General features: G+C 34.8%; 3 protein-coding genes and 1 non-coding gene across 4 annotated transcripts in view; 2 read left to right on the plus strand and 2 right to left on the minus strand.

The window, feature by feature from the left end:
• The window catches only part of LOC114372899 (cysteine-rich receptor-like protein kinase 2), a 9,043-nt gene extending 7,505 nt beyond the window's left edge, over window positions 1-1,538 (minus strand). The window contains exon 1 of the mRNA XM_028330461.1: window positions 912-1,538. Within this exon, the coding sequence (XP_028186262.1) occupies window positions 912-1,303 (392 nt within the window). The 5' untranslated portion in view covers window positions 1,304-1,538. The remainder of the gene's footprint in view (window positions 1-911) is intronic.
• Window positions 1,539-26,922: 25,384 nt separating this feature from the next.
• Window positions 26,923-27,781, plus strand: LOC114372903. Its single transcript, XM_028330464.1, has one exon. It carries the CDS (start codon window positions 27,159-27,161, stop codon window positions 27,681-27,683), a length of 525 nt encoding a protein of 174 aa, XP_028186265.1. The 5' UTR covers window positions 26,923-27,158; the 3' UTR covers window positions 27,684-27,781.
• Window positions 27,782-31,144: 3,363 nt separating this feature from the next.
• On the plus strand, window positions 31,145-36,185 carry LOC114372902 (cysteine-rich receptor-like protein kinase 2). The gene is made up of 8 exons (XM_028330463.1): window positions 31,145-31,649; window positions 32,899-33,293; window positions 33,618-33,728; window positions 34,045-34,172; window positions 34,517-34,730; window positions 34,831-35,062; window positions 35,229-35,382; window positions 35,480-36,185. The coding sequence occupies exons 1-8, from the start codon at window positions 31,261-31,263 to the stop codon at window positions 35,780-35,782; spliced, it is 1,926 nt and encodes a 641-aa protein (XP_028186264.1). The 5' UTR covers window positions 31,145-31,260; the 3' UTR covers window positions 35,783-36,185.
• Window positions 36,186-57,887: 21,702 nt separating this feature from the next.
• LOC114377712 lies at window positions 57,888-57,994 on the minus strand. The gene has a single exon (XR_003659151.1). It is a non-coding gene; the product is annotated as a small nucleolar RNA R71 (small nucleolar RNA).
• Between the last annotated feature and the right edge of the window lie 14,095 nt (window positions 57,995-72,089).

Raw genomic sequence — 72,089 nt, forward strand, 5'->3', positions numbered from 1 at the left:
CCTATCAGAGTATTCCTTAATCGTTTCTGATTCCTTCATTCTCTGCATCTCAAGCAAAGTTGTTTTTGCTTTTGACTTTCTCTGCTTCCTTTCTTTGTGATTTTTGATTTGAGCAACCGTTGGATTGTCCAACAAGGGTTCGACTTCGTACACATCTTCAACAGCTTCCCACAAATCACCTGCTTCGAGATAGGCTTCCATTCTAAAAGCCCAGAGATGACAACTTTTACCATCAAACAGCGGAAGTGTAAGTGGAATGGATGAACCTTCTGGATTCATTCTGACCAGGTTATGTGTGTTTGTGTTTTGAATGTGTATGGGTTCTCTCGATCTCTCAGATCCCTCAGAATAAGGCTCAGGATACCAATTTGTTGTTTTTAGAAAGATACGAAGAATTAAAAGATAAAGAAACTCAGGATATTACTTCAGAAGAAGGTTGTTTTATTGATCTGGAAAGCAGAGTACCTTTTACAAAGAGATGCTAAAATATATAGATAAAACTCCTATGGGTTGTTGCCTAAAAAATAGAAGATAAATTTAAAAACAGCATAACAACATAACAGCCTAACAACATATCTGCAGCGTAACAGCATATCCTAAAAAAACTAACTACAATTTAAAAAATCTGTTTCAAGAGTCAAATAGTTAACAGATTTTAACACACAGTCATTGAATGCTAAGTCCACCCCTAGATGAATTTTTTGTTTTTTTAAAACTCAGTCCTACATTTTATAGGATTAGTGACGTAGCTCGTCTTATTCATTTTACCCTTCTAATTGTCACACAAAATTTTCTCCCTCTCCTTTCCTCAAACTCAAAGAGTACCCAGAGTGTACAAAATAAATAATCACTTTTGAATTAGCAGCCATAGGGATGGACAATTATTGAACAAATATTAGAGGCATGTGTACCTGAGGAAGCAGCCGTCATAAACGACACGAGCACCGTCGGTGGTTCCGGTGGAGCAGTTGCGGATTTCGGTGTCGGCGGCTGCTAAGCAGGCAGCGCAGTCAGCGATGGAGAGGTAGTTCATGCATTGAAACATGGCATAGACAGGACTTGTTCCGCTGGTTGATTGAGCAATGGCAAATTGCTTGCTTTGGTTGGTCACCTGCTCTCTCAGGTCTGCGAAACTTGCGTTTAGATTTTGGAAGAAAGTGGACAAGTCGAAATTTGCGGTGGTAAATCCGCTGCACTCATTTGTGAGTAAAAAGAGTTGAGGGTCTCCTACTGCACCCTCAAAGCTCCACCATGACCATAACACCAACAAAGTTAAGGCTACGACCTTGAAGAGTTTCACCATATTCTTTTGTGATTCTCAGACTGGATCGGTATATATCTAAGGGTTCAAAAGATGGGTTTGATATAGGCCTCAATGAAAAAAAGTATAGTTGTTAATGATGTTCTCAAAGAAAAAAAGTATAATTTTTAATGATGTTCATGTGTGGATGGACTAAGGTAATTAATATCCAAGTTTTAAAGTCTGAGATATGGAGGACTGTTTGTGTTAGCTATGTATAAGAAAGAAGGAGTTTAATGGGTTTTTTTTTTTTTTTTTGTGTGTGATACTGTATTACTTCAAAAAAGTTTGTATAATGTAAATCGTCAACCATACTAGATAAAATATAGAAGAATGTATTGGTTGATCTTACTCACACCCACATCGTGGGCCCGTGGTAATCAAAGATAAATAAATACCTTCAAGTCTTCAACTACGGATATATAATAAAGAGTTTAACTGAGTGTAAAATAATATGTATCGCATTGAATGTTAGTTGATGCCCTGAGGTTCAGGAACTTGAATTTAATCTCATCTAAGGAGAATTAAAAAATTGTCATTTGAAATCCATTGATAAATTAAAATAGTAAGTACTTTGTGAATTATACAAGTATGTGTTGATTTAAGTAACGTCAAGTTTGTGTATGAAAGTATTGAAACTAATAATTAATTTAAATGAATGATTTAAATTGCATAAATTTAGAGAGAAAATGATAAATTAAAATAAGTTATTTTAGTCATTGATAAACAAAATTAACGATTGTTATCTCATCTATATATGGTTTGTAATGCATGCGCAGATAACTTTGACCATCAATTTTATGAAAATTGATTGAAATTGCTTACTTTACTTTCAACATCATACAAATTACAGTTGACATATTTAACTCGTATAAATTATTATTAGTATAAATCTTAAAATAATTATTATATAAAAGTTAATAAATTTATCATATACAATAATTTATAATTAGATTAAGGGATAAAACTTATGCCTTCAGTAAACTTAATTATTTTAATTCCATTAATTAAATATTTCTTCGTTTATAAGCATTAAGTTTAAACATCTAAAAATATGAGGGAAAAAAAGATAATAAATGATAAGTTAACAAATGGTTAAAATTTTCAATTTTAAAAATAATTGTGAAATTAAAAATGTGAAACCAAAATCATGAATTGGCTATATATTTTTTTTAGAAAAAAATTAACTAATTAAATATTTTACTAACTGGCAAACAAATATCAGTGGTTTGAAACTTTCAATTTTCACTAAAGATTTAATTATGACGACACGAATCATCGCGCACCTATGAGGCGAAGTCAACAGTCAACAGCCAGATAAGTTGCTTGCTACCCACCACTCATAGCACTAACACGTAATCAATCATTGTAGATTTTTTTCAAGATTTATTAGATATATCTCTTCTTTGTTGACTGTTGCAGTTATATACATTCATTGTTTTGTTCTGTTAAAAAAAAACTATTATGTCACTGAACTTAATTTATTGACTGTTTCCTTTGACAAGGGAATAAATGATTAAACAAATAATGCATTTGAATCGAGCTGAATTTAAAATATTTTGAATTAATTTAGAAAAATTTATAAGCAAACTTAATAAGACAATTTAAATTGGCTTAAATATAAAATGTTATTATCAAAATTTGAAAGTAAGATAAATTTATATTATATTATCATAAATTCTCTCATTAAATATATTATTTTTATTCATGTAAACTCAAGAATCATTCATTTAAAATGGAACTAATGTCATATTTTAATTGATTTTATTATTTATTTTGAATGTATTAATTAACAATTATTTGCAGTTTATTAACCTTATTATAAACATTTATTTTGGAAAATGTCATCTTTTTTTTATTAAATATTGGAAATCCTTTTAATTTTTCTTAGTGCTTAATAAAAAATGGTTAATTTTTTCATTGATGAGGTCTTTTTGACTTAGTCTTGTGAACCGGGTCTTATCTTATTTTTTTATTGGGTCATTATATAAAAATTGATAATTTATGGAGGTTAAAAATGTTATTTTTAGCGGTTAAAAGTTGCCACAAAATGAATTTATGACGATCAGGATCAATTTTTAAGGCAATTGGTGTTAGAAAAAATTTGTAGCAATTGTCAGATGATCGCTGGTAAATTCACCAGAAAATTTGTGATGATGAAAATTGCCACATAGTTCATTTATTTTTATTTTTCATTTTTTGGCGATTACAAAAGTGACACAAAGTGTGTTTTTGTATTTTTTTTGTGCCAAAAACAATATCTTTTTAATATAAAAAAATCATATTAATCTTTCTCTAGTTTTAACTATTTCCATTAGTTCTATAATAATTTTCATTCCTATTTGATTAAGTATAAAAATTGAGATAATGTATTAAATTTCTATTCTATCAAATTTTAATACTATCATAATTATTCTAATTATTAAGTATAAAAATGACACAAAGTGTGTTTTTGTATTTTTTTTTTGTGCCAAAAACAATATCTTTTTAATATAAAAAATCATATTAATCTTTCTCTAGTTTTAACTATTTCCATTAGTTCTATAATAATTTTCATTCCTATTTGATTAAGTATAAAAATTGAGATAATGTATTAAATTTCTATTCTATCAAATTTTAATACTATCATAATTATTGTAATTATTAATATTATCTTGTTGTATAATTTTTCTTTCATATTTATTCTTATTCACACCACAATCTTCAAAATGATTCATTCTATCCTATAATTATACTTTGTACCGATAAGAAAATTACATCTTTGATAGAATTAGAATTGCAATTAAAAATAACAAACATAATTTCAACATGCATAAAACTTCATTGTAATAACAAGCTCCAAGTTGAAACAATGTGCATGGATAATGTGTTAAAGTAAGGAAATCTAATTAGTCAAACCATTAAAAGTTTGAAATATATATTACATCCAAAACCATATATATCAAAAGGAATTAAGCAACATATGTGAAGTTGTATGAAAATTACTATCTAATGATGATCCTCCTCTTGGTATTGGCCCATCATGTCCACTTCCTTCATCCTATGAAATAAAAATCATATCATGTCAAGTCACTATTAGAAAATACACTTTCAACATCGGTTATTTAGAAAATTTTACATCGGTTTTGTTCTAAAACCGATGTTGAAAATGACGATGTTGAATGTATGAATGTTAACATCGGTTAGAACCGATGTTAACATACATATGACAATATCGGTTCTCTAAATAACCGATGTTAAACACAATGAACAACAGCAAAAAAAGTGTATGCATGATGAACGTTGACATCGGTTTTCCAGTCAAACCGATGTTAATATGTTAGTTTAACATCGGTTTTCTAAAAAAACCGATGTTAATATATGACCTTAACATCGGTTTTGCTAGAAAACCGATGTCAACATTGATGATGCATACACTTATTTGGTGTAGTTCTTTGTGTATCACATTGGTTATTTGTACATAACCGATGTTAACGGCGCAATATTCACATCGGTTATTTATAATTAACCGATGTTAATGTACAATAGTTGACATCGGTTATTCACAGATAACCGATGTTAAAATTCAAACGCTGACATCGGTTATACTCAAATAACCGATGTTAATATACAAACGTTAACATCGGTTTTCTATTATAACCGATGTTGGTTATGATATTAACATCGGTTTTTGTTAATAATCGATGTTGTTTTCAAGTATTTTTTTTATATATACTTTATGTTTTTACAGTAAACCTAAAATTGTACCTGTCAAATGCAATTTCAGGAGGCCCAATTCACAGCAAATAAACATTTTATTCTGCTTTCAAGCAGTTTTAATGATAATAAACATCAAATTAAATAATTGATTTATTATAAAGAACAATCATCAAATGAATTCAATGTTCATGTTACATAGAAAATGTAAAAAATGTAAAAAATGTTAAAAAATGTCCCTAAATCCTAGGCCTGATCTCTAATTCGGAGATAAAACTGTGCCAACTGGATCCGCAATGCTTTTAATCTCTCTGGCTCCAATGGTCTAGGATCGTTAAAATACTGCATGATGAAATAAATCATAATAAGTTAATAATGTAATACAAATTATAAATTAATTGATTTTCTTTGAAATAAACTTACCGCTTCCCAATTATTTCTAAAAGTTCCTAAAATGATGGTGGGCATCCAGTGCATCACATAGTAGCCGCACTCAGTAGTTCCTTTTTATCTATTACACTAAATACATAATGAAATTTGGGTATTAATTAAACAACTAGTGTACAGACATATAAAGAAATATATATAAGTGGAAGTTTTATGTAAATGACGTACCTTGACGACAATCCACCTAACAGGAGCCTTTGATTTAGGATGTGGAGCATCATCAAGACCCTTGATAGCACTATTCCATATGAGTAACAATTAAAAACTGGTGTTATACGTTGAGGTATTACAATGCAAATGTATTGAAAAGAACACTAACCTATTAATAATCCCCTTAAGGTAGTTGTCTGGCCTGTTATGCAATGAACAAAACCAAACAACTAAGTGTTCCTTGGGCAGGATGACCATCATCTGCCAGTGTCCGCTGCAGTGGAACCTAAAATGGGTTAGTACATTAGTAAACATTAATTAAATTTTGTTATTTTTTGACTTACCCATTTAGGTAGGCTCCAAGATACACATCACGTTGTGAACTCTGCATCCAACTCTTTATGTAACTTTCAGATTCAAACTGCGATTGCCCAGACCTCTGAATGGACTGTGGTTCAAGGAATCCATAGATATCAGAATTCCCCGCTCGCATACATGTTTCAGTGAGATGCCTGTTTATGTTAAGTCAAAGTTAAATATTTATGAATTGAAAGCCATAACTTAGGTAAATAAAATCCTTTTATTTAAAGACTTACAAAATCCACAACTGTAACACTGATATGCTGAGACATTGACCACCGTGTGCGATTTCGGAGAGGTCTTCGTGCTTTATGTACAGGGGGAAATCTGAATTAATGACCCCGAACACGGTGGCATCCCATCTAACCTGATAAGGCCTCAAGAAAAGCTCTGGGATGGTCAATGTCATCAGATAAAGCGGATCATCGACCTCCGGATCGAGCTTCGGAGGTGGTTTTGGCGGAGACACAACTACCTGTTCATGAAACAAAGTTAAATAGCCAAATTTGAGGCACGCTTAATGAATTAATTTTAAAAAAAAGAAACATATAGTAAGGACAATAAGTACCTACTGTGATAAAGACTTGACTAGATGTGTCGGCCAAGCAAGAAAGGTGTGAAGTGCCTGCCCCACTAAGGAAACCTCATCAGTGGGTACAGGAACTGGAGCATGTGAATCTTTAACCTCGTCCACACTCACCTTTACTTGGCCAGGCAACAAATGAGTGTTATGAACAAGAGTGGATCCCTCATAAACTCTCCCCATGGCAACCAGGCGAACAGGATATGCTTCTATGTACAAGCCGCACCTGTCAGAGTCACCCGTCTCAGGATCGTTTCCTGAGGGATCAACATAACTCCCCTTTGTGCTCACTCGAGGACCGGAGGGACCAGGACCAACCAGAGGCTCAGGAGGCACTGCAAGTCCCTAAGATTGCATCTGCGACTGAAGCTGGCTGAAGGATGCCATGACCTGCCTTGTCACTTTCTCTGTGATGGACTCCTCTAGCTGGTCCCTGATCTGTTGGGTCAGCTGCTGTAATTCGTCAGGAGGCAGGGAGGAAGCGCTGCGGGACGTCTGTGGAGCTGATCCAAAGTATTGCTTGATGGTGACACCGGCTCCAGCAGCACGGACACGTCCAGGGTGCTCTGGACGTCGAATAGCAGCGGCCAGAACATCCTGATGTCCATGGGGGACGAACGATCCCTGTGTGGCCTGCTCCTCAAACGAATCCTGCACAAAAAACACATAGTGGTACATGGCATTCTCAAAATATTCAAACATAATTGTAATGGTTAGTTGAAAATGACTTACAATCTTTTCAGCGATTTTCTTTGCGGCCTCAGTCGTTATCTCCCCTGTCTTCTTCGTGCGGGCCATCTTCCACTTCACGTGGCGTCTGACAGGGGATGGAGGGTCGATGACGCCATCAACGCTTCTTGACTGTGCAGCTTCCTGCAGCTTCTTCTTGGTTTTTTCAGCCAGGAGCTTCTGCTCCAAATAATCATAACCCCCACGAGACAAAACGTGGGGGGCAGTATTTTACTTCTGGATGGCCTGTGCCTTGATGCGCACATCCTGGAAAAATTAAACAATAATGTTTGAAATGGGTAGAATGAAGTATAACAACATCATGTTTAATATGAAAAACAACTTAAATGGCAAAGGAACATACCTCCCAAGAAGGGTCTCTGCGAGTGGCAAAACTGGGCCCACTTTTCCTTGCTGATGCCGTATTTGTCACAGACAGTGTCCTCGACACCGTCCTGATCGGCTGCAAGGGCCCATTTCCTCGTGAGGTCTGATTTAAACTGCCTCCATCTCTCCCCCACGGTCTGTAGTAACTTCCTTTTCTTCCTACTGCCAGAAGCCTCTAGGATATCAAATTCCGCCTGACAACATGAAACAAAGTTTATTTGTTACAATAATGAAATTTTTTGGCTATTAATTACACAAAATCAAATAAGAAAAGAGAAATACCTGAATATCCTCCCAAATCAGGTCCTTCTGAGCAGTAGGGACCTCCTTCCAGTTCTCGTAGGTGATGTCCACCTTATCACGTGCCACAATCCCCAAATATGTTCTTAATTTCTTCCTGTGGGGACCGTCGGCCTTCCCGGTAGCAGGATCAACATGCACCACTGGTCTCTCAACACCAGGTGGTCTAATGGACAACGATCGTAGACGTGAGGCTTTGCGTGTCCGCTTCACGGCAGACATCGAAGCCGATGCGTCCGAAGTAGGAGGAGGACGAGGAGGAGAAGGAGAAAAAGGAGGAGGAGGAGGAGGAGGAGGAGTAGTGGAGGCAGGTGGAGAACCCATGATCTTTTATACAACAACATACAAAATAGGATTAATGAAAAGAGGATCAGTCATAAGTTTTTTTTGGAAGGCAAAAGTATAATATTATTAAACAAAACCCCACTACATAAGGAGACAAGACAAATTAACCAAAGGACTCTGAAAGATTGGTAGTTGTGCTTTTTAATTGTGATTTCATCCATGTTTTCTTTGATATTGATTTTCTTAGGACTTTATCCATGTTTTCTTTGATATTGATTTTCTTTTTTTTCAGAAAAGAAAGAGGGGAACGAGCAACAATTTGAAGGTTGTACATTTAGGAACTAAAGAATTCAAAATAGCTAGTAATAAGAGGGATTTGTTTTTGGGATTTTTTGAACACCAAGAGCGGCTACGCAAGAAGCTTGCACTTAAGGAGGGAAGGATATTTGCAGCTAATGAACAACTTTCTTAACTATTTATCCTTCAGATTTTACTGTTTTTTTTCTTATATGTAAATATAAATAATATAAGGCTATGGCTTATGGACATGGTCATTTTTACCCCTAACAATCTTAGAAGTAAATATAGACCATGTTTTTACGCGATACCCTTATACCATTTATATTTACATATTAGCAAAAAGAAACAGTAAAATCTTAAGGACACATAGTTAAGAAAGTTGCTCATTAGCTGCAAATATCCTTCCCTCCTCAAGTGCAAGCTTCTGGCGTAGCCGCTCTTGGTGCTCAGAAAATCCCAAAAACAAATCCCTCTTATTACTAGCTATTCTGAATTCTTTAGTTCCTGAATGTACAACCTTCAAATTGTTGCTCGTTCCCCTCTTTGAGAATGAGGAGGATCTTCATAGGACTTCATCCAGCTGATGTTTGTCGCCAGTTTCATCATCCACCACCCTTTTCTTCTGTGCCTTCTCACGTTTGTTGTTGTTAAACCCATATTTATGCCTTCTTCCCTTCATGTCTTGTTTTATCACAACTTTAGCTGAATTTCCCATCTTCAGCATAGTTGAATCTCCTGTCTTATTCTCCAATGACACACTTTGATGGCCTCTATCTCTTTTCTTCGTATGTTCTAGTGCTTCAGCTTCAGAATGCATAGAGCAATCAAAATTTTCCAGTCATCACCAAAGGCTTCTGCATCAGCGTTGACACTCTCCACCCTCTTTGGTTTATGCTTCTGTGTTTTCTTCCATGCTTCCTCCTTATAATTCTCAGATTTATTGGAGGTCTCACTAGAAGGATCAGCACCAATCCATGCATGTTCCTCCTCTACCAGCTCAATATCTTTCCTTTCACCTTTGCTTTTGTAAACTACACTGTAATTTACAAAATAAAAGTTGAAAGGAAAGATATTGACCTGATAGACGAGGAAGAAGCACAGATTGGTGCTGATCGTTCTAGTGCAACCTTGAATAAAGCTGAGATTTATAACGAGGAGGCACGGAAGAAAACACAGAAGCATAAACCAAAGAGGGTGGAGAGTGTCAATGATGATGCAGAAGCCTTTGGTGATCACTGGAAAATTCTGATTGCTTTATGCATTCTGAAGCTGAAGCACTAGAACATACGAAGAAAAGAGATACGGGCCATCAAAGTGTGTCATTGGAGAATAAGACAGGAGATTCAACTATGCTGAAGATGGGAGATTCAGCTAAAGTTGTGATAAAACAAGACATGAAGGGAAGAAAGCATAAATATGGGTTTAACAACAATAAACGTGAGAAGACAGAGAAGAAAAGGGTGGTGGATGATGAAACTGGCGACAAACATCACCTGGATGAAGTCCTAAGGAGGCAAATTGAAACAAAAAAGCGATGCCTCAATCAGAGAAAAATGTAGTTGTCACTTACTAGCTTTGGTGACCTCTGTCTCTGCAGAAAATTACATTAGACGATGTTAATAAATCTCTCCTTAATCATGATCATTTCGATTAGCATGAACGTCGTCAGCTTCTTCTTCTCCGACAACATTACGAGTGATTTGAGCGGTCAAAGGACTAACATAGGTGTCCATGTATGAATCATCATCTTCTACATTAACACCAACTGTTTTGCCCTACAGAACCACGCACCACCTTTCATCACAAGGGTCTTGCACGTAAAATACTTGTCTAGCTTGTTTTGCCATGATGAAAGGGTCATTGTGGTAACCAAGTTTCTTTAGATCTACCAGCGTAAATCCTATATCATCGGTGCGCACACCGGTGTTGTTGTCAACCCATTTACATTTGAAAACACATATTGTAAATTTCACATAATTAAGCTCCCAAATTTCATCAATAAACCCAAAGTAAGGGATGGAAGCTACACAGGGATTGGCGTCATTGACACTTGCAAAGTGTTGAGATTCATCCCTTAGGGTGACCCCGCTGTTCTGCATTGTACTTTTGTCATCTTGTGCTTTTGTGTAAAATGAATACCTGTTTATGTCGTATCCTTCCCAAGTTATAACATTTCTTTTAGGCCCATTTGCTAGCTTTCTTAATGTTTCTGAAGCATTCTCATCTGCAAAGATTGTATCTTTAAACCAATCACAGAAAGTCTTGTTATGCTTTTTCAACACCCAATTCTTTGACATTTTCGGATTATTCTGTTTGACTAAAGCTTCATGCTTAACTATGTATGGCAAAACTTCATTACTGTTGTTCAAGACATACAAGTGAGCTTGTAACAAATCTTCTACACTTGGAGTAATCACCTGCAGTCCTCTTGAACCCTTACCACCCACTCTGTCATCATGCCGAGACTCAGGAAGCCCAACAGGTTTAGCCTTCTCTAAGTATTCTGAACAAAATCCAATGGCTTCTTCTACAATGTACCTCTCAACAATAGATGCTTCTGGACGATATAGATTATTTGTATACCCTTTTAAGATCTTCATGTATCGCTCAACCGGGTACATCCAACGTAGATAAACAAGACCACAACATTTGATTTCTCTGACCAGATGCACAATCAAGTGAATCATGATGTCAAAGAAAGCAGGGGGAAAATACATCTCCAACTGGCACAGTATAATTGCGGCCTCATTTTCCAACTCATCAAACATGACTGGATCAATGACTTTGCTACATATAGCATGGAAGAAAAAGCACAGGCGAGTTATCGTTAACCTGACTTTGTTTGGCAAGATGTCTCGTATAGCCACGACTAACAATTGTTGCATGAGCACGTGACACGTGAGACTTTAACCCTACAAGCTTAAGCTCCTTCAACTGCACAAGGCTCTTAATATTTGAAGAGTATCCTTGTGGAACCTTCACCCGACGAAGACACTGACAAAAACTTATCTTCTCCTTCTTGGACAAAGTATGGCAGGCTGGGGGCAAGTAAATTTTCTTCCCATCAGACCTTGGATGCAACTGTGATCGTATACCCATATCAGCTAGATCTTGACGGGTATTCAAACCATCATTCGTCTTGCCTTGAATGTTAAGGAGCGTCCCAATCACACTGTCACAAACATTTTTCTCCACATGCATAACATCAATACAATGTCTAACGTCAAGATCACACCAGTACGGAAGATCAAAGAAAATGGACCTCTTCTTCCATATGCAACTCTGACTTTTATCCTTCTTTTGGGTTTTCTCAAATATAGTATTCAGGTGTTGAACCCGCTGATATACATGCTCACCAGTCAACAGTATCGGCGCAATATCATGCTCTTGACTTCCATTAAAAGCTTTTCTCAGTCGTCTGTAAGGATGATTGGGTGTTAGAAAGCGGCGATGCCTACTGTAGACTGTTTTTCTGCCATGTTTAAGTTGTATGTAACTTGTATTTTCTTCATAGATGGGGCATGTATGATGACTCTTAACATTGTAACCGCTGAGATTCCCATATGCTGGAAAGTCATTAATGGTACAAAAAAGCATTGCACGCATTTCATAGGTCTCCTTGCAAAACGCATCAAACACTACAACCCCCTCGTCCCACAACTTTCTCAGATCTTCAACCAACAGACTTAGATAAACATCAATGTCATTTCCTAGCTGTCTTGGGCCCGATATCATCATAGACAACATCATGTATTTTCGCTTCATGCACAACCAAGGAGGCAAATTGTAAATTACTAGCAAAACTGGCCATGAACTGTGTTGAGTGCTTAAGGTGCCGTATGGATTCATTCCATCACTAGCTAGTCCAAGTCTAAGATTTCTTGGCTCATTCCCGAAATCCGGATACAAACCATCAATCTTCTTCCACTGGGAGCAATCATCCAGATGATGGACCATTCCATCAGAAATCCTTTCATTTGCATGCCATGTAAGGTCTTTTGCGTCGTCCTCGTTAGCAAAAAGACGCTTAAACCTTGGAATGATTAGAAGATACCCCAAAACCTTTGCTGGCGGGCCCCTCTGTGACTTTTCATCATAATTGCTTTCCTCGTCATCCTTCACTTTGTACCGTGAAGTCCCACACACAGGGCATTTGGACATTTCTTGGAATTCATGCTTGTAGAGTATGCAATCATTGAGGCAAGCATGAATCTTCTGATACTCCATACCCATGGGACACAGTATCTTCTTCGCCTTATAATAACTTTTAGGCAGCGTGTTGTCCTCTGGAAGCAGATTGTGCACTACCTCAAGCAGTGAGGTGAAACTTTTGTCACTCCACCCATACCTGGCCTTCACATTAACCAGACTTAACACTGCAGACAACAGGGTTAAGGAATTCTTGCACCCCGTATACAAAGGTTTCTTTGAATCACTCTGCAATCCTTCATACATAGGGGCGTGTGCTTCTTGAAAATACTCTTGTCCAAGGTCACGAATCATGTCCTCCAAGCGATCTCCCATTTCTACATCAAACGGTTCAGATTGGGACCCACTATGCATGTCAGTCACTTCACCATGCCATATCTACGTCGTGTAATTCTTCTTCATCCCATCACACAATAGATGGTCCCGTATGTCGTCAAGTAGTTGTCGTCTTCCATTCAAACAGTTGATGCAAGGACAATAATATTTTCCTTCTTCATTCGGCCGACCTCTTTCTAAAGCAAATTGCAAAAACTGCTTCACGCCATCCTCATATTCTGGGCTCATGCGACTTTGATTGATCCAACTTCGATCCATCTAAGCAAATCCATGCATGCAAATCTCACTTTTTTATTTATAGGTGTGGCCCTATCCCATTTAGGAAGACTGTCTTTTATGTTAGCCTCAAACGTCATGGTTAGCATTATTTTGAACAATTTGAGTAAATTTCGACAGCATTTCGCATTGGTCTCCAAGTACACGACATGACATCGGTGAAACGAATTTCACGATAATCAAGTATGCACTCAGAGAACAACTTGAAATGCATTCAAAATAATAATAACCTGACCGAATGAGTCTAACATAAAAATACCTGTCTCCCCAAACTGTCCAAATGGACAATTCAAGACTAAATACAATGACTAATGCAAACTATCTGCAAGAATCATTGCATTCAGTCTCAAACGGGAATCTACGGTTCACTCAACATGAACAACAGTTATTTATATAGCAAATTACATTCAGCACGTATAACAACATTCATGACATACAAGAACATTCATGACGTACAAGAACATACAAGGACATCAACAGTTGTGTGTGTGTGTGTGTGTTTTGTGTTTGTCTCTTTATCTGTGTGTGTGTGTGTGTTTGTGTTTGTCTCTTTATGTGTGTGTGTGTGTGTGTCTGTCTATGTGTGAGTGTGTTTGTGTATGTGTGTGTTTGTGACTCAGTGTGTGTCTTTGTGTGTGTCTGTGGCTTAGTGTGTTTGTGTGTTTGTCTGTCTCTTTATGTGTGTGTGACTCTCTGTGTGTGTGTGTGTGTGTGTTTGTCTCTTTATGTGTGTGTGTGTGTGTCTGTCTGTCTATGTGTGTGAGTGTGTTTGTGTATGTATGTGTCTGTGACTTAGTGTGTGTGTTTGTGGCTCAGTGTGTTTGTGTGTTTGTCTGTCTCTTTATGTGTGGGTGACTCTGTGTGTGTGTGTGTGTGTTTGTGTTTGTCTCTTTATCTGTGTGTGTGTGTGTGTTTGTCTCTTTATGTGTGTGTGTGTGTGTGTGTTTGTCTATGTGTGTGAGTGTGTTTGTGTATGTGTGTGTTTGTGACTCAGTGTGTGTGTCTTTGTGTGTGGGTCTTTGTGTGTGTCTGTGGCTCAGTGTGTTTGTGTGTTTGTCTGTCTCTTTATGTGTGGGTGACTCTGTGTGTGTGTGTGTGTGTTTGTGTTTGTCTCTTTATCTGTGTGTGTGTGTGTGTGTGTTTGTCTCTTTATGTGTGTGTGTGTGTGTGTGTTTGTCTATGTGTGTGAGTGTGTTTGTGTATGTGTGTGTTTGTGACTCAGTGTGTGTGTCTTTGTGTGTGGGTCTTTGTGTGTGTCTGTGGCTCAGTGTGTTTGTGTGTTTGTCTGTGTCTTTATGTGTGTGTGACTCTGTGTGTGTGTGTGTTTGTGTCTGCGTGTGTTTGTCTCTATGTGTGTGTGTTTGTGTATCTATGTGTGTCTCATTGCAGGGTAGCAAAGGATCATTAAATTGTAAACATCATGAGCCACATGATGAGGGAAGCAGTATCAAATCAATGCTTTACAAGCTTTTGGTCAATCTGAGGAGTGGTGTCTTCATGCTGCAAACTACCTCAATTGTGCTTTGCTCCAATTTCCTTTCTGCTATTTAGGTATTCCGATTGGTGTCAATCCCAAAAGAAAGGTGGTGTGGGATCCTATAATTAGGAAATTTGAGGATAGGCTGAACAGGTGGAAGATGGGTAGGGGTGACCAAATGCTGTTCTCGGAAGATGGTTGGGCTGAGGATGGGATTCCCCTGAAAGACCAATTTCTAGAAAGGCAGAAATTAATTTGGTTAAGCCAGAAATTCTGCAGCATTTGCAAAGCAGATTCAAATTAATTGAAGTTATGTACAAGCACTGTAGCTTTTACAAAAATAAGCACTGCAGCTTATTTAAGGCAGAAATTCTGCAGCATCTGTAGTATGTGGGTGGAAAAAGGGTAGGAGTGGAACTTTAAATGGAGAAGACACTTGTTTGACAGAGAGCTTGAGATGGAAGATTGTTTCCTTAATGATGTTGCTGGCAGCAGTATTCAGATTCACAAAAAAGATGAATGGATCTGGAAAATAGACCCTACTGGACAACATTCGATAATTAAAGGAGAGACTACAAACAAAGACAAATTTGAGGAGGAGAAGGGTGGTAATTAATGACACATTATGCCCATTCTGTGGGAATTCTGAGGAGAATGAAGCACATGTATTGATGCAATCCTACCCCGCAAGGGCATTGGCTAGAAGACTCCAAGTAGATTGGGCTAGAGATCCAAGGAAAGGCCCTAGGGTTCTCATGAGCCTTAGGGTAGATTTCGAGCCCATGGGCTAAGTATGAGCCCGCTTATCTTTGTAAATATTAGAATAGGTTTTTCCTTCGTCTAGGCCTTGTATTTTGGCCATTCTAGTAGTATAGGGTTTTAGCCTTGTATTTCGGGGCATTTTGAGTTGTCTTTGTAATAAGGACTTTTTTTGTTATTTTCATGTTTTTTGTCATGGGGGTGAGCTTAGCTATTATAGGGGGTGTGTAGCTAAGCTCTAGCTTCTCATCTCAAGGAGGTGAGCTTAGCTATTAGAGAGGTATGTGTAGCTAAGCTCTAGCTTCTTTAGGAATCTTCTTAAGGAAGCTTCTCAAGGAGGTGAGCTTAGTTATGAGAGGGGTGTGTGTAGCTAAGCTCTAGCTTCTCAAGGAAGTTTTCTCAAAGAAGCTTCTCAAGGAAGTTTTCTCAAGAAAGCTTCTCAAGGAAGCTACCTAGTCTATAAATAGAAGCATGTGTAACACTTGTTGTAACTTTGATGAATGAGAGTCTTGTGAGACACAACTCAAAGTTCAACTTCTCTCCCTTTTTCTTCCTTCAATTTCGTGCTCCCCCTCCCTCTTTCTCTCCCTCTTTCTTTTCCTCCATTGAAGCATCCTCTCCAAGCTTCTTATCCAAGGGTCATCTTGGTGGTGAAGCTCCTTCTTCCATGGCTTATTCCTTAATGGATGGCGCCTCCTCTCACCTCCTTTCCTTTGTCTTCCGCTGCATCTCCATGGTGGAAAATCACCATTAAAGGACCCCATTGAAGCTCAAAGATCCAGCCTCCATAGAAGCCCCACAAGCAAGCTTCCATCATGTATTTTTGACATGTGATAGAATACTTCCATTATGGTGGGAATCTATGACATGGGTCAACATTCATGGAGCTTTTCCGCAGAAACCGTGGCAGCACTTTTCCCAGCACGCGTTCTGTTTGCCTAGTAGAATTCGTCTTAACCGATGGAGAAGTTGGTGGCTGGCCCTCACATGGACAGTGTGGCAGCATCGGAATAAAATCATCTTCTCTAATGAAACTTTTGATGGTAACAAGTTAATGGAGGATGCTATTTTTACACTATGGACATGGTTGAAGAACTTTGAGAAGGACTTTGCCTTCACCTACAGCTATTAGCATCAGGATTTGTCTTTTCAGGGGGGTAGAAACCATAGACAGTGGGTGTTGTAGGTCTTTGTAATACCTAGCTTTGGTTCCTTGCGAGATTGATCTCAGTCTGAGCTTGGAACCATGTTGCTGGCAAGTCAATCTAATTCATGTACTGTTTTGTACCTCTGGTACTCACAATATATATAAATAAAATTTATCTTGGCTGATAAAAAAAAATGTGGGTGGAAAAATAAGCACTGCAGAAGGTTTTCTGTTTTTTACATCAATTCATTTCCTAAGGGACTCAATTCCTCATTCATTGAAACCAGTATGCAACATTTTACATCAAACACTAGTATATAACATTTTAAAGCAAATACCACTATATAATATTTTAAATGAAACAACAGTATATACATGCTAGTTCCTACGTACATACCTGGAGTTGCTATAACCCGAACGACCTTCAACAACAATGTCAATTAAAAGTAGTCTATGATAACCTGGAAAAAAAAACCAATGGTCATAGACATGGCTGACACATTTGGAGAAGGATTTTGGTATTCATTTCAACCAATGGTCATCCAATATCAGAGCAGGATTTAATCCTTTAAAAGAAATGGAAGCCATTAAACCAAAGTCAATACTCATGAATTCTAGAACATCCATCAAGAATGATAACAAAGTAGTAATTTAAATTAAATTCATGTTAGTTTTTCTATTTTATGATCACTCCCAATTGCTGGAATGGTGAAGGAGTTGCATTAATGCAGAAATTTCCAACTCTGTCTCATGGTCCTTTTTGGATTATAGATGGACAGAATGGGATTTTGCCCCATATGGAGAAAATGGATCAATGCATGTAATCAATCAGCTACTATTTCCATTCTAATAAATGGTAGCCCCTCAAAGGAATTTGCTCCCACTAGAGGTTTGAGGCAAGGGGACCCCTTAGCCCCTTTTCTTTTTAATATTGTGGCAGAAGGCTTGACTGGTATGATGAGGGCAACTTTAACCAAAGGTCTTTACAGAAGTTATCTAGTAGGAAAGCAGAAGGTGCCAGTAAACATTCTGCAATATGCAGATGATACTATCTTTGTGGGAGAAGCCTTATGGGATAATGTAATTGTGATGAAGGCCATGCTTAGGGGCTTTGAAATGGTATCTGGGTTGAAGATTAATTTTTCCAAAAGTAGTGTGGGGATATTTGGAGTTGATATCAACTGGGTTCATGATGCAGCTCATTTTCTCAAGTGTAGGCAGATGGAGACTCCTTTTTAGTATTTGGGGATTCCTATAGGGGCTAAGCCTTCTAGCTGCTTGGTGTGGGAACCATTGATTAAAAAATTTGAAGCAAAGCTGTCTAAGTGGAACCATAAACTTCTATCAATGGCAGGGAAGGTCACATTGATAAATTCAGTTCTAACTATAACTATCTTGTATCTTTAGTACCTCTGGTACTTTTATCTATAAAATATACTTTTGTTGTTTTTTAAAAAAATAAAAATACCAACATTACACTAACAACTGTTCAGCTTGCCAAAATTTATATAAAAAAAGAATATAATCCTCATACAAATACAATCATGCAAGCATATTTGAAAACTTAAAATACGAATAACTCAAGTTAAAATCAATTCATTTTTTACAACTGTGAACAAATTAACTAAGGTACAGTAGGAAAATTTGTTTTCACTAATATTAGTAGGTCATCACCACTGCAGTAGAATTTAAGTTAAACTTAGATAAGTACCTTATGAAGAGGCCAACTACCTTGTCACAGCTAACAAGTCAGAACTGAACAAATTTCTGCATGTATAATTGAACAAATTTGTTATCAAACTTGTGTGTGTGTGTTTGTATGATGAGTGTGTGTGTGTGTGTGTGTCATCAGTGTGTGTCTGTGTGTTTCTATCATACGTGTGTGTGTGTGTGTGTCATTAGGGTTTGTGTGTGTGTGTGTGTGTGTTTCATGACCAATTTTTCTTACTGGCAATTTAGTGGCAGTGTATTGCTTAGGCTTCCGTTGAAATAAAAGGAAAATCAAGGAGTCTGATAGAACAACTTCAGTCTTCACTCTTCACTAGTTGAACACAAATAAAAAAAATTAAACTACTTCAAGGATAAATAAAAGGTTCAGAAGCAGCAGACCTAGATTGTCTAAGCTATTTTATAATGGGCAGCTATAGTTACAATGATGATGAAATGAACTATAGAAAAAAAAAGTATAAAATACAGAAGAATAAAAAAAGAATTAAGGGAAGAACTCAAAAGCTTTTAGCCATGCTGGTTGGAATTTAATCAATGAATCAATCATGTCACTGAAATTTGGAACATAAATGAACTTCTCCCTTACTATCATTCTCTTTCTCTAGTTTTTCTCTCTCTCTCTAGCTGCCTTGTTATGTTATATATCTATCTGCATATACAAATGATACTCTCTTTTTACTTCATGGTGAATAATTAACCTACCTAGGTCTAGAATGAGGGACTAAAAGTTCCAAGAGAAGAGTTTGAATCCAGAGAATATCAGCTGTGGCAGCAACTAAACTTCTATATTTTGCTGCAGGGGCCACTTCTATATCAGTTGTGGCTTTGTATCTATTGATATTGCCATCGGAATTAATAATGATCAAGCAAAAAAGAGAAAATATGTTATTTCATATACATTGACCTAAAGATTGATCTACTAACCCGTGTGCTTAAGGACCATATACACTACATTGGTTAAAAGCAAATGTTGCATAGTGGTTAAAACTTGCTTGTTGTAGCCTAAACCAGTTTAGCATCTTGTTCTCAAATTATTGGTTTCATAACTATGCTATTGGCTTGTGTAGCATAGTGGTTAAAACTTGCTTCTTATAGCCTAAACCAGTTTAAGCATCCTATTTTCAAATTACTGGTTTCAATTTTCTACACAAGCTACATACAAAAATTCTTAGGATCACTTCACAAACAAAAATATGCATAAAAAACAATCATTGGAACTATCTTAACTTTTAGACCAAAATACTGACATTGTGTTGGATTAAAAGAACGGGCTGATAAAAGAATCCTAACTAAACTGGGAAAGAAGAGCATAAGAAAACAAATACGGCACTCAAACCAAATAATGATAAAGTTATCATTAAAAAATGCGCACAAAGGGAGAGAGGGGTAAGGAAGTGAGATTCTGGTAACACAATCTGCCTCTACACCAAAGCAAACCAAGTAGGCAAGTATCATAATTTACATATGAATACCATAGAACTAACATAATAGTCTCCAGTCAAAATGTTTAATCATTTAGGGTAACAATGGTCTGTGAAAGAGATAGAACGACCAATATTAATATAAACTCCAATAATAGGCGTGAACTCTTAAATTTTATAAGTCCAAGCAGCACTTAAATATGAGGGACTGAATTAATAATCATCAAGCAAAAAAGAAAAAAGAAATGAGAAAAAAGAGAGCGTGAGGGAGAACAATACAAAAAAGGCAACTAAGTCATCAAGTGGAATCAAATAAAACAACATGGTTGCTAAGATTAACAAAATCAGTGATACAGAAGTGGAATCTAGCCCTATGAAGCCAGAAAGATCACAGAAATCAAATTTCAGTGAAGGAAGCAGCAGCTTCAAGAGCTTGTCGGCCATGGGCTCATTTTGAAGGATTGTCGGCCGCAATTCAGGGAAAATTACAAATGAAAAGCAATGATAACAAGAAGCATGACATGAGGACATTTAGTCAATGACTTTGCAATTTCTTTAGGATGTTTTATCAAGGAATCTATGGAAACAGAAGATTTTCTCATTGGTGTCAAAGTAGTAAGACAATGTATGTTCAAGTTTGTTTTCAATCGTGTGATCCATACCCAAAATATGAAACACTAAGTTGGATCATCATTTGTGAGAAAGTGTGGAATGCAAATATGAAACACAATAGCAAGTACAAACAAAACACTAAGAGACATGGGAAGATTTCATGAGTTTCCAATGCCGAGCTAAGTTACCAAAATTTTCAACAAATGATAATTTTGATGTCTCCATTCAGCAGAAGGGTACTGGCATAATATAAGAGGCATGGGAAGTTCTGGCAGCAGCTTCCCTTCATATTCCAAAAGTCTACGAGCCTTACATCACTGAACAAAGAGTTGTACAACAGTTGAAAGCTAGGAACAAAGATAACTATTGTGACTATGCTTTGATGGGAGGTGTACTAATTTTGTTCATAGTTTTACTTACACTCACAGATCTACGAACAGTAGCTAATGAACTAGCTAGACTAGATTTGTTGTCAAGGAATACAAGTCTCGTCCTTGGTTTTGGATGATGTTTTTGCCTTTACAAAAGAAATCATTTATTCATTATGATCCAAATATACTTTTTTCAAGTGAACCAATTATGGATTTTACACAGATTATGAACAGAAAAGGAATAAGATAATATTCTCTAATATGGACTTGGCTGAGAAATTTGGAGAAGAATTTCTCTACTAATTTTTAACAATGGTCTACCAATCTTAGGGAGGGGTTTTTGTATCAATAGGGGACCAAAATAGGGTAAGAATGAGCTTTTAAAATCATGATAGGGCCCAACAGTGGTTCCTATCTAGACTAAATGTAGTCTGATTTGGAACCTAAAATAAACCTAAAATACAGAGTGCAATTCTTAGCCCTGAATTTTCAGTTTTTCAACATACCTATAACCATGATTCCACTTAAACTGTTACAAGAACACAATAAGGGTAAGGGAAACTTCACTAAGGAGAAGAAGCACAAAGTTATCACGATGCTCGAGTTAAATATGAGATACCCTAGCCATGTTTAGTTCACTAAGTGTGCGATACATGAATGCAATCAAATACTTATACAGGATTAGACCAAACATACCTACGTGAGGTGGCGAAGGAGAAGAAGCACAGAATTCTGACGATGCTCGAGTGTGACGAACACGATGCTCGACCTTAGACAAAACGATGGTCAGATGGAGAACATACAACTTCAAGGTAGATGGAGAACAAAGAAAGTAAGAAAGCTTAGATGGAGAAGAAGACAGAGAGAAGGAGAAGACAACGCGAAGGAGACGAAACATACCTAGGTATGGTGGCGAAGGAGAAGAAGCAGAGACTTGTGACGATGCTCGAGTGCGACGAAGACAATGCTCGAGTGCGACGAAGACAATGCTCGAGTGCGACGAACACGATGCTCAGATGCAGACAGGGACCTTGAAGGTAGACGGAGATTAGAAGAAGAAGAGAGCGCGAAAGCTTAGATAGAGAAGAAGATAGAGTGCCAGCTTCTTAGGGCTCACCATATTTTTTAAAATATAAGTTCAACATCGGTTTTTTAAAAAAAAAACCGATGTTAACAAAATGATGTTAAGGTTAACATCGGTTTTCTGGAAAAAAACCGATGTTAACATATCAAACGTTAACATTGGTTTTCTAAAAACCCGATGTTAATAAACATATGTTAACATCGGTTATTAAAAAATCGATGTTAATTAATAAATGTTAACATCGGTTCTCCAATAACCGATGTTAATGAACTTCGTTAACATCGGTTTTTCACAAAACCGATGTTAACGTATACTCGGTATTTACAATTATGCCACCGCGCATATGTTAACATCGGTTTTTTTAACAACCGATGTTAACACACCGATGTTGAATCTATTTTTTGTAGTAGTGAGTGTTAATAATATATTAAATTTAATTAACACAAGAATAAGAGAAGTACTTACAACTCCGTTACTAGTATTATGACCAAACATAGCACTCGTCTCAAAAGGAATATGCCCTTCCTTCATTTGAATGTATGCAAGCATGACATTTTTTAATATCTTGACATTCTCTTAAGAAGTTGTCAATTTGTCCCTTAAACAAGTAACCTCCTCTTTCAATCTACAGTACTCAGCTGAATTAGAATTTGAAAAACTAGACCCTGAACCACTAAAGCTTGTGGTGGACTGAAATGCAACACTGTGAAGACCTCCTAGTCCTAAACAACGCACACGCCCAATATGATCCTTTCATGTTACTTTACCCACACCATCATTAGCTGAAATTTCTATAAAGTTGTCACTTTGACTCATATCTTGTGTCATCTTATCCTATAAATTAGAAAAAACTTTCAACATATTCATAAAAAAACCAACGCAAGCAATGAAAGAAAACCATGATGGGAAAATAGCTTATGCAAGCAATATCTATGCACATTGTAAACTGCAACAACAACTAGAAGGCTTAAATCTATAGCAACAACCCTCCCTTCACTACCTAGAACCCCACCAATACCAATAGCAAGAGCACTACTTCCGGTACATCCCCAAATCAGTCCAAACACCCCCTTTGCATAGCAATTTTCTACCTCACACCAATATCCATACTACACACTAACACACAACATAAGGGGCAAACATGCAAGAACAATAAAGTTTTTGGGAGTTTCAAACTCATCAGAACTGAGAATAGATAATATTAAACACAAAAGGAAGCACAAAATATTAGAAACATATGAAATTAAGAAATAAAAAGGAATCTCATAAATTATCCCAATAGACCTTGCCTCCTCATTGACATATGATCCACTTTTCTTCATGTGAGTCGCAATGCATAGTTCTCCTTGACCCACAACACTCCAAGATCTACTTCCTAATACACAATACATGTAAGTCCAAAAGAACAAAAAAAATATTTATTAAGACTCATGAGAAAAAAACAAAATATTTACCATCTCATGTTGTTTTGTAGATAAAAGTTTTGACACACTAGTATGGGGAATTTTTTACTTTTTTCTAACGAGTATTTTTCCTGCATAATCCCTATGAAACAAACAATTTATTAATTAAAAATAGAACCTAAAAAAAATTAATAATAACAAATATTTGTTAAAATTACCTTATAGTCTGGCCTTAGATGATAATCAATAATGAAGACCACTTATCTTTGTGAATTCGATAAAGAACATTAGCAATTAATTATTTTCTGGATAATGAACTACCATAAATATTATTCCACAAATTTGTCTTGTTATTCTTATACTTTCTTGATATAGAGAGAGGAGTCTTAGGTTTTCAACTATTCTGAAATAGTTATTGATACAATTAAATAAGTACACTAATGCAATAATGCTTCTTTTGTTTAGTCGAAAATTCCTCTAAGTTTTTAAATATCTTTTTTTTCTTCTCTTAATCCAGTAAAACATCTTTAAAAGCTAAAATTGAAATAGACTTGAAAATCAAAACCGCCAATACTTCAAATGCAATGAACTTATACATTAATTAACTTTTAATATTATTTTTTACATAATAATAACAAAGTTAAAATTTATGATCTTATATATTATTTTTTTTACCAACAAATATTAGTTGTTGTTTTCTTAGGTAATTAAATGTTAATTATTAATTTTTATTAGTTTTACAAATGACTGTGATTATTTTTCTCCTTTTAAGTATTCAACTTACTCAACTTATATCTCATTTTTTAAATATTATCTAACATTCCTCGTCACTAAAACAATCCCGGTAAATAAAAACGAAATTTATATTCTTACATTTTTAAATAGGGGATTATAAATTAAATGCATGCTAATTCTTTTACAACTATTACAATATTTTATGTCATAAATAAGTTTATCATTGTTTTCTTAAGAAAAAAGAGAGAGAAATTAATTAAAATGTGTAAAATCTTTTCAAATTATTATTGAATCAACTTTACTTTTATAATTTTATAATAATTATTTTTAAAAGTTACTATCATAAATAAATTTTAATTGGCTACCACTATAAAAAAATATACTAATAACACGTGAAAATTAAATTCTAAAAAAAAGTGAAACTAATAGAAAAACAAATGCAAAATAAAAATCTAAACAGAAGACGAAAAAAAGTAATGTTGCTGCCTGAAAGGCTTGTGACAGAGGAAGAAACAACCCAGATGGTGTTTAAAAAAAAGGAGTTTTAGACTAAGTACACATAGAGGATGGATATACTTGCTAATAAATTACTTTAGTGAAGAGTGAATCTTTCATGATCAAGTGAAGGAAGATCAACACTCGCTAATAAAAAGGAGCCAAAATTTCAGGCCACTATTAGCCCAACTCAACTAAAAAATGTTTCGAGTTTAGACTCGTGACAGCTCCAAGTGGTGTTTTATAAACTAAACTAATATTTTTAAAAAAATAATTGTTTTTTTAAAGGAAGGTATAAGGCATTGGGAAAATAAAATTATTGTATTTCTTGTTTGATTAGAACATAACAGACCACATCACAAATCTTAACAAATTTCCTTCTCCCCACTGTCCTGAAACCAAACAAGATCTTGAAGTCACATGGTTCTCATACCGGGTGATTGAGCACAAGAAACACTAAGGAACTGTAGGTGGGTGTTAGGGCCAAATCTTCTGCAAGTTAAATACAACACAATGTAATAAGACGTTAAGTATCTATTCTAGACAGCGAAGAGTAGGTAGTTGGTGGATATTAGTTAGTCGGCTAGACGAAATAAAAACTAAAAAGATATAGAGTTGTAATTGGGAAGTTAGACATTTGTAGAGTTGAACCTTGATCAGTAGTGCTCAGTGGAGAAGGGGATAGCCCTCGAGAAGTGTAGCTAGCTGATTTGTTTGCCTAAAAAAGAAAACAAGCTGGTAGAACTACTCTAATCTTTGACGAAAAAAATACTGGCTCTGATTGCTCCATGTTTTGCTATCACATTTGATTGCTTGGAGCCAGGTGTTAGGAAGATTAAAGTTTAACCCCACGCCATTGACAACCATATGAATTAGTTAATTAGGACTCAATAAGTAGCACTAATTAGTGGTTCAAGACCCTGAAACTGAATGATATACGATTTGTTATATAGGTTAATTAACTAGCCATGTAAAGGACGATCTCGTGTATTGCAAGAAATCTGCTCCTTAATTTCTAGTAAAAACTTATTTATTTTTCCTTTGGCCAGGAACTGCAACGACTATTACAATGTATAAATAGTTCGAATTATTCAGCCTGAAAATCCTGTTGTGTGTGTGTAATAGTGTTTGTAATTGGTTATCAAAGAAAGCAATAACCAGCTTAGAAGAGGTATGGTTGATAAATAATTATGTTTTTTAGATATGCAATTAAAGATTCAATTTTCAGCTTATAAGTGGTATGGTTGATAAATAATTATTTCTTGTGTTTTTTATGATTGACCCAAGATACTTAAACCATGTGACTTGTGGTAAGGTATGATTTCTATTTTCACCCTTTCCATGACTAGAAAATATGACATACTTAAAATATTTGTGAGTGAATTGCTTTAATTGTTGATATTTTTATTCTAGTTTAATTTTTTTACTGCTTTTAGTGATTAAGTGGTGATTTTTTTAGTTAATTAGGGAGAGATTTAGAGAAGTAGAAGAACACGAGTAAGGTTATGAAACTATATTCTCTAAAACAGATTAGAAAAAAAAAAAAAAAAGAGATTCCATATGCAAAAAGACATGAGATAACACAAGAGTGTAACTGGGAATTGAGAAGTGCAGGCTCTTAAGGCTTGAACAAAGCAGTGCCTGAGTCATAGGCGGTTTCAAGGCCCGGCTACCCTGGGCAATTGCCCAGGCTCTGGCCCAAATTCATGATGTGGTGTGGTGGTGAATGAGAAAGTGAATGGGATATTAATTTGGCATAGATAAAAATAGTGGTGACTAAAAGAAGGAGGGAAAGAAAAAAAAAGAAAAAAGTGCTGTGGGAGAATCGTGATGAGGAAAATCTGACGTGGAGTGGATATGTTTGTTTGCAACTAGAGGTTGTAAATTTGTAATGATAATGAAAGTGGGTCTATTGAAGCCAGACAAGTGCACGGGTAGGGTCTTAGTGTCTTACTTCATTTGAGAGGTCTTCTTCTCCAATATAAGAAGTTTCTCTTGCTTCACTATTATTTATTAATTGTTGAGTTGTTTAACTCTTTGTTTTTACATAAAGGCAAAATAAATTGTTTAACTTTTTGTTTTTACATAAAAAGCCGATCCTAAGCTTTGTTTAGAGGGGCAACGATCCAAATCTAAGGTTAAAAGAGACTAAAAAATATTTATAAAATTCTATATAGTTGTGTAGTATTTGTTTATAATATTTTTTATTTTCATAAATCAATTAAAATTAATATCTTTCATGCATGTCTCTTTTTATTCAAATGAATTTCTGGCACATGATAAAAAAATATTACTCTTGACTGTTAATTCATTTGTTGATATATTACATTTATAAATTCATGTTAAATGAATTATCAAGTGAAAAAATTGATGTTGAAATATGACTAGCTCTTCTAATGGAAACTTCATGTTGCAATCAACTTACAATCACCTTTCTACACTAGTAAAAACCAACCAATTCTAAAAAGGAAAAAGAAAAGAAGAAAAGAAGAAAAAACCAACCTTTCTACAACCCTTTTTTTTTTTATCATGTGTCAAACCCATTTTTTCCCATAAAATTCATAGGAGATGGATCACCGCTTTAGTGAAGGAAGTAACATTATACTTGATTGCTTCTCATGTCTTGACCCCAAGAACTCTTTCTCCAAGTTTGATGTTGATAAGCTTGCTCGTCTTGCTGATATTTATCATGCAGACTTTTCTGATGATGACCGAGGAACAATTAGGGATCAACTTGAAACTTATGTGCTTCAAGTGAGAAGAAATGCTTCTTTTTCCACTTGTGAAGATGTTCAAAGTTTGGCTATGAAGATGGTTCAAACTGAGAAACATTTGGTATTTCCATTGGTTTATAAACTTATTGAGCTAGCTTTGATATTGCCGGTGTCGACAGCATCCGTTGAAAGAGCTTTTTCAGCAATGAAGATTATCAAGTCTAAATTGCGCAATAAGATCAACGATGTGTGGTTCAATGACTTGATGGTATGTTACACCGAGCGGGAGATATTCAAGTCACTTGATGATATTGATATTATTCGAACATTTACCGCAAAGAAGTCTCGGAAAGGACACTTGCCTCGTAATTTTATTTAACCCGCTATTGTAAGATTATGTTTATCTCTTTTATTTTAAACTATATTTTTGTTGACAAAATGACGAGTCTCTTTTATTTTGATTGATTACTATTTACATATTATATACAATGTGAATTTGCTATCTTTAAATTTTTGTCCAGACTTTATAATTTTTCTGGCTCCGCCACTGGCCTGAGTGGATTAGTTAGAATCAAAATAAGAGATGTTAACTATAAAAATTTATGACATTCAAAATGTACTTTAGAAAGTAGAATGACTGAACAAAAAATCAAGGGGTTGAATTCTTCTTTACCCATTATTTATTATTAGCATGCTTGTATTCACGGTTAATTTTAATACATTAGTTAGGAAGTTGGTTACTTTGATTTACTTTATAAGCTCGACTGTACCTTTCTAAAATGATCTTTTCTCATTTTAATACAATTGTATTTTTAAGTTTCCTTATTTTTCTCTAATTTTCTCTTCTCTCTCGAGCTCAACCATGTTTACTAAACACTAACAGTATAAAATGGACATGACACCTGCAAGTAAAAAAATTTCATAGTTAAAAGAAAACTCTCAGCTTTTTTTTACTGAATCCCGACCTTTTTCAAAGTATAAGTCAAAATTCAATTCACCCAGGACACCTGCAAGTTTGAGAAAGAAAACTTTTCCAAAATGATGGGTTTAACCTTTCTCTCCTTCTTGAGTGGCAACAAGATTAACACCTTAAATTCTTTCACCAAACCTGAGTTGCAATTGTTTTCCCACTAGAAAACGACAACTAAAATTAGGAGTATTCAGATTCAAATCAAATTGAATGTAAAATCGAAAATCGATTCAAAAAATTGATAATCACAAGAAAACCGATAATCATTAGTTTGATTTGATTTTTTTATTTTTCAAACTACATCATTTGGTTTGACTCACAATTTTACATGCAGAAATCAAACTAAATCATATTGCAAACACCTCTCGAAATTATTGCTTCAATTAATGTTTTGTCATTATATATCTACTTTTTAAATTTTCATAGTTGAAATGTATTATGAATGTTATTTTATTGTTTTTACAAGTTAGAGGTTGGAACGTGAAAAATATTATGTGGTGTTTTTAGTTTTAAGTTAAATGATTACTTTTAAGTTGAATAATTATTCAAATATTATTCAATTTGAAAACAATTAATGTTGTTTAATTGTTGAAACTTTTATTATTCATATAGTTGGGTTGTCAAATTAATTATTATTCAAATTTTATACTATTAATAACAAATTTTTAAGTATTTTTTAAATATATACATAAAAATAGAGAATTTTTAAACTGCAAAAATTAAACTCAATCAAATCAAAAAAATTGATTTAATTTGATAAATAATGTAAAACGAACTATACTATATCACACTTAATTTTTTTGTTTAATTTGGATCAATTTTAACTTAAAATTGCATGACTAATACTCCTAACCAAAACTCACATAATCAACGTTGACGGCAAAGAAACCATCGCCATTATCATCAATCCCGTCTCTGTCCACCTGGAGGATCAGATCCTTGTAAAACACTCTAGCATTGGTGACCTTCACTTCAGAATCAACTTGGAAGTATAATTAATAACTTTGATGGGACCTACAAGCTTTTGGGAATGACAAAAGAAATGTTGGAAGAAGAGGATTACTATCCCAAATATTAGAATAGTACTGGAGGATTTCTCGTTTTGCTTTTTTATTTTTTCACAATTTTTTTAATCTTGGCCGTTCATTTCATTTAAACCACATGTGACATCTAAATTAATTCTTTTGGATATTTTGATTACCGTATGAAAATAGCATTGTGCCCTAGAAACTTCAGAAACATCTAAATTATTGAAATTAAAATTAAAAAAATAAATTTACAAAGAATAAAAAAAATGCTACATACAATTAGAAGAATTCAAAACATATTTAACTCAATTTTAAATCCAACACCAATCCAACTACGGTTTGTGGGAACGAGAAGAGGCAAACCGTCTCTAACTCGCTCGGTTGTCATGTCCACGATGGAGTTGTCTCCCTAAACTGAAGTCCACTCAAATTGTTTCATTTTTCTATCCTGCCTTAAAGAGTAGGACCCGACAACAAGGACTATTTCAACTTTCAAGTTATACATGTGGTATTTTCTTAAAAAGAAAAAAAAATCTAAAATCACGTATACCTTTTACAAATATTTCTGATTGATATGAAAACATGCATTCATGACAAATTAAGACCAGAATCTCTAAACAACTTTTTTTTATATATGAAATCGTAGTAACATAAGATCATAAATAGAAAATATATATATATATATATATATATATATATATATATATATATATATATATATATATATATATAATCATAATAAATTAACCCCTGGTTAGTATTTTTTCTTCTTCTTGTTTTTAATATACCAAAAAAGACTTTTCTGCTCCAAATAGATAACCAAGATATATATATATTTTTTTTAGTCTAAAACCTGCCCAAACATTGTTGTTTTTTGAGTTTTAATATTTTAGTTGACTCGTTTTTTTATTCCTTTTTATGGGTCGTCTGTGATTGTATTTCTACGATGACGACAAAGAATTCTGGTTCGGCGCCGAAGTGGGAAATTACATCAGACGGGAAGGAAATTAAAGAAGAGAAAAAATGACGTTAATGAAAGAAATTAAGTTACATTAACGACATTAATTAATGGTCTGTTAAACATATACAGAGGAAAGCCATCAGAGACAATGACTGGGACATAGATCAATTAATTTTCGATTCAACTCATTCACTTGTTGAAGTAAACCCAAAAATTATATAATTGTGGTCTATATATATACGTGTATTACATAAAAATATAAAATTACAAAAACATCGTTCTCCTTGATCTCTTGAACGTACACGACTCTTTGGGTCTCAGTCTTCTCTGTAACGTAATATACACACCAAGGCTAAGTTATTAATAATGGTATAACTAACATATAGTTAGCAGATACTCGTATTTTAAGTATGTAGTCAACAATTTGATCTTCATATCCGTAAGTACAAAAATAAAATCTATTAAAAAATCAGCAATGATATTTGAATATCCATTTTATTTGAACATTCCATAACACTTTTATTTTTTTATTTTTCTTTTTTTATCATATCATATTACTTATAAGATCTGTTTGAATTAAGTCACAAATAATTTTGAGAGCTTTTTTATTAAAAATATAAAACTTTTTTTAGTAAAAAAAACTTACAAAAACACTTATAACTTTATATCCAAACATGCTCTTAATATTATACTTTTTTAATTATATCTTTTTTATCTCTCTTACTAGATGTCTGGTAACACAGTAGGTGTTCATATATAAATAATTTTCCTTAAAAAAGATGCCCCTTTACATACGTAAAAGAAGATCGACCAGGTGAAGACTATGGTAAGTCAATAAGCCTAAGGCCAAGAGTTCCTGATATATATAGCAATACACTTAGTAATTAACCAAAGAATACCAAAACAAAACAATCTTCACTGTATTAAAAAAAAAAAAAAGAATGCAAAAATACTAGTATCTCAAACCTAGCTACCACATACACACAAAGCTAAAAGGATGATACTGCAGCCAATTATTAAGCTCCTGGCCTTAACTTTGATATGGTGGAGCAGTGTTAATGTTGAATATGCAGTTGCAGCGACCCGCGACACACGTGTAATAAACTCTGGGTGTAGCCCAATCAACGCTACCAACACGGGTAGCTTCTTTGCGAATGTCAATGAGACATTCTCAGAGCTGAGAGGAGAAATAAGGAACCAGAGCAGGCACTTTGGCACATCATTGAAATCCAAAGGAGATGTCAATACATATACTATGTTTCAATGCAGAAATTATCTCTCCAGAAATGACTGTCTTGCTTGCATCAACACTGCTTCCACCCAAATCCGGGATATATGCAAAATAGCGAACGGTGCCAGAGTCATCTACAATGACTGCTTCCTCAGGTAAACAATCAAATATTTTTAAAGTTAATTATAAGCTTCTATATAATTCCTTTAGTAATCAATTGGGACCTTCTGACTTTCCAATGAGATCCTAGAATTTCGATAAATTTTGACCTTTGGAGATAAACAAATCTTCTATCCAGAGTTTAATCACACTAAATTCTTAATCCTTCCCAAAAAAATATATTATTTAATAATCAAACTGAAGTTTTTTTTTCACAAAATATGTGTTATCAACTAAACTATATGGCATAATCTAGACTATATGATTATATAAATACTCAGGTTCACCCTTTTTGTCTCTAACTACTTGTTTGGTCATCTTACCTAATCTACTAGATGAGCATGACATTAAAATTGAAGTATTATATTATCTATCTCTCTCTCTCTCTCTATATATATGACTTTCATCAATACAAGTTACAACTATTAAATTATAATTATATACTAGTGTTTTAGACTATTTATCGTATAGAATAAATTTTTATTTTATTAAAATTATAATAAATATATTTCTAAATATTTAAATTATATTATAATTATAATTTATAACAAATAAATATTTTTTGAATATATAAATTATATTTTAAATTGATGACAAATAAATTTATATTGTAATATATTATCATTATTAATTATAGACTATTTTCTTAAAAAATTAAGTTAGAATTAAAGATATTAAAATGATACAATAAAAAGATAAGAAGTTAAGTTAGATGGTTAGTTGATATCAAAGGCATAAGGGATTTATATAAATAAAAAAAAAAAACATAAGAATGCATATCAAATACACGTTATGAGCCTATTTGAACTTTGAAGACCGATAATGTACATTTGAAATTAGTTTTTGATATTTAGTTAAAACTTATTAAACTATTTGTTATGTTGATATTAAAAGCAAAAGAGGATATTTGTCTTCTCTTTTTCTTACAATAACAGAAGGGATATAAAATACTGGGCAAAATGGAAGGAAAATCCTTTAATTTTAATTTAATCTTTGTTGTGTAAAAAAAATTAAATGAAATTTATATATACAATCATTATCAATGAAATCACATAATAAACAAAATTAAAATGACGATTATTTGTGAAAATTATAAAAATACTACTTATATATTTTGTCCATGATTCAGTTCTCACATTCTTCAATAAGTTTGTATTATTAATGTTAGGTACAATATTATAGTGAGACAAGTGTTTGACCATCTATTTTATATTAATGCTGGATATTCTCAAACTATCTGATAAGGTATGAGAGTGAGAGGTTCTACCAACAGACCAACGAAATCGGTGGTGGGGTAACATGTGGGAACAAGAGCACAAATGCCACAGGTTTTAGAGCAGTTGGACAACAAGCACTACTGGACCTTCAAAAAGCAACACCTAAAATTAAAGGTTTCTATGCAGCTACTAAGACACAGGTGGCTGGTGGTAGTGCAAATATTTATGCCATTGCACAGTGTGTTGAAACTGCCTCCCAACAGAAATGTCTGGATTGCATGCAAGTTGGATACAACAACTTACAAAGTTGCCTTCCCAGCACAGATGGTTCAGCATATGATGCTGGCTGTTTCATGAGATTCTCCACCACACCTTTCTTTGCTGATAATCAGACCATTAATATCAGACCCTATTTAAAAGAAGGTAGAATTTCAATAAATTCCCTTTTGTTAAATTTGTATTTGGATAAAAACTATTAGAGTGCATTTTCTTGTCTTTGCATTCATTTTTTTTTTTACCCTCATAATTTTAATTTTTTTTATCTAAACACAAAATTTTGAAAATAAAAGAATTTCAATTAAAGTATTTAAAATTCTTAGAATTTAAAATTTCTCAGAATTTTAAATTTTCTCATCCAAACACACTCTTAAGGAATTTATATATATATATATATATATATATATATATATATAGTTTTTTTAAAACATTTTCTGTTTTTATAAATAATTAGATATTGCACTATTGCAGGAGGTTCAAGCAAGAAGTGGGCCATTATAGGTGGTGTCGTAGGAGGTGTTGTTCTCCTCCTTGTGTTGTTTGCCTGTAGATTGTTTACAAAACAAAAGAGGGTTCCCAAAGGTAAGTAATTGTGGAAAGTCTTCGGTGTAATGTTTGGTATTAATTAGTTCATATGGTTGCATTTTTAATGCTTTTCAAATTGTAAAAAAAAAAAACTATAATGCTAACTTCGCAATCATAATTTCTTTATTTTGTTTCCTAATTTCTTTCATGATTAATATTTATTATTATATTGTGGCTAATAATTATTTCTTGTCGAAAGCTCTCCTAATAATTTTTTTATTATAAATTATTTTAAATACAAAATAAGCTAATTCAAAAGTCAACTCTCATTTTTTATTTATTCGAAAACCAAAAGCCGTGTGTTCCTTTGCAGCTGACATATTGGGAGCAACTGAGTTGAGAGGTCCGGTTAACTACAAGTATACAGATTTGAAAGCTGCAACAAAAAATTTCAGTGTTGAAAATAAACTTGGAGAAGGAGGATTTGGTGCTGTATACAAGGTAAATTTGTGTTTTATTTTTTCAATATTATGATGGAAAGCATGTTCAAAAGCGCGCATTGATGATTGTGCTAGTTTGTTTTTTTTGTTTTAAAAAAAAAGCGATCGATTATCATATTTTATTTGAGAAATTATTTATGTTTACAAAAATTTACAAATGTATTATGATCTTATTTTACTTTTTTTTTTCTATTTACATTGATAATAACAAAATCAAATGAGACTTATCAGTTATACTCGGAAGATAAAACAAACCTTAAAAAACTACAAAAGAAATACTTTTAAGTGCAATATAGAAAAACATTTTCATTGGTCAATTAATCATATATACATACTATTAAACAGGGTACTCTGAAAAATGGAAAAGTTGTGGCCGTCAAGAAACTAGTGTTGGGAAAATCAAGCAAGATGGAGGATGATTTTGAAGGTGAAGTGAAGCTTATAAGTAATGTTCATCATAGGAATCTCGTTAGACTTCTTGGTTGTTGCAGCAAAGGCCAAGAGAGAATCCTAGTTTATGAATACATGGCAAATAGCAGCCTTGACAAATTCTTATTTGGTAAATCATGTCAACCTTCAATGGAATCATTTTTTGAAACTTCATTGCTTTTTATTCTCTTCTCCACAATCTTAAATATCTATACAAACTTGGGAAACAGGTGACAAAAAGGGTTCCCTCAATTGGAAACAACGCTATGATATAATTTTGGGAACCGCAAGGGGTCTAGCGTATCTACATGAAGAGTTTCATGTATCCATCATTCATAGAGATATAAAGACCGGTAATATCCTTCTAGATGATGATCTCCAGCCCAAAATTGCTGATTTTGGGTTGGCAAGGCTTTTGCCAAGGGATCGTTCTCACCTTAGCACAAAATTTGCTGGAACATTGTAAGTGAAAAAACAATTACATGCATTCACATGAGTTTCATGACATTTATTTGAGCATCAAGTTTTAGCAAGAGACAAATTAATTAATAAAAACTTGTGTGGGAAAAATATAACAATGCAACAAGTGTTATTTTTCAACTATGACTTTATAATATGCACTTATCAGGGGATACACAGCACCTGAGTATGCAATGCAAGGCCAATTGTCAGAGAAGGCTGATACCTACAGTTATGGTATTGTGGTCCTAGAAATCATAAGTGGTCAAAAGAGTACCAATGTTAAGATTGATGATGAGGGTCGTGAGTACCTTCTTCAACGAGTAAGCAAGTTGCTATAACTTGGAATTGTTTGTTTTCTCATGATAATTTACTATATGATCGATCGAGTATGTGAGACATTTGATTTTCACTTAACAGGCATGGAAACTGTACGAGAGAGGCATGCAATTGGAGCTTGTGGACAAGGACATAGACCCTAATGAATATGATGCTGAAGAAGTGAAGAAAATCATAGAAATTGCTTTATTGTGCACTCAAGCATCTGCTGCAACAAGGCCAACAATGTCAGAATTAGTAGTGCTACTCAAAAGCAAGAGCTTAGTGGAGCAACTGCGACCAACTATGCCTGTGTTTGTCGAAGCGAAAATGATGAATGGGGAAGGTATCTCTGATAATCCATCTAATGCCACTCTCTCCATTTCTGTTCTATCGGCCCGATGATTATTGGATCAATGTGGTAAAGGATCTTGATGAACTGATTCAATAATGTAACAGAATAAAATAGTTAAAGATTGCTTTTCATTTCAGTTTTTCTTTTTTAACAATCATTCAAGTAGAGCATATGTTGCAAAGTAAAAACTACTATGGTGTTGTTGATTTATCAGTAGAGTATATAGTTTGATAGTTTCCTGTTTAAAATCATGTATGCAAGTATAGTGGAATTTTGAAGCACATATTGTATGTAACATCTTGGGTGCTGACAAAGCCCAAGAGAGATCATCGGTGCAAAAAAGATGAGGGACAGATAAGGAGTGACTCTTCACAGGTTTCCAACATAAGGGATATATGAATAAATCAAATACACACTCGAATGAGAGAAATTCAGATGTAATGTTGAGATTTATTAGTTGTTGTATAAGTTATTTAAGTTAACTACAAGAGAAATTAAATTTAATTAAGTGTTTGAAATTAATTAATTAATGTGCTTGTTGACTTGATTATGTGTTTTTTGTGAGTTAGTGAGTTTTGGTGTGTTTGGACCTAAAGGGACTGACTTTTGGGTTTTGGGTTGTGAGAGGAAGGGTTGTTGTGCTTATAGTAGAAGCCTAGGTGTGAGAGGGAGACTTTCAAGAGTCATAAACTACTCTAAACCCTAAGATATTTCAGATTTCACTTTCTCCAAACACCTCTCCTTATTTTTTCCTCTTCTTCTCCAAGGACATTATTCATTGGGAGAGTGAGTTTTGGTGATTGTGCTCATAGAAGGTTCTTCTTTCTCCATCCATCGAAGCATCATAACTGACCATTGGAGTGATAAGCTTCTTTTCCTTTTCCCTTGTTTTCCATTTCCATTTTCTTTCCTTAGAGCAACCATGAAGGTTCCATGGAAGTCTTTTGTTTTGAGCCTAAATCTAATTTTTTGTTTTGGTTGGGTATGGTTGGTGCTTTTATGGTGTGAGCTACTAGTTAGGTGGTACAAAGCTTCTCTCTTTCTCTCCTCTTTTCAAAAACCCAAGCTTGAAGACCCATAGTTAAGGGAAGCTTAACCTTTCTTTTGAATCCTATGATTGTGTAAATGCTTGAATATGACTTGTGGATTGTATGGAAGTTGTGCTTTATTATTATTATTTTTGTTTTCAAAGTTAATGTTTTGGTGTGCTTGGGGATGATTGGGAACCAAAAGTTGCATTAGAAGGAATTGTTTATACTAAACTCGAAAAACTACAAAATTGCAATGGGCAACTTAAGCACGAGTAAAAGTAAGCTTAAGCACGACGAGCTTAAGTGCGATTTCACTCATGCCTAAGCACCAAAACCAAAGAAGAAGAAATTGAACTCTAGATTTCGCACTTAAACAAGAATAGCGGCACTTAAGCGTCAGACCTACTATAACTTGAATAAAATGGTTTTCAAATGAATTTAAATTAGAATTCTTCCTATTGCATAATCTAAAATGGAATGAATAGAGTTGACTTCATACTATTATCATGTAATTCACATTCATGTAAGGATTTTTGGTGATTGATTATGAGAACTTGTGGTGTTGAAAGTCTCATTATTATTACTATTAAACTATTGGAGTTCATAATTGGTGAAGTAGATATGAATGATGAATTTATGACATGGTGAACCCTTGTGGTATTGGAATTCATGACCATGATATTGTTTGTTTGTTGAGAATTTTTTTAAAAAGATAATGATGCGAATATGAACTTTATGTTGGAACCATCCCTATAAGTTAAAAGGATCCAACTATGTTCATTTGGGAAGATTTTTATAGAAAGATGTCTACTTTGGAAAGGTGAGTTTCATGTTAGAACTCCGATCCTCTAAAGAGACCTAGTGTCTCGCTTGTTTGGATATCTTTCTGAGTATCCACCACTTTGTTTTAACTTTGAATGACATGATGGAGTGATAAAAATTACTTTCCAAAAGGCGTAGTTTTCCCTATTAGTGCATATGGGATGATTGTTGTTGTAGATTATTGATTGGTAAGATTTACTTGGACCCCCTTAAGTCTAGCCATTGGAGATGACGGGTAGGAAGGTTCCATATCTAAGACCGTAGGGGATCCCAAATGAAAATTGTCTTTGGTGTGTTGTATATGCACTGTTGGTGCATAGTCATATGTATGTTAAGAGTGTTTGATGAACTCTCAACCTAATGCTAGGAGTTTTCCTGGTAATGAGCCTATAGAATACATAAGTGGGTGGATCCCTATAGATATAAGGTCTAGCAACCCTACAAAGACATTATTTACACTTGTCTATTTTCGATAAAACCACACTTTTCCCGTAAGATTTGCACGAGAGACTCATTGAATGGTCAAAGAGTGAGACAATGTTAAGGAGTTATATGTATCTACATGTTGTTTATGTATATGTATCTACATGTAGAAGTGCCATAAGGCACATAGTTTTATTAAGTTGTTTATGTTATACATGATGTATTATCTTAAAGGTTTAAGTTTTAGCTTTTGGATTTTGAAACGTGAAAAGAAAATGATATTTTCATGAATAATGTCAATTGAAGAGTTTGAAAATAATAAAAAATAAAGTATTTTGCTGTTATTTAGCCATCATCTAGTGACAATGGGTTGTTACACCAAAGGTTGTGCAGGTGTATATGGAACCGTATACTTGAAGATAACTTAAAGGAACAAATTAGTATTATCTATACCAATAAGATGCATCTATTTTTCAATAATTTATCACCTAAGAACTTCATAGTTAAGCGTGTTTGACTTCGAGTGAATAACCTCATGAGAAGTTTTCTATGAAATGTGTGAGTGACACTAAAGCACACTGAAAATCTCGTATTGTTTTGTAGGAAACAATCATTGATCTTGAAAGCAGTTGAGCATTACATTGTGTGTAGGGGTAAAAAAAACACATGGAATTTGATTACTATTAGATTTGCGATACTTAATTCCCCTTAATTAATTTGCTGCTTTTGAAATAGAGATATAAAAATTGACCCAAAATTTGTGGGACAATTCATATATATATTTTTACATAGGTTTAAATATGTTTGGCAACACTACAAAAAGTATTTATCATCGATTCTGGAGGACTTTTAGATTGATTTAGAACCGATGTTCAATTGACTGCCATTAAAAGAGGGTAATTTTTTATGATGATATAAAAATCGATGTTGTAAAGACACTGACACTTTTTAAATAAGTGTATTTTTTAATATTTATTTTGTTTTACAATGAAGCCAACCTACAAATTCAAAATAGACTGACACTTTCTACAAAAATATTTATTCTACGCATAAAAACTAATAAGTGTGCAAAACTATTTAAAGTATAGTCCCTAAATAAAATGCAATGAAATGCTATTAAATAAACTACAATGAGAATCGTACTTATTATAGTACCTAAATAAAATTTAAATATCATTTCAGGAAATCAATGTAAATTATATGAATGTCTAATATTTAAGAAAGGCCTGAAGGTGGAATTATAATGTCAACCTCATTTTGTGCAAGATCAACTAACTTTTTAATAGTATCTCCGACCACCATGGGGGTGATCCATGTGTCATTTTAAATGAAATAAGAAAGAAGGAAGGAATTGTAATAGAAAGAAGAAAGAAGGAATTGGAAAATAAAAGGTAAGAAAAATAAACAAGATTAAATGTGAATGATGACTTCAGAATTTAAATATGTTGGAGCCTAGCATTCCTAACTAACCTTGATCAGTGTGTTTCTCTATTTAATGCTATTCTAATTTTCACCCACATCTACTAAGATACTCAACCCTGACCCCTCACGATCAAGAGCCTAATTTGTTTATTCTTTCTCCCAAATCCCTTTGCAGAGATAAAATAGTAAATTGCATGAAGTTTGGAGATGTATGCATAGGCAAAACAAAATCACCTTATCCCTAGCAATGAGTTGTTTAGATGTCCTTTTCTAGTTCTTTAGAAATTACCATTTCCCAATGCTTAATCCCTAAACAAATGCATGGATGATCAAACCATACAATACAATGAAGAGGAGAAAAGAGACAATAGAAACAAAAATTGCATTTAATAGATAGTAAAAGAAATTACATTACAAGGATGTTGGCCGCTAGGCTCCCAACAAAGCGATTTAGCCTCTCATTGCCATGAGAAGCTTTACACTTTAGGGGCTGATGTGGATGTAATAAGAAGAGGGATGTATAGAGGAAGACGAGAGAATGGCTAAAGAGAGAGGGTTTCCCCTATGAGAGATGTTCAGACTTTGGGTGTATTCAGTAGAGAGCTCTGAGTCTCGGTGTGTCTTTCCCTTCTGCTTCCTTCTCCTTTTATAGGCCTAAGGTAGCTTAAAATTCATGTGACCTCGCGCTGAGCACACACTTCAAGAATGGCACTGTGATCACGCGCTAAGTGTAGTAATGTGTGGGCTTAGCGAGTGTGGTGGCAATCACGTGTTTAGCGCACGATTCACGCTAAGAACACCTTTGGGCTTCCTTGTGGGCATTTTTCACGTTAAGTGTGAGTTGGTTGCTAAGCGAGGAGACGCGTTGGGCCTGTCTTGTGCGCTAAGCAAGCTATCCTAATCTTCAACTTTTCTTCAAGGCTTTTTCTTCAAGTTTTTGCATCAATTTTCCTCCAAAGCACTTGAAATTTTCTTCTTTTGAATCCTACTGGTAAAAAATTAACATGATATTAAGTTCCTCATTATTTCATTAAAAACAACAGTAGTGTAAAGGAATTATAATCATTCTTAGTCAAAATTGACTATCAATTAAACTCAAATTTCATAGTTATCAGTGATCAGCCACCAAATTCTCGGACATCTTCTTGTCTTTTATCATAATATCAAATTCTTGGAGTAGAAGTACCTATCTAATAAACCTCAGCTTTGAATCAGCCTTTGTGAAAAGGCATTTGATCGCTGCATGATCGGTAAAAAAAATGACCTTGGAGCCAACCAAGTATGACCTGATATGTTGTAATTACAACAATGTATAGGTAGTTGTTCCAACAAAGAATAATTATTAATGTACCTAGTTAGTCACATATTCATGTATCTAGGAATTCACATGCATGTACATAGGTACTAGAACTTCATCAATATTCTTGTAAATTTCAAATTGTATTTACTCCCTAAGTCTATATAAATATAGATCAGCTAAGTGGGTTAAGCACTCAAGCATTTCACAATCTCTAGTCTTTTCAATATGGTATCTAGAGCCACCTTGTTTGTTCTTTAAAGGTTTCTGCATTTGGTCAGCAGAACCTAAAGTCCCATCTTTGTCCCTTTGTCCAAAAAACAACCTCAATATCCAAAAGTCCCTTCTACCGATTAAACAACTATTTGACAAGTGTTGAAATGGCTTTAGACTCTCAGAAAACTGATGGTCCTATTTTCTCTATCTCTGGAACACCAACAATCACTTCAGAAAAATTAAATGGAAAAAATTATTTAGCATGGTCAGCCTCTATTGAACTTTGGTTTCTTGGCCAAGGTTATGATGAACATCTAGAGCAATCCTCAGAAAAGATTTCAGAAGACAAACACGAGCAGTGAAAGAAACTTGATTATCAACTTTGTGCTCTCTTGTGGCAGTCTGTTGAGCCAACTATATTGACAAATTTTAGAGCCTTCAAAACTTGTTATTCTTTCTGGAAAAAGGCACAAAGTGTTTTTGCTAATGACATTCAACAATTGTATGATGCTGCTCAGAAATTGGGTTCTTTTAAACAAACTGATCATGACATGGTTGCCTATGTTTCGAAAGCCCAATCTGCAGTGGAGGAGTTAAAATTATCATTGGAAGCCAATAAAATTGAAGACATTACTACGTGGGATGCATCCAAATTTTGATCATATTCATGACCAAGTCTTAACTGGCCAAGAAGTTCCTTCTCTAGAGAATTTAATTACTTGGCTCCTTCGAGTCCCCTCACCAAAAATAGGAGGAAATTCATTTAACAGCATTGAAACTTCTGCCATGGTATCTAATCGAGGGGGACGAGGTGGTCATGAAAACTGAGGAGGACGAGCTGGAAGAGGAGGTCGCCCTCAATGTTCTTACTGTAATAGAGTGGGCCACACACAAGACACTTGTTATTCTATTCACGGATTCCCCGAAAAATCGGTGAATATTTCAAAGTCTGAAACATCTGAGATAAAGTTTTTGGAGGCTGACTATCAAGAGTATCTCCAGCTAAAAGCTGCCAAGGAATCTCAAACATCATCTGCTATAAGTGGTCATAACTCCACTACTTGCACTTCCCAATTTGGTAATAATCAAAGTCCATGGATAATTGATTCAAGTGCTTCTGATCACATTGCTGGTAATAGTTCTTTATTTTCATCCCTCTCTCCTCCTAAAATTCCTCATTTCATTACTTTAGCCGATGGTTCTAGAGTTGCAGCAACAAGAATCAGCCATGTATCACCCACTTCTTCTTTGTCTATAAACTCTATTTTGCTTATACTTGGTTGTCCTTTCAATATAATATCTCTTAGTCAGCTTACTCGTTCTTGTAATTGTTTGGTAACATTTGATGCTAACTCATTTTTCATACAGGAATGTGGTACGAGTCGGACGATTGGCATAGGACATGAATCTCACGGTCTTTACTATCTCAAGCCTAATCTTTCTTGGGTTTGCAATGCTGCCACATCACCAAAGCTCTTTCATGAAAGTTTGGGACACCCACATTTATCTAAATTAAAAATAATGGTTCTGAGTCTTGAAAAAATAAAGGACCTATTTTGTGAGTCATGTCAACTAGGAAAACATGTTCGTTCTTCTTTTAGGCATGTTGAAAGTCGTGTTGATTCCCCTTTTTTGGTCATTCACTCTGATATATGGGGTCCTAGTCATGTTTCGTCTAGGGGTTATAGATATTTCATTACTTTCATTGATAAATTTTCTCAATGTACTTGGGTTTTCTTAATGAAGGAACGATCTGAAATTTTGTCATTCTCACTTCTTTTGTTAATGAAATTAAAACTCAGTTTGGTAAGACAATTAAGATCCTTAGGAGTGATAATGCAAAAAAATACTTTTCTTCTGCTATTTCTTCTTTTTTGTCAGCGCAAGGCATTCTCCATCAGTCCTCTTGTCCTCATACTCCTCAACAGAATGGCATTGCCGAAAGGAAGAATAGGTACACTTGCCAACGAGTTAACACAGACCTTCTTCGAATGTGACACATTCTAAGACGGTCTTGTTTCCTAAACCGTCTTAAAATGTGCTTCATTCTAAGACGGTCTTATTTTCAAAATCGTCTTAGAATGTGCTACATTCTAAGATGTGTTTCAAGCACAGACCATCTTCGAATGTTGCACTTTCTAAGACGGTTTTCAATATAATTGTCTTAGAAAGTATTTTTTTAAAATGCCATTTATTTTCATTGCCCGCTATATCACAATTCAGACAAATACATCATTATTAGTTGCCTGCTAATAATTTGTAAATTGTTAAAGACTTTTTTAGTCACGTGTAACAAAAGAAAGCCCTTTTATATATATAGAACAAGCTTTTCATATATTAATTAACCCAATGAACAAGCAATATGTGTATATACAATTACTACTATATATGATTTAATTTAAACTCAATTTGTAAAGTGAGTTTGACTTTGCAGGGCTCAATAAACCAGCCCAATAAGCTCCAATGACCTGTATCTCTATCCCCATGCATCAACTGTAGACTTGCAAGAGGTCCATGTCAAACCAACACATGTGTTCCCCTCTTTGTTACCCATAATTAAATTATCACCTACATTCAATGGGTATCGAAACAATTATGATGAATATTGTTCTATATTAACGAGTAGAAGAGAAACAGACTACACTGTAATTTGTTGTTTAAGAAATCCTCCATGACAGAGAAGTCATAACACAGATCTCCCATACATTTCTTTCTAATGTCATAGTACTGGAGTTAGAATAATGAGATATACACTAGTTTGTTAGTGCTGCATTATTTTCATTCATCTTGGTCATACTATTGTTTTTCTATATCTTACATTTATATCGTAAGCGATGGTCATGATCTGATTGAATATCTGATTGCAAGCATATAATGAAGATACACATGTTTCTTCAACTTCAGTGCCTGACAAATGGAATGCAAATTAAGAGTGTCAATGAACACAATTAATATCTATCTAGCGCAATAGATTGATATGTTTTTGTTCTAGTGAAAAGGGAAATGAATTGAGGAAGTTATTCATACCACAAGCTTCTATGACCTGCTTGCATGGTGGGATCAACTTGTTGATGCTATCATAATCAGCCTTTTTAAGTAGTCCCATGTCTAATGCGTAGTCTGTATATGAATGGTACTGAATTTCAGGATTGGTTAACCCATTGCCAATAGCAAAACCCTTTTTATTATACGGGGTCAAAGGAATCAATACAATGAAGAAAAAAACAATTAACCTTTCATAGTTATACTATAAATTATGAGATATTAATTAAAGACCTTTAGATTTATATATATATATATATATATATGAATTCCTTCTTTTGCTTTGTTTCCTTGGTGAACCCTGGATGCAAGAGCTAGAATGTAGTGTCTAGCATATGAATCTACAAGCAGTTGTTGTCATATGTTTGAATGCCAAAGCAGTTGTTTTCTAAACCGCGGGATCAATAGGCTTCGAATATCCAGTTTTGGATCTCTTTAACGGGACTGAAATGAGAAAAGCCATTGGATTGATTGGGCGAGTTAGCCCAACAGCAATGTGGTCGTCTAGATCGTACTTGCAGAAAAATTAGGTGGACCCCTATACATTGATTAGACCAAAACCAATCGAAACCATGTATGTGATTCATCGAGCTACCCGCATTTTTTTTTGCTTTATCTAGCAAGGGCTTAGCTGCTTATTTCTATTTCTTATATTTCTGGCAGCATTAGGAAAAAAAGAAACAAAACATTGAAAGGCTAAAAAGCCCTATTTATGTATATGGAAAGTCTATACTTAACACAATTAATTGGTAGCTGAATCCTTGAAAACTCTTTTAGTACACCACACCCGCTACCCACTTTCTTTCTTATTGGTTCATAAAAGCCTAAACATTCCTTTTCTTATTCTTACTTTGCTTCATCCTATGGCTGCAACTTAATATGTTCTAAAACTACCAACCCTTGTTGTTACTTATTCAATACAATATTTTATATCTTACAGGAAAATCCGAAGAGAATACCTGAAGAAGAAAAGAAAGAGGACAATAGCAATCTCTTAAGTATATGCAACACCTTGGACCCCAACTGTGTCAAGAATAGAGAATTAATCAATTAATTAGACTTGTAATATGAGTAAAAGTGAATATTATTTTCTGATAATTCAAAGAGTACAACAAGGATGATTATCTATACAACTTTGATAGTAAAAACTATGCTAGAATTATGGACATCAAATCAAACCTGATTACTATAAATAAGGAAACCTTGACCAATCAATCTAATGAAAGAATAAATCTAATTAAATCAGTACTAAAAAGAAATGATGCACGTGTTTAATATTGTATACATGTAACATTACTCTCCCTCAGGCTAGAGAATGAATATCTATCATTCCCATCTTCCAGGTAAGATATCGAAATTGTTTTGCAGGTCCCTTGGTTAGAACATCTGCTAACTGACCTCCAGTATCTCAATAAGGCCATTGTCTAACTTTTCTTTAATGAAGTATCAGTCTATTTTGATATGTTTTGCTCTATCATGCTAAGCCGGGTTATGACCAATGCTACTGATGACTTTGATGTTGCAAAAAAAATAGCTTCATTAGAACTTCATACTTAATTTTGAGGTCTCTACTGGCATTGTGATATGACAAAGACAACAAGAAAAAAATACTCTCATTCACATATGGTGTCGGTAGTAATGTCTCTCATTTAGTAATTAACAGTTGGCATTACTACTCTCACCGTATCACAATGCCAAAGGAAGATGCTAAATCATGCACTAGAAGAGAGACAAGGGGAAGAGAAAAAAGACTCACTAGACTCAAAGGACTCATTGGAGACTAATCTTTGTTTTACTACTCTAAGGGGTCTACAGTGGTTTATGCCTTGGTGTGTGTGGATGACATTATAGTCACTGAGAACAATATTGTTCTGATTCAAACCTTAATTTCTCAGCTTAATTCTATATTCTCTCAAGGAACTTGGTAATTTGGATTATTTTCTGGGCATTGAAGTTAAATATCAGCCCAATGGTTCATTATTTCTCACCCAAAGCAAGTATATCTGTGATCTTTTAGTCAAAATCAATATGCCAGAGGCTTAGTCTATATCTTTTCCCATCAATTGGTCTTATAAGTTGACTAGAATTTCTAATGAATTTAAATAATTAAAGAAGGAAATTGACCGAAATATATTCATTTTTAGAGCATTAATCACCTTATGAAGAAAAGGTTTAAATGTGTCACGATCCTTTGCAACAACAATAATACAAGCAGTCTTGCTTACTCAAAATGAAAATTGTTTTAATATATAATATTTAACAATTAGTAGAATATAAGAATGAATAGGTAAAACACACAGAATTACCTAGACTAGTTTGTTCCATCATGAATATCTTCAACTCCACATGCGTCTACAATTTCTTCCCGAGTAATTGGGGGACACTTGATTCCTCCAACCACAAAACGAAATTCAGCCATTGCCCAATGATATTGTGCGCCACCATAAACACGCATCCCTGCATTCTGTATGCAATAAGATTGTGATGGGAGAGGGAAGTGTAAATCATTGTAATCCATACGTCCGAAATTGACATATTATGATGTGTCCATTCCTTTATTTGTTTCATTACAATTATTACTTTTAATACAATACAATTATTTCATATTTTCCTGTAATAGTTAATTGTATGTGCTGAGTGCTATTCAACATCTTTTCTATTTTTTTGTTCTAAAGCTAACATTCTATTTTCACTTACTAGTTGTTGCATTTTGGTTTTACATTATATGTTATCATTATTGGGCTCTACAATTAAAGTTAATTACATTTCTATAGTTGTATTACATCTTTTTAATTACCTTACCATTTATTTCCTCATGTCTTTAATGCAGGATGACCTTGTTCAGTCTTCTGCCATGTCAGAGTATGATTTGGCAGCAGAGGGAGATCTGTTCAAAGCTCTTGAACCTATTATTAAAGAACCAATCATGGATATGGATCCCATGACAGCCGCCATCTCAATGATATCTTGTGGGGAAGATTCTCCTCAGAGGGACTAAAATCAACTAATATTGATATTCTTCAAAATGATCAGTTTCTGCATGAGATGTTCTATGAATGCTAAAATGATCACTTAGAAAAGCCAGCAATAGAGCCACCATTCTCTGAGATTCTAGAAATTGAGGTTCCTCTTCTAAACATTGATGAAAACACAATTCAAGAAAACAAGCTGCTTCCTGACGTGCAATTGGCAAGGAGTGTCAGCTTAGGAAGTTTGAGCTCAATGGATTGGATGCGTGGAGATGCAATGAAGCCTGATTTCATTGATATCCCTGTAATAGATTTCAATACAGACTATGGCATGCAGAGATCATTTAGCGAAGGAGATATAATGGTAAGTATTTTGAATTACTGCTTTGAAATATACCCCACACACTCCCTCCCATCTACTGCCAACTAGGCAGTTAGTTGAGCCATTCTGTCTCCTGGGTGCATTGCTCCTTTTAACTCTCCCAGCATACACCTTAGTAACCGTAGGCTTTAGGCCTGTATCATCATATGTTTGCTTTACAAGATTCTCAGAAAATTTTCACCCACACATAGATATAAAACTCTTAGGAAATTAGTAATTAACAGACTTAACAACATAAGTTAAATGAAATCATCATCCAAATGAAAAAGATAATGGCAACTGTGTCTTACTTCTTGAACTCTATTATCTTCATTGAAATAAAAAACATGTTCTATTTCAGAACACTCCTCTACTGTAATATCTTCTAACATGGGAAATTGAGAAATCAATGAATGAGAGAAAAGGCATTTCAAATTCTTGCATTGGAAGACGTGAACCATGGACAGTAGATGGATGCACACTGATTTGGAACAAGAAGATGCATTTCCAACTTGCTATGCATGATTTGAAGTAAGTGAAACCAATCACACATTAAATATAAAAATTGAAAGTTGGTGTTACCTCTATGAGCAGCATGCAACACGGCTTCATTAACAACATTTGCCAAATCACCACCTAGTAAACCTTAGCCAGAGAACCAATTAAATGGCAAATGATGCTAGTGTCTTCCTCCAAAGGAACTCCTCTTACATGCACAACCAAAATATTTCTCCTTCCTTCTTCATGAGGTTCACCTACATATTATTTATCTATGAATTTTTGGATAAAAACAATGTTTAACTTTGACTAGTATAAGAAGCTATACAACAAAGATATATTATTAGCTAAACAAAATCTTGTCATAACACACAATGGTCAATTATATGCCTAATAATTAGATATTTTAACTCACTACAAGGGATAAACGCCAATGACCATACTCAGAAGCTCAAGGACAATGATAACATCATCATTGTCTTCACGCACCAACCACATTGTAATAAACATATAACAACTACAAATAATTACACTAAAGTATGAACTGTTGATGTGGTACCTCATTTTTGTTCTTGTGACATGCACTGTCAACAAGAATCACCCTAATATGGATAACCATGTGCTGCAAGATGCGTACTGTGGAACAAGAAAGCATTGTGCAACGACTATGGTCCAAACATTTATTAATAATCAAATATATATTTCTGCTTAATTAAATGTAAACTGACCATAATTGTTTCTAATGTAATCAATAAAAAATGTTAAGTTGGAAACAAAAATGTTCCTATGTCATCTAAATTTGTCTAAATTCCATGTTTTTAAGTTGTAGAAAGTATGTTGCCCATTTCTTGCGTAGTGTAGTCATTGCCTCACTGTCTAAAGTTGTTCCATCAGAAAATCATTACAAAATTGTGAATATTAAATTAGTGACATACCACAGTCAAACATTGAAATAGAATTTGAAACGAAACTAAAAGTTAAAACTTGTTACATTAAACATACCATGTTCCATTCATTCTTCCAACCGCCGCTCACTATGCACCACATCCAATGCATGACGTAATATCCACACTCATAGCCTCTGGTTTGAGCATGACTCTAAATGTAATATCAAATATATTTACCAAAGCTAGTACTTTCAAAGTAGTAATTCAAAATACATATTCATTAATAATGACATACCATTGGTTCAATCTACTGAGGTACAGGTTGATCTACATTTCCTTTCAAAGTAGTGGTTAATGTCTTCATTGCACTAGTTTCGAAAATAACATTAATGTATATAAAATAAAAATGATTGTGTTAATAAGCTACAATTGGTATACATTAATTGAGTTATGATGTGAAAAATAACCTATTAACTGCAGCCTTGATGTTAACATCATGCTTTTTACACAAAGAACTAAACCAAACAACAATATTGTCTCGTGGACACAAAACAAGTAGTTGCCAATGTGCCCTGAAGACGAACAACTATAATTAGCTACTTATAATGCAATTTTTCCACTCTACAACATTAATTTCACTTACCGATTCACGTAAGGTCCTAAGTACACTTCTCATTGTGATTCCTTGACCCATGTTTCAATGTAATGTTGACATTCTTAACAACTATCCTTAGCATTGTGTATAGTCTGAGGCTCAAGGAAACCATAAAGTGAACCATACCCTAAGCTTGTACTCCAATCATTCATAAACCTATTTGAAACATTAGACATAAATATTGTTAACCATATATTGTTACACATATTAATTATGAGTATGGTGGACGAACTGTCATACACTTTTTCCAACGCCACTAGCTGAGTAGACTGATCAATAAGCACGTACAAGCCTATAGTATTGACATGAACATCAGAAGGGTCTTTGCCTAAAGGATTTGTGTCAGCTTCAGCACAACTCCCCTTGGTGCTCACACGTGTAGCTAATACTTGTATATCCGGCGCCTTAGCGAGGGGTGAGTGATGTGATCTCCAAACTACTTTTATTGCCTGTTTATTGCATGTTTCAATTCTTGTTTAATTATCTCCAAACTACGTTTATTTTCTTCTTCTACCTTCTTCCTCCATGCTTCCTGAAGGTTCTTGTTTTCCTCTTTTACTTTTTTCCTCCACTCTTCCTTGAGGTTACCAATGATTTCAGCCAATTGTTGTTGGGTGATTGATGCAGAGGAAGTGTTGGGGTCACGTGAGGCCTGGCCAAAGTACTGGCTGATTGTGACACTTATCCCCACAACACGTGCACGACCTTGATGTTCCGATCAGCCAATAGTAGTGTTCAATTTGTCATCACGACCATGCAAAACAAAGCTTCCCTGCATTGTCTGTTCTTCTAAAGAGTCATGTGAGCAGCACAACATGTTTTTACATTTTAACGTAGGTTCTTATTATACAACAAATTAAGTCAGACTGTGAATCGCCAAAAAATGAACTCATAATTTTGTCTGATATTTCATGTGCCACTGTAGAGTGCATCTGGCAATATCGCTTTATGCGAGCCATCTTCCACTTCACATGTCTTGAAACAAGGGATGGAGGGTCCACACTCGCTGATGAATTCTCAGTAAACTTAGCTCGGTGTTCTTGTGCCTTCTTTTCTCGTCCATTACATTTTTTTTAAGCAGATCATAACCCCCACCAGACAGTAAGTGGAGGCAGTCATTGTATTTTTGGATTTACTGGGCCTTTTTTCGTACTCCCTTACAAATATTGCAAACATTTTTCACAAATTAGTCAATAAAAAAATCATACTAAATTTAGATTTAAATGCAACAGTACTTAAACTTGCCAATTAGGGGTTTCGCGGCTTTTTGGAAATTCTACCTAAGTTATTGGATCAAGACCATACTTAACATTAGGATCATCTTTGTGTTGACCGTCATTGTCACTGATGTGCCATTATTTTCTCCTATTTCTTAACCTTTTTTGCACCATTTTAAGTACTGATTAATCTTAATTGTCAAATTAATTAGGCAGTTTTATTATTTGGGCCCATTTAGCTAATTTGATGTTTTTAATCTAATTTCAGGAATTAACGAAGCATTGGGCTTGAATCCAAAATTGGACTTGGACTTGAAGAGGGCAGACTATTTTATTCTACAGAATTTTATCTTATCTAGACTTTATCTTATCTAGATATTATTTAGATTTGATTTCATCTAGATATTATTTCATCTAGATCTTATCTTATCTTATCTAGATTTGATTTGATTTTATTTATGGGCTTGGATTTAAAATAAATTTGTAAGCTTTGGGGTTGGAAAACTATATATCAGCACCAACATTTTAGTTTAGGCCTCTTCTCTTTCTCCTTTTTTTTTTTCATTTTTGGAGTGTTAGGCTTCTCTTCTTTTAAACACTTTTTCGTTTTGCAATTCCAGTTTTGACTTTTTGTCTCAGCAATAAAATTTCGTTCTTCAATCCATAATTTTGTTCTCTATTGATTAATGGAAGGTTAAGTCTCCAGCGTTGTTTTTTCTTGAGGATCAAGCACAGTTCTCTTTGAGGTTCTATTACTACTGTTAAATTCTGTTCAGTTTTTCCTCTTCACTAATTACTCTGAATTTGTTGTTATTAATTCATGCATGCTTAGTGCTTGATTAATTGTCTCTGCGCTTAATTTATGTTTATGCTTAATGATCCTTTATGAGTAATTGGTGTATGTGTTGCTTAATCACAAAATGAATGCCTTATGTTAAATTTCGCTTAGTAATTTAATTTAGGGTTGGATTAAGTGGTTGAATTGAATAAGGATAAACTCTCGTAACCTAGGATAAGAGACTTGCTTGTGAATCAAGGGGAAGCAATGTGTTTTAATTATGATATTTTCTAATTCACATCTATTCGCTATTTAATTTACAAAAGCAAACAACCCTAAAGAAAACCGGCCTCACCGTGATAAAAAATGAGAAGGAGGAGTTGATTCCTACTCGGGTGCAGAACAGTTGGAGAGTCTGCATCGACTATAGGAGGTTGAACCAGGTTACCAAAAAGGACCATTTTCCACTGCCATTCATTGACCAGATGCTTGAACGCCTAGCAGGTAAATCCCACTACTATTTCCTAGATGGTTTTTCTGGTTATATGCAAATCACTATTGCTCATGAGGATTAGGAAAAGACCACATTCACCTGCCCCTTCGGCACTTTTTCCTATAGGAGAATGCCTTTCGGCTTGTGCAATGCCCCTGGTACCTTCCAGCGGTGCATGATTAGTATTTTTAGTGATTTTTTAGAAAATTGCATAGAGGTGTTTATGGATGATTTCACTGTATATGGATCCTCTTTTGATGTTTGTTTGGATAGTCTGGAAAAGGTTTTGAATAGATGCACTGAAACTAACCTTATTCTAAATTTTGAAAAATGTCATTTTATGGTTGAGCAAGGTATAGTTTTAGGCCACATTATTTCCAATAAGGGCATTGAAGTAGATCCTGCAAAAATTTCTGTTATTTCACAATTTCCTTACCCCTCTTGCGTGCGAGAGGTGCGATCTTTTCTTGGTCATGCAGGATTCTACAGGCGCTTTATAAGAGATTTTAGCAAAGTAGCCCTTCCACTATCCAACTTGTTGCAAAAGAAGGTGGAGTTTGACTTTAATGATAAATGCAAAGAGGCTTTTGATTGCCTCAAAAGAGCACTGACTACCACCCCCATCATCCAGGCACCCGACTGGACAGTCCCTTTTGAGCTTATGTGTGATGCATCCAATTATGCATTGGGGGCTGTCCTTGCTCAGAAAATTGATAAATTGCCTAGGGTGATATATTATGCTTCTAGGACTTTAGATGCTGCCCAAGCGAATTATACTACTACTGAGAAAGAGCTACTAGCCATAGTTTTTGCTCTTGAAAAATTTCGTTCTTATTTTCTTAGTACTCGCATTATTGTTTATACTAACCATGCAGCTTTAAAGTACATGTTGAAGAAGGCTGATTCAAAGCCTAGGTTGATCCGATGGATGCTCTGGCTCCAAGAATTTGACTTGGAGATTCGTGATAGGAGTGGAGCACAAAATTTGGTTGCTGATCATTTGAGTCGGATCGAACATGTGTCTGATGAAGACTTACCCATTCGGGATGATTTCCCGGATGATCATTTATATATACTGTATAGTATTTTTTATTCTCTTTCTACTACCTGGTTTGCTAACATTGTCAATTATTTAGTTGCTTCTGTTTTTCCTCCCTTAGCATCTAAGGCTCAAAAAGATAAAATTAAAAGTGATGCTAAGAATTTTATTTGGGATGACCCCTACTTGTGGAAATTGTGCAGTGATCAAGTCATTAGACGATGCATTCCAGATCATGAGACTGACTCAGTCTTGCAGTTCTATCATTCTTCCGCACCGGGTGGTCATCTGGGTGTTCAAAGGATAGCTCGCAAAGTTCTTGACTGTGGCTTTTATTGGCCCACCATCTTTAAAGATGCGTGGAAGATTTGTAGCACTTGTGAGCAGTGTCAGAGAGCAGGAAGTGCACTTACATGGCAACAACAAATGCCTCAGCAACCTATGCTATTTTGTGAGGTGTTTGATGTCTGGGGTATAGATTTCATGGGCCCTTTTCCTGTATCTTTTGGTTATGTTTACGTTCTCCTTGCAATTGATTATGTTTCAAAATGGGTGGAAGCCAAGCCCACTAGAACTAATGATGCTAAGGTTGTTGTAGATTTTGTCAGATCTAATCTGTTTTGTAGGTTTGGAGTACCTAAAGCAATCGTTAGTGATCAAGGAACCCATTTTTGCAACAAATCAATGCATGCCTTGCTTAAAAAGTATGGGGTTGTACACAGGGTATCCACACCATACCACCCCCAAACCAATGGACAGGCAGAAATTTCTAACAGGGAGATCAAGAGAATTTTAGAGGAGATTGTGCAGCCAAGCAGGAAAGATTGGAGTACCAGGCTAGATGATGCTCTTTGGGCACATAGGACTACCTACAAAGCACCCATAGAAATGTCTCCTTATCGGGTTGTCTTTGAAAAGGCATGTCATCTTCCAATTGAGATTTAGCACAAAGCATATTGGGCAGTGAAGACCTGCAACTTCTCTATGGATCAAGATGGTGAGGAAAGAAAGTTGCAACTGAGTGAGTTAGATGAGATCCGCCTAGAAGCGTATGAGAATGCCAAGTTCTACAAAGAAAAAACCAAGAAGTTCCATGATATCATGATAATTAAGAAGGACTTCATAGTTGGACAAAAAGTGTTATTGTATAATTCTAAGCTTGGACTCATGAGTGATAAGTTGAGGTCTAAGTGGATTGGTCCTTTTGTTGTTACTAATGTTTTTCCTTATGGTACAGTTGAGATCAAAAGTGACTCCACAAACAAGAGCTTCAAGGTCAATGGACACCGACTTAAGCCATTCCTCACAAACCCTTCATTAGTGGACGTAGTGGTGGAAGAGACTTCCTTACTCCACCCTACTCTTCCTCCACCATGACTTAGGGAGTTTTTCTTTTCCTATCTCCTTCTTTACTTTTATTACATTTGTCCGATTCTATTTGATGGTTTAATTGCTTTTAATCTTTTAATTGTGCTACATTGAGGACAATGTGTTGTTTAAGTATGGGGGGGGAGTGTTCTTTGGTTGTGTTAAATTTGTTAGTTTTGTTAGTTTTGTTGGGTTTCTAGTTTAATATTTTAGGTCAATTATGTTTGCATGTACAACTTTGCATATTTTTTCTTTGAATTATAGGATATGTTCAAGAAATGGGTAATTGTTCTGAAAATAAAAGTCTCTTGACATTTTGTGATTTGAAATCCTTGTTTTTCCTCTACATGTCATGATAGTTTTGAAAACTCAATTTGAAAGTGATAAGTTTACCTTTGTGAGAATTTGAGCCATCCATCATCATAATCTTTTGGTGTGTTTTGCCCCATTGATTGCTTGCACAATAGCCTTGGCTTGATTCTTGTTGATGCTTCCTAATTCACATGCATATTTGGAAATGATTTAGGAAATTTTGTTCTTATAAGCTTCTAGTCAAATGGAGTTACCCTGAATTAATCCCTTTGATAGCCCCTTTGAGCCTATGTTCCCCTTTCTTTGTTTTGAAGCTCTTACAAGCCTTAAGTGAAAAACCATGATATCACCTTACCCTTAAGGAATTTTGGAGCTTTGGAATTGTTTTGGGAATAAGTGTGGGGGGGGGGGGGTATGTTTCATTGGAAGATATGATTTTTGGCCATGCTTAATGTTTTATTTTGGCCATGCTTGATGTATATATATATATTTGCCTAGTTCTTGCTTTAATCTTCAAATTCGTACTGTTTAAAAAAATGAAAAACAATTTCAATTGCTGCAAATTCTGCAAATTCGTACTGTTCAAAAATAAAAAAGAGAAGAAGAAAAGAAGTGAAGTGGAATGAATGAGGTCTTGTTATGAGGACTTGATTTGGGAGCCTTGGTTGATTTTGTGGATATTACAGGGTTTGGGTTTACTACTTGTGCTTAATTTCCACTTATTCCCTATTGCTCCTCTATTCCTTTGGGATTTAGCTACTTATTCCATATTTTTCCCCTACCTTGTCCTTGGCCCCATTACAACCTTTTAAGACCTTTTGATCCACATGTGCATGTGTTTGTCAAGTTGTTGTCAATTTTAGAATTTTGCCAAGTCTATGTGGTGTTTGTTTTCATGGGTGCTTCGAGAGTAAACAGTGGCCTAGACACTTGAGAGATAGAGTGTATATCTTGTGAGGCTTTATCACTTTTCATTCTTGAGTTGATTAACTATTTTGCCATGATTAGGTTGCTTGGATGATTTTCATGAATGTCTTGACTCTTTGGATCTCTTCATGTTAGATGTTACCCATTCCTTTCATTCCTTGATGTTCATTGAGAAATATGTAAATGTTTTTGTTTGTCTCTCTTTGAGATCATTGGATTTTGTTCTTTATTTCATTTTGCCCAGGAGTGCAAAAGGCTAAGTATGGGGGGTTTTGATGTGCCATTATTTTCTCCTATTTCTTAACCCTTTTTGCACCATTTTAAGTACTGATTAATCTTAATTGTCAAATTAATTAGACAGTTTTATTATTTGGGCCCATTCAGCTAATTTGATGTTTTTAATCTAATTTCAGGAATTAATGAAGCATTGGGCTTGAATCTAGAATTGGGCTTGGACTTGAAGAGTGCAGACTATTTTATTCTATAAAATTTCATCTTATCTAGATATTATTTAGATTTGATTTCATCTAGATTTGATCTTATCTTATCTTATCTAGATTTGATTTTATTTTATTTATGGGCTTGGATTTAAAACAGATTTGTAAGCTTTGGGGTTCGAAAACTATATATCAGCACCAAGGTTCTAGTTTAGGCCTCTTCTATTTCTCCTTTTTTTTTTCCGTTTTTGGAGTGTTAGGCTTCTTTTCTTTTAGATACTTTTTCGTTTTGCAATTCCAGTTTTTACTTTTCGTCTCAGCAATAAAATTTCGTTCTTTAATCCATAATTTTGTTCTCTATTGATTAATGGAAGGCTAAGTCTCCAGCGTTGTTTTCTCTTGAGGATCAAACACAGTTCTCTTTGAGGTTCTATTATTACTGTTAAATTCTATTCAGTTTTTCCTCTTCAATAATTACTCTGAGTTTGTTGCTATTAATTCATGCATGCTTAGTGCTTGATTAATTGTCTCTGCGCTTAATTTACGTTCATGCTTAATGATCGTTTATGAGTAATTGGTGTATGTGTTGCTTAATCACATAATGAATGCCTTATGTTAAATTTCGCTTAGTAATTTAATTTAGGGTTGGATTAAGTGGTTGAATTGAATAAGGATAAACTCTCGTAACCTAGGATAAGAGACTTGCTTGTGAATCAAGGGGAAGCAACGTGTTTTAATTCTGATATTTTCTAATTCACATCTATTCGCTGTTTAATTTACAAAAGCAAACACCCCCCCCATTCGTTACTATTTTCCTACTATTTGTTATGAACATTTAGTGTATCATTGCTCGTTGGGAAACGACCTAGGATCACTTCCTAGTTACTGCATTTTAATGTTTATTTGATTCGGGTACGGCCTCAATCAAATTTGGTGCTGTTGCCGGGGAGCAGTGTCCAAAGGTTCATAATAGCTAGTAATTCATGTTTTATGTTTAGTTGTTTTATGCTTTTGGGTGTTGTGTTAGTGTTGTGTTAAGTGTTGTTTAGTGTCTTGCTATTTTGTTTAGTGTGGTGTTTTGTTTTAGTTTTTCTGTTCAGCGCTTCCCCTGTTTCAGTTTTTGTGTTTTGCTGTGAATAGTGCTTTGCGATGGATTTAGCGACCACTTCTGTTCAGCGCTTCCCCAATTTTTGTTTTTGTTATTCTCTTATTTTTCTTAACTTATCATTTTTAGCTTCCATAGTTAGACTTTGAATTTTTGTTTGAAATTTTTTGTGCTATCTTCTGATCATTTTATAAGGTTGCTCACAAAATTTCAAGTCATTTTGATATCATTTAATGGTAGTTGTAGTTCAAACCTACACTGTTACTTGCATAAGAAGGCAACTAGTTGTGCATGTTGAATACAGTGTATGACTAGAGGCAATCCACCTGACTTACAACCCTTTGATCTTGAGATAGATAGGACATTTCATAGATTAGTTAGACATCATTTAATACCTTTTGAGCATCCTGAGCATTCTGCTATTGGTGATTTTGAGCATTATTGTTTTGAACATTCTGATTTTGAACATTCTGAGAACATGACACAACCTCCACCCCGTGAGAGGACTCTAAGGGAAATGGCTGCACCTGATTTCACCTACGAAAGCTTGTGCATCCAATACCCTGATGAGGATGTCCCATATGTTCTTAAAATTGAACTGATCCATTTGCTTCCAAAGTTTCATGGCCTTGCAGGTGAAGACCCACACAAACATCTAAAAGAATTCCATATTGTCTGCTCCACCATGAAACCCCCAGATGTCCAGGAGGATCACATATTTCTGAAGGCTTTTCCTTATTCTTTGGAGGGAGTGGCAAAGGACTGGCTATATTACCTTGCTCCAAGGTCTATCATAAGCTGGGATGACCTCAAGAGAGTATTCTTAGAAAAAATTTCCCCTGCTTCCAGGACCATGGCCATCAGGAAAGATATTTCAGGAATTAGGCAACTCAGTGGAGAGAGCTTATATGAATACTGGGAGAGATTTAAGAAACTATGTGCCAGTTGTCCTCACCACCAGATTTCTGAGCAGCTTCTCCTCCAATATTTTTATGAAGGACTCAGTAACATGGAGAGAAGTATGATAGATGCTGCTAGTGGTGGAGCCCTTGGAGACATGACCCCTGCTGAAGCTAGAAGTTTAATTGAGAAGATGGCTTCAAACTCCCAGCAATTTAGTGCCAGAAGTGATGCTATTGTCATTAGGGGAGTGCATGAAGTAGCCACGAATTCATCTTCATCAGCCGAGACTAAGAAGCTTGAAGGTAAACTAGATGCCTTGGTTAACCTGGTAACCCAACTGGCCATGAATAAAAAATCTGCACCTGTCGCCAGACTCTGTGGTTTATGCTCCTCTGCCGACCACCACACAGACCTTTACCCTTCTGTGCAACAATTTGAAGCAATTGAACAGCCTGAAGCTTATGCTGCAAACATCTACAACAAACCTCCTCAACCTCAGCAGCAAAATCAGCCACAACAGAACAATTATGACCTCTCCAGCAACAGGTACAATCCCGGGTGGAGGAATCATCCCAACCTTAGATGGTCGAATCCTTCACAACAATAGCAACAACAACAACAGCCTTATTTTCAGAATGCTGCTGGCCCAAGAAGACCATACGTTCCTCCACCAATCTAGCAACAACAACAACAACAACAGCCCCAGAAACAGCAAACAGTTGAGGCCCCTCCGCAACCTTCCCTTGAAGAACTTGTGATGCAAATGACTATGCAAAACATGCAGTTTCAACAAGAGACCAGAGCCTCTATTCAGAGCTTAACTAATCAGATGGGACAATTGGATACACAGTTAAATCAACAACAGTCCCAGAATTCTGACAGATTACCTTTTCAATCTGTCCAGAATCCCAAAAATGTGAGTACCATTACATTGAGGTCGAGAAAGCAGTGTCAAGGACCTCAACCAATAGCATCTTCCTTATCCGCAAATGAAACTGCCCAACTTCACTCTACTCTGGAAAAAGATGATGACAAAAATTTAAAGAGTAAGTTACCTAACAATTTCTATGCAGGTGAATTTCCCACTGGTAATTCTGATTTACAAAAGCAGCATATCCCTCTTCCATTCCCTCCAAGAGCAATTTCCAACAAAAAAATGGAAGAGGCAGAGAAGGAGATCTTGGAAACATTTAGAAAAGTAGAGGTAAACATACCTCTGCTGGATGCAATAAAGCAGATTCCAAGATATGCTAAATTCTTGAAGGAGTTGTGCACTAATAAGCGGAAGCTTAAAGGAAGTGAAAGAATTAGTATGGGCAGAAATGTCTCCACATTGATTGGTAAATCTGTTCCCCAAATCTTTTAAAAATGTAAAGATCCAGGTACATTCAGCATACCTTGTATTATAGGGAACAATAAGTTTGACAATGCCATGCTAGATTTAGGAGCTTCTGTTAGTGTGATGCCTCTGTCTATTTTTAATTCTCTATCTCTTGGTCCCTTGCAGTCAACTGATGTGGTAATTCATTTAGCTAATAGAAGTGTTGCCTATCCTGCTGGTTTCATAGAGGATGTCTTAGTTAGAGTTGGTGAACTGATTTTCCCTGTTGATTTTTATATTTTGAATATGGAGGAGGGATTTTCTAAAGGATAAGTTCCCATCATTCTAGGCAGACCTTTTATGAAAACTGCTAGAACTAAGATAGATGTATATGCAGGCACACTATCTGTGGAGTTTGGTGATATAACTGTTCATTTTAATATTCTTGATGCTATGAAACACCCATCTAAAGATCTTTTTGTATTTCGTGTTGAAATAATTGACCATATTGTTGATGAATACATGACTGATCTTCATTCTAATCTGCATGCCTGCCACTCTTCATGCATTGAATCTGAATTTGTACTTGATCATATGTCTGAATTTGATGCTGAGAGTGAATCTGAATTTGATATTGATTACATGTCTGATGTTTTACCTCTTGAGATTGATTTTATAAAGTCAGATAGAACTAACCATGTTTCAGGAAGTACACATACTTCTGACTTTCTTTATGAGGTACAGGCTGAGAAACCATCTCTTTCTACCACTATCCAGCCGGCCACACCAGAATTGAAGCCTCTCCCATCAAATTTAAAATATGCTTACTTGGATGATAGCAAAAGTTTTCCATTAATTATATCTGCCTCCCTTGCTGATGAGCAAGAGGAGAAGCTGTTATCAGTTCTCAAGAAGCATAAGAAGGCTATAGGTCGGACCCTGGCAAAGTCGTGGGACGAAGGGGTTTTAGTGTTTTCTATACATTACATGATGTTTTCTATAATGATATCGGGCCCAAGATAGTCAGGAAATGACATCGATGCTTATCTCAGTCCCTTGATTGAAGACTTGACAAAGTTGTGGGACGAGGGGGTTTTAGTGTTTGATGGGTTTCAAAATGAGACTTTTCATTTGCATGCAATGCTTTTTTGTACCATTAATGACTTTCCAGCATATGGGAATTTAAGCGGGTACAGTGTTAAGGGTGATCGTGCATGCCCTATATGTGAAGAAGACACAAGCTACATACAACTGAAACATGATAGAAAAATAGTATACACTAGGCATTGACGGTTTCTAAAACCTCATCACCCTTACCAGCGATTGAAAAAAGCATTTAATGGAAATCAAGAGCATGAAAGTGCGCTAATACTGTTAACTGGTGACCAAGTCTTTTAGTGGGTTTAACACCTGAATACTATATTTGGAAAGACCCAAAAGAAGAGAAAAAAATAAGACTTTAATATGGAAGAAAAGGTTGATTTTGTTTGATCTTCCGTACTGGTCTGATCTAGATGTTAGACATTGTATTGATGTTATGCATGTAGAGAAAAATGTATGTGATAGTGTCATTGGGATGCTCCTTAACATTCAAGCCAAGACGAAAGATGGTTTGAATACTCATCAAGATTTAGCGGAGATGGGTATACGACTACAGTTACATCCAATGTCTGATGGTAAAAAAATATACTTGCCTCCAGCTTGTCATACTTTGTCCAAAAATGAGATGATGAGTTTTTGTTAGTGTCTGCGCCGTGTCAAAGTCCCACAAGGATACTATTCAAATATTAAGAGCCTTGTGCAGTTGAAAGATCTTAAGTTGGAAGGCTTAAAGTCTCACAATTGCCACGTCTTTATGCAACAATTGTTAGTCGTGGCCATACGAGACATTTTGCATAACAAAGTCAGGCTTGCCATAACTCGGTTGTACTTATTCTTCAATGTCATATGTGGCATACTCCTTGATCCTGTGAAGTTAGATGAGCTAGAAAATGAGGCTGCTATTATATAGTGTCGGTTGGAGATGTATTTTCCTCACGCTTTCTTCAACATCATGGTTCACTTAATTGTTCATATGGTCAAAGAAATCAAATGTTGTGGTCCTATCTATTTGAGGTGGATGTACCCGGTTGAGCGATACATGAAGATCTTAAAAGGGTATACCATGAATCTACACCGTCTAGAAGCATCTATTGTGGAAAGGTACATTGCAGAAGAAGCCATTGAATTTTCTTTAGAGTACATTGAAAAAGAAAAAACTGATGGGCTTCCTAAGTCTCGGCATGATGAAAGAGTGGGAGGTAAGGGTTCAAGAGGACTGCATGTTATCACTCCAAGTGTAAAAGATTTGTAACAAGCTCATTTGTATGTATTGAATAGCAGTAATGAAGTTCTGCCATACATACTTCACCAAGAACAGGGTCTTGAAAGAGTATAACAAGACTTTCCTAGATTGGTTTAAAGATACAATCATTGTTGATAATAATGCCTCCAAAATGTTAAGAAAGCTAGCAAATGGGCATAAAAGAAATGTTATAACTTGGAAAGTATACGATATAAACAACTATTCCTGTTACATAAAAGCACAAGACGAGAAAAGTACAATGCAAAATAGTGGGGTTACCCTAAGAGCTGAATCTCAACACTTCGCTAGTGTACATGATGACTATCCCCATGTAGCTTTAATCCCTTACTTTTGTTTCATTGAAGAAATTTGGGAGCTTAACTATGTCAAATTTATTGTCTGTGTTTTCAGATGTAAGTGGGTTGACAGCAATACCGGTGTGCAGGATTTACATTGGTAGGTCTAAAGAAACTCGCTTACCAGAATGACCCTTTCACCATGGCAGAACAAGCTAAATAGGTATTTTATGTTCAAGACCCTTATGATGAAAGGTGGTCAGTGGTTTTACACGGGAAAACAATTGGTGCTAATGTTGAAGATGATGATTCATACATTGATACTTATGTTAGTCCTTTGTCAACACAAATGTTGCCTAATGTCTTCGGAGAAGAAGAAGCTGACGACATTCATGCTAATCGTAATAATCATGATGAAGGTGAATTAATTAAAATCAGCTAATGTAATTTTTTTACTATGTACTTTATTTCAGTCCATTTAATTACATTCAAATAGCTACACCACTCAGCTCTCCTCCTCCTCCTCCTCCTACTGGTGCAGCATTGCAGTCGCCATCTACCTTGAAGCAGACAAGAAACGCTAGATGCCTAAGATCATTGGTGACTAGACCAATTGGGGCAGAGAGACCCCTAGTCCATGTGGATCCGTCGACCGGGAAAGCCGGCAGTCCCCACAAAAAGGAGTTAAGAACATACTTGGGGATCCTCGTTCGTGATAAGGTGGATGTCATATACGAGAATTGGAAACAAGTCCATGCTACTCATAAGGATTTGATATGGGAGGATATTCAAGTATTTGAGTTAAATGTTACATTTTTTGATGAACAATAAAATTTTAATTTAGTAACAATAAAATGTAATTTTTCCTTTGTCAGGCTGAATTTAATATCCCTAAAGCATCTGATCTGAGGACAAAAAAGAAAATACTTCAGACTATGGGGGAGTGGTGGAGACAGTTTAAGTCTGATTTGACATCAAAATGGGCACTTGCAGCCGACAAGGACAATGTCAATGACTCTGTATGCGAAAAGTATGGCATTAGTAAGGAGAAGTAGGCCCAATTTTGTCAGAGCCGCATAGACCCTTGATGGGAGGTAACTTTGTGATTTTCATTGTTTTAATCTTTAAATTTACTTATTATTGTGAGTAATGATAACTTTCAATAATGTTTAATTTTTACAGGATGTGCGAAAGAAGGCACAGGTCATCCAGAAACAAAATAGTTCCACTCATGTGTTGTCTCGCGGGGGTTATGAATTTCTAGAAAACAAGTTGATGAAGGAGAAGAAAAAGAAACAAATGGAGGAGGATGCTAAATCTGGAAGAACTGACATAGTCATTGATCATCCATCTCCCATTAGATAACGCATAAAGTGGAAGTAGGCCCACACCAAGAAAACTGGGCAAATGACTTCTGAGGCAGCTAAAGAAATTGCTAACAAGATTGTAAGTCAATTTCAATCGTGAATTACAATTATTTATGTTTATTGTTTGATTGAGTAAACAAATAAATGTGTTCGTTACAGGATTCCTTGGAGGAGCAGGCCTCACAGAGTTCCTTTGTCACCCATGGATGTCATGATGTACTAATTGTTGCCATTGGGGGACCAAAACACCCTAGTCGTGTGTGTGATGATTAAACAAGTTGGACTTGCTCCAAGGACCTCACACACATCTTCGTCCATGGCTCCCGAAAACCTGGAGCAGCTGACGCAAAAAATGAGGTACCAGTTGGAGGAGTCGATCACAAAAATAGTGACTCGACAACTAATGTTGTCCTTCAGCTAGATGTAGTCCCAAGTTCAATCACAGGAACTCGCACTTCCTTCTGAGCTTGAGGTTGGTCCTTCAGCTACTCATGTCAGCACAAAGGAAAGTTGTGTTGATCCTTTCGAGAATGATCCAGACACGGGTGACTCAGAGAAATGCGGGTTGTACGTCGAAGAAAATCCTCCCCACCTGGTTGCCCTTGGAAGACTTTATGAGGGGTCGACAACAGTTCATAGCATCCCTTTGCGCCATGATCAAGTCAAGGTTGGTGTTGAGGAAGTTAGAGATGCATATGCTCCCATTCCTGTACCCACTAAAAAGGTTCAGTTAGTGGGGGCAAGCACTTAACAAGTATTTCACTATCAATAAATGTTTTTTTTTCAATTAAAGTGTTCACTGTAATTAAATTATGTTAATTAACTGTGTTGAATAAATAAGGAGTTGTAGGATCGGCAAAACTTGCAGATAGACTGGATCATGATGTCGACGATCCCCTATATTTAATGACATTGACCATCCCACAACTTTTTCTGAAGCTGTTGCAAGTTATGTGGGATGCTATCGTGTTTGGGGTGTTTAATGACAACTTCCCCTCGTACATAAAGCATGGAGATCTATCTAAAATAGAAAACAGTGGTCAATGCCTCATCATCTATATTATACAGTTGTGGATTCTGTAAGTCAGTTTACATTATTGTTTATTACATAAGTTATTGTTTTAAATTCATACATAATTTACTTTATTTTAACAACAATAGGCATGTGACTAGGACAAGTATGCGAGCAGGGGATGTCGATGTGTATGGATTCCTCGAGCCACAGTCCATACAGAGATCTGGGCAATCACAATTTGAATTAAAAAGTTATATTAGGAACTAGATGTAGAATTCAAAGTGGGATGTGTACATAGGAGCCTACTTGAATGGGTAAGTTAAACTGAACAATTGAATTTAAATAATTTATAATAGTATAATAACTTATATTTTTCTCCACTGCAGTGCACATTGGCAAATGGTCATCATTTTGCCTAAGGAAAATTCTATCATCTGATTTTGTTCATTGCATAATAGGCCAGACAACTACCTCAAAGGAATTATTAACAGGTCAGTTCTATTTTTCAATACATTTGCCTTAGCATTAGTTGGGAACATCAATATTTTAATTGTATAATACACATTCATGTTTGTATTCAACAGTTCTTTGAAAGGACTTGACGATACTCCACAAAGTGAATCCAAGGCTACTAATGCTAGGTGGATTGTTGTGAAAGTAAGTCATTTAAACAATGCTTCTACTTATATTTTAATATTGTGTAGACTAATTTGTACTTAACATTGAATATCTAAATTTCGTAATGTATTTAGTGCAATAGACAAAAAGGAAGCACTGAGTGTGTGTATTACGTCATGCACTGGATGTCAACTATAATCTTAGGAAGTTTCAAGAATAATTGGGAAACGATAATTGTTTAATTCAAACATATTTCATTTTGTTATAATTGGTATTATACATTATTAACTTATGTTTAATTATATCATGCAACATTTCAATGATGCTAGACCATTGGAACCAGAGAGATAGAAGGCACTTCGCATCCAGTGGGCAACCTATTATTTGAAAGTTAAAAATGAAACAATTAGTGTTTAAGTAATTTTGGAATTGTAGTTTAGTTAATTTACATTTTTTACAATTGATGTTATATGCACATTAAATATTCTTTTAATTCATATAAATTTTCAATTTTTTATGGAATTTTCGCTAAAAACTGTTTGAAAACATAATGAAAATTATCTGTTGTGGTTCTGCTTTCAAATTTGCAGGTTAATTTGGGGTTATTAAAAAAACAGACAACACATTAAAAAAATTCAAAAAACAACATCGGTTTTTAGATGTTGTATGTATATATTAACATCTATTTTTTCAAAAACCAATGTGATGCTTCACTAACAACATCAGTTTCTATTATTGAACATACAACATCAGTTTTTACCAGAAGCCAATGTTGGTTATCACAAAACAACATCGATTTTTAGTAAAAACCGATGTTATGTATTTATTAACATCAGTTTTGGTAAAAATCAATGTTGATAAGAAGATATATGACTTTTTTTATATTTCTTACTATATATCATCGGTTTTTTAAAAAAACTGATGTTGTCATTTTTATATTAACATCGGTTTTCCAAAACCGATGTTAACGGTATTACTTTCAATGTTGGTACTTTTAACATTGGTTAATAATTGATGTTAAAACTCTATTTTCTAGTAGTGACCAAGCCTTAGGTTTCTTGGATCCTCTACAAATTCCGGATATAAGCGATTAATTGTCTTCCATTATGGAGAATCAGTTGGATATTGGAGTAACCCATCATTTATTTTGCCATCTGCATGTCACCTAAGGTTTTTTGCATCATTTGTAGTAGCAAACAATCTCTTAAACCTTGGTATTATTGGAAGATACCAACAAACTTTTGCTGGTCTACTGTTGTTTGTGGTTGCATCATCACTGCATTCGTCGTTGCTCACTTTGTAGTGTGATACCCCATATGTTGGGCACTTGCGCATGTCCGCAAACTGATTTCTGTATAGAAAACAATCTTTAGGGCATGCTTGAATTTTCTAGTACTCCATACCCACAAGAAATAATATCTTCTTTGTCTCGTAGTGACTCTTCAATAACATGTTGCTCTTAGGAAGAATTTTTTCAATAACACAAGCAACTCAATGAAGCTTTTATCCCTCCACCCATATTTGGGCTTCAAGTTCACCAAACCTAGCACTGGCAATAACCTAATGAATGTTGTGCATCCAAAATACAATGGCTTCTTGGAATCTGTCTGTAATTTGTCATAATAAGGTGAATAAGCTTGCTGAAAACCCTTTTGGCCCAGATCTTGTATCATGTCTTTCATACGATCTCTGGTTTGTACATCAATCGCCTCAGTGTCAGGGACTGTTGACATGTGTGGCAATTCACCGTGCTATATCCAATTTGTATAAGTCAAATTGAACAGTGATAATCATCACTTATACGTGGTGCTTTAATCCAACTTCGATCCATGGTTTGTGTTCAGTGATACCGGCTACATTATCCATTATTTATGAAAATCTCACTTTTTCCGTATAAAGGTGAGGTCCTATCCCATTCAGGAACTCCGTTTTTTACTTAATTCAAAAGTACAAGTTAAGTACGTTATGGTAAATTTGATGAAATTTCGACAGCATTTTGCATTGGTCTCAAAGTACACGAAATGAAAGCGGTGACATTAATTCACCATGATCAAGTATGCACTCGGAGAACAAAGCAATATGCACTAAACCAAAATTTTATCAAATATAACACAACATACTTAACCTATAACTGTGAATTAAGTAAAAAGTTGAGTGTTCCCAAACTGTCCAAATGGACAATTCAAGATTCAATACAATGATTAATTCAAACTGTCTGTATTAATCATTGTATTGAATCTCAAATGGGAAACTAAGCTTCACTCAGAATGCAGATAATTTTAATATTAAAGAATATTCATATATGAACAAAAAATCTAATATCCAATTAAGTGTCAGAACAAGATACAAACCTCAAAAGATGCTTTTAAAAATAACTATGAGTGTGGTGATGACAGTTTGAAATTGTATGACTTTATCTTCACTCACGCAACAAGATAAAAGCACCTTAGCTTCCTATGCCACGTAAAAAAAAAATAGTGCCTACAACCAATAAGAGCAAAAGTGTGTAGGTGAGAAACTTAAGCAGTAATTTTGAATAGATTGAAAAAGTAGTTCTTCATGTTATACTGTATATTGATGTAGTGATGCATGACTTTCTAATGGTTGTGGTGACACTATTCATGTCATTGATGGTGCAGCTTAGGATCATGGGGATATTTATTGTGTTGTTTGTTTTGATAATGGTAACCTTGAAATATTTGATGTCCCCAAATTCAATTGTGTCTTTTGCCATGGAAAATTTTATATTTGGAAAGAGCCATTTTGGGGATGCTATGATGAAAGACGTCATGAAAGATTCTAAAGAAGGGGATAGAGATGCAGTCATGCACCGGATATGAAGGTTGTATAGTTGGTCATGCAGAGATGGTCTGGGCAGCTTAGTCGTCCATTTGTTTTTGGGATTTTGAGTTATGGAAGTATTGTTCGTTACCAAGGTTACCTTTATGAAAGTGTATAGAGTTTGACATCTTTGTGTTCATTATTTTGTTTCTTATTCCATTGGATGAATTTTTGTTTTGTTTAAATCGGGAAGTGATCCTACATTTTAATCATTGTGATGAGGTTCTTAAGCCACTGAATGAAGTTATTTCACTGGGTGACCCAGATATCAACCATGAAAATGAGAGACAAAATATGAATGTTGATGAGCCAAACCGCTTTGATAAGGTTTTTTTGTTGAGGCAAGTTTGATATAGGCTTCATATTGGTACAGAAGAGGGATTGCATTATTTTCTCTTTGAACGTGAGATAGAGAGAGGATGAGTTTCATTAACAGAAGAAGTACTAACAATGTATGATGGTAATTCCATCCATTTTCCTAAAACACAAAATTATGGGTCAAAGTTTTCATGGAATGCTAAATTAAAAACAAATTCTGTTTGGAGTGTTTATTTCGGTGAAAAGGACTTTAATTCACCTTCACATTGACAGAGTCAAATAGGGTCCATTTTAATATGAGGCTACATGTAGGTGCTATTACACTAACACTACTATTATTTCAACAAACTCCTCCCACTTGCTTATGTCTTAGAAAGGGCTACTAATGAAGGAGTTTACCAAACAGGCCAAGTGAAGTATCGTAGCATGCAACCACTAGGACATCGACTCTCAATCAGTTGATATCCCACATCGACTAGAGATATAACCAATAACAACAACAAAAGTTGATCTCACTTGGAAAATTTATGTGGACCAAAATTAACAAAAAAAAGAATTGGATGATGTAACCAAATTTAGCCATATTTACATGAAGTAGAACATATTTTACCCTTTATTTTTTAAACTTGTTCATTTTGGTAGTTGAAAGGACTATATATATGGACTTTCTCAAGTTCAAACTCATGAAGGTCTTTGAATCCTAATGCAGAAACTACTTAATATGAATCATACTTCAGAATTGAAGTTAATAAACCTACAATGAAAAGCTCAAATATCATAGAAACCATAAATAGAACCACTGACTGAAGTAAAACCCCTTCACTGAAAACCCTTTTTCTTAAACTATAAGTAAACCAAAACACATAATTTTAACCCATAGAATGCTACAGTTAAAGCCCAAGTCTTGATCAAAACCATATATGGTTCTCAATGAGTGCAACACTTATTACTCTTAATTATTGTGCAACATCCAATATATGATTGATTTAAAAAGCAAGTTATTTATGCTTCATTGTGTGGAATATCCCATATCCTATTCATGAATTTAGTTTGCATCTTTCCTTGTGTATATGGTAGTGGGTTTTGAAGGCATGATGTGTATGTGTCCAAGCTACATATAACAGGCTATTGGCATCATTGATCCCTTTTTAAAATCATGTTTGGTCCAATTTATTCTTTTTAAAAAATAAAATATAAAATAAGTTAGATTAAACTTCATACTTAAATTGTCATATAGTCATATTATTTCAAGATCTAATCCAAGGTCAAATCTAATACAAGCTAGAATTAATAAGTGTCACGTGTATTAATCCCCCAAGCAGTCAAGGAATATGACTAGAGAAAGGGAAGTGCAAGGTCCTATATAATAGGTATTGCATAGGCTTAAGACTATGACTGAGAGGGGAATTGGGAGAACCTTAAATTTTTGTTGCATAATAGAAATGAAGGTAGTGATTGCTTTGAGTAACAAGGATGGCTACAGTGGTGGGTATAATCCACACAAGATCACTGGTAAAAAAATACATGTTGTTTAGATAATAAAAAATTCACAACTTCTAGTTCTAGTCAAGCATACTCACCTCAAAGTCACTTGTGTTAGTTACGACAAGTGTACTAGCTTAAAGTAGACATTATATATTATTATCAGTCAAACATAAACTTACTAGCACAGTATTGGAAGATCTTTTTTCCATTTATGTAGCAACAATTTACTTAGATTTTTGTTTTTGTTGTAAACAATGAATTTTAGAAGAGACTAGAGAGGAGTAAATAAGAGAGGATAAGTTGTGTTTTCTAACATGGACAAATGGGAAATAAGTTCTTAACAAAGTTATCCTGCCTTACTAGACAATATAGGTTAGGAATGTAAGCATTGGGAAAAAGGGTGGGGTAACACAGTAAAAGCCCTATTAATAAGGAGATTAGATTGATGGCTGGTAGGCCAGGCGTTAGAAGTAGAGGGAGACTGAAAAGCTATAGATGAAACAATTATTAAGTATTTAGAATCAGAAGTCAATAATTTTTTTATAGACATGGGTTCTAACAACTTAATTAAGTGTTTATCATAAGTTGTTTTATAATCAAAAAGGAAGTGGAGTTAACCCATTTCTCATACAAGTTGTATGTTGTTTTCATAACATACCTTGAAGGGCATACTAAAAAGGCTGAAAATAACTTGTGGACATATCATAAGCTATTCTTGTAAGCTCTACCAAATTCTTACTCAAGTGTTTATATCATAAGAAAAGCTCAAATAAGTTGTAAATAAGCTTTTCTAAATTCTTCCATAGATGTACTTCAACTCTAAAATATCCTTTTAATTAGTTTGGTATACCACTGAACACAAATACACTTGACAAGGAAGAACTAATTTATGTTCTCAGAAATGTTGTCTGAGAACTGAGTGGAATAATGAAATAGAGTAAAATAAAATGCCTTGTTTCATAGCTTCTTAATAGTACTAAAATTGAAGGTCTTTGTAAGAGCATTTACTGATGTAATTATACAATCTGGTTGCTAGTTTATGGTGTTTTTTATTATTATTATTTTTAATATGTAGGTTGATGCAATCCTACCCCGCAAGGGCATTGGATAGAAAACTCCAAGTAGATTGGGCCAGAGATGCAAGAGAAGGCCCTAGGGTTCTTATGAGCCTTAGGGTAGATTTTGGGCCCATGGGCTAAGTATGAGCCCACTTATCTTTGTAAATATTAGATTAAGGTTTCATTATTTTTGGGCCTTGTACTTAGGGCTCCATAATGTAGGTAGGGTACCCTAGAAATATAGGATTTTTCAGCCCTTGTATTTTAGGGCACCTAGACTAGTTTTTGTATTAGGGGTAGTTTTGTAATTTCACATGCACTAAGTGGATATTTGATGTGTGTGGTTGGAAATAAATTTAATTGAATTGGTAGAAGCCCAATCCAATTAAATTTTAGAGGGGGAGGTGAGCATTTGCTTACTACACCCCATTGCCACATCATATAGTCACACTTTGTGCATGTCCTTCATGCTTTTCATGCCTCATGACACCTAAACACACTTAGTGGAGAATCTTGGAATTGATCTTGGATTAGTGGGCTGAACCATAACTAAAATTCACTAATCATAGTTAGTGAAATTTTGGCTCCAAAGTTTGGCTCCACAAATTCAATTTCAAATTCAAGTGAAATTTAAATTTCCCTCCAATTTTGTGTGACACTTAGGCTATAAATAGAGGTCATGTGTGTGCATTTTTTTCAACTTTGATGATTTGAATATTAAACTTCAGATTTCAAAGCTCATTTAGAGCACAAAATTTCGTGCTCTTCTCTCCCTCTCCCTTCATTCATCTGCTTCTTCCTTCAAGCTCTTATCCATGGCCTCCTATGGTGGTGAGCTTCTTCTAGACTCATGTTCTCCTTGAAGTGGCGTCTCCTCTCTCTCTCCCTTTCTCCATTCCGCTGCCATTCATCTTCCAAGAAGCAAAGGAATCCATTGATGAAGAAGATCCTAGGCCTACAAGCTCCAATGGAGCTTGCATCATAAGTTGTACTAGAAACTGAGTTTTGATATTTCAGATACATCATTGACTAACACAAATTACTTATCATAACTTCTAGTCTTGGCATTTGTAAAATCATGACCATCATGTATTGGATTCCAGTATGTTACCATAATAACCAATGTTTTACAATTATTGTCTTTTATATATTTTTGAGTTAAAAATATCTAATTTTACGAATGCTTTTTTCTACCTTGCTTTTGTCCTCCTTGTTCCTTGCAACTCTTATTTCCTTAATAATATTATTGTATTTCTATCATTAAAAGGAATATAATATATCTCGGTAGAAGGACGTAAGATTGTAAAATTGTGTGATTTCATGATTTAACCTGCAATCTTGACTACACTGGGTAAGACGATCCAAACCCATCTTTTCTTTTTTATCCCATCATATTTTTGTTGCACGTTTTTGTTTTATTATCTTTAATTATCTTCTTTGATTGCGCCATTTCTATCATGGCGGTTGCTTCTGCTATGGGCTCCACATGAAA

This window comes from Glycine soja, chromosome 11, assembly GCF_004193775.1.
Source record: "Glycine soja cultivar W05 chromosome 11, ASM419377v2, whole genome shotgun sequence".
NCBI lineage: Eukaryota > Viridiplantae > Streptophyta > Magnoliopsida > Fabales > Fabaceae > Glycine > Glycine soja.

Excerpts from the sequence above, each read along its gene's own strand:
- LOC114372903 (XM_028330464.1), top strand. The coding sequence starts at position 27,159 with ATGGATCACCGCTTTAGTGAAGGAAGTAACATTATACTTGATTGCTTC.
- LOC114372902 (XM_028330463.1), top strand. The coding sequence starts at position 31,261 with ATGATACTGCAGCCAATTATTAAGCTCCTGGCCTTAACTTTGATATGG. Across the intron at positions 33,294-33,617 it reads CAGACCCTATTTAAAAGAAG|GAGGTTCAAGCAAGAAGTGG; the intron begins GTAGAATTTCAA and ends GCACTATTGCAG. Across the intron at positions 34,173-34,516 it reads GATTTGGTGCTGTATACAAG|GGTACTCTGAAAAATGGAAA; the intron begins GTAAATTTGTGT and ends ACTATTAAACAG.